The following is a 64,723-nucleotide window of genomic DNA, read 5'->3' as shown; positions in this document are numbered from 1 at the left end:
CATTTTACTGGGGCACCGGTTTCCTCTCCAGTCTTCCCTAATCCTGGATCCTATGTCCAGTTCTCCCACCTCCAGTCCAGCAGAGTACCGCCTTTTCTCCCAGTCCCCTTCCACTGCCCACAGATGTACTAGGAATAGGCAGGGCTTTCCTCTTTCCACACATACCTCTTCTCTTTCCCACTTTTTAATCCAGTACAGATAATTCCCCTAATATACTATGTCCTCGCTGTCTCTTTGAGCCCCCTACAATTTTTTCTGCCTTCTCCCCCAAGACAGACTTACCCTTCCCTGCTCCCAGTCCAGCAGAGCCTGCTTCTCCTCCTACCCCATCCCTCTTGCTAACTCCTAATCCTGAAGAACCCTTGCTTACCTTCATTTCCACCACCAGAAATGGTGCTGTACCCCTCTCCTGCAGTATTACCAGCTCCCCCATCCATAGTCCCCCAAGCCCTACTAGATGGCAAAGTGAATAAAATGCTTAGCTCTTAATCAAGAAGACCCGAGTCCAAAATCTGCCCCAGACGTTAGCTGTGTAACCCTCAGCAAGTCACCTAACCTTTCTGTGCCTCAGTTTTTTCAATTGTACAATTAAGTTAATAACAGCACCTACTTCCCAGGGTGGTAGTGAGAATCAAATGATATAATATTTGTAAATTGCTTAGTGCAATGCTGGGCACCACATAGTAACTGTTTAATAATTGTTTATTTCCTTACTTTCACCACAAATCCAGTCTAACATCCCTATCTCTGTTGAGCCTATGTACAACTCTTCTCCCACCCTGATGGTTCCCCCATAAATCCTTCCCTGACAGAACTCCAACCAACCCTCTTCCCCCAAATATTCCTCTTCTACAGAGTGTCTCCCCCCTCATTTATGAAGAGACCCTTTCCTCTACTGCCTTCCATGATCCATTCCCCATCTCTAAATCTCCAACACTCAAACCCTAGTCCAGCAGTGGGGAACCTCTCCTTTGACTCATGGACAACATGCAGAACCCCTCTCTGATTACATCCCTTCCCCCCTCCCAGCACTCATTCCCTTCAAACGCTAATGCCACACCTCTCTCTTTTACACACACACACACACACACATTTTTCCAAATGTTCCCCTTCCCACAAAGATTTCTTCTTTTTTCATGCAACCTAACTTCTAGTCCTGCATACCCTACCCCATCCCAGCTCTCACATTTACAAACATTGCCCTCCTCTCTAATGTCCCTCATATCATCCCTGGAGAGTTTCATCCACCAAGTCTGGTCAACTAGCATTTGTTGGCACTTGCTACTATGTGCCAGACACACTGCGGACACATAGTCCCTGCCCTGGAGGAGCTTCCAGTTTAATGGGAGAGAATACATGCAACAACTGCAAGATAAAGAACAGACAAATTAGAGATAATCGATTGAAGGAAAGCACCAAGATTAAAGTGGATCAGGAAAGGATTCTTATAGAAGGTGAGACTGTTGATGAAACTTGAAAGAAGCCATAGAAACCAGGAAGTAGAGAAAAGGAGCAAGACAATTCCAGGCATGGGGCAGAGTCAGTGGAGATACCAGGGGTGGAGAGTCAGAATGTCTTGTGTTATGAACAAGGAGACCAGTACTGAAGTGCATGGTGGGGGCTAAGAAGACTAGATAGGTGGAAAGGGGCCAGGTTATGAGGGGCTGTAAAGCCAAATAGGATTCTATATTTGATTTTAGAGGTTTTAGGGACTCACTGGAATTTGCTGAACATGATGGGTGACATAATAAGACCTGAACTCTAGGAAGATCAGTTTGACAGCTGAACAGAGGAAGGTTGGGGAAGCTTGTGGCTGGAATACCAGCCCATGGGCCACTGCTATGGAACTAGTCTAGCTGTGAGGTGATAAGGATCTGTATGAGGGCAGAGCAGTGTTCATCTTGTTCATCCTTTGCTTTTTTTTTTTGCCTTTGCTTATTGTATTAATTAATTTTTAGTTTCCAACATTCAGTTCCACAAGATTTTGAGTTCCAAATTTTCTCCCCACCTCTCCTCTCCCATCCTCCCATCACCCCAAGACAATGTGCATTCTGATTTCCTGTTCCTCCAGTCTGTACTCCTTTCTATCACATCCCCCTTCTCTTATCCCCTTTCCCTCTATTTTCTTTTAGGGCTATATAGATTTCTACACCCCATTGCCTGTATGTCATTTCCCAGTTGCCTGTAAAAACAACTTTAAACATTCATTTTTAAAACTTTGAGTTCCAACTTCTCTACCTTCCTCCTTCTCCATCCACCCCTATGGAGAAGGCAAGCAATTCAATATAGCTTGTACATGTGTAGTCATGCAGAACACTTCTATAACAGTCATGTTGTGAAAGAGTAATTCTGTCCCTCCATTCTATCCTGCCTCCTGTTTATTCTTTTCTCTCTTTTGTCCCTCCTCAAAAGTGTTTACTTCTGATTGCCTCCTCCTCCCATTTGCCCTTCCTTCTATTATCTCCCCCATCCCCTTCTCCTCTATTTTCCTGTTGGGTAAGATAGATTTTCATACCCAGTTGAGTGTGTATGTTATTCCCTCTTTAAGCCAAATCCAATGAGAGTAAGGTTCGCTCATCCCCTCTCACCTCCCTTCTCTTTCCCACCATTGTAAAAGCTTTTACTTGCCTCTTTTATGTGAGATAATTTACCCCATTCTAATTCTCCCTTTCTCCTTCTCCCCAATATATTCCTCTCTCATCCATCAATTTTAGTTTTTAAATATCATCCCTTCATATTCAACTCATCCTGTGACCTTTGTCTCTGTCTCTTTGTCTCTCTCTCTGTCTCTGTCTCTCTGTCTCTCTGTTTCTCTCTCTCTCTCTTTCTCTCTATCTATTTATATCTGTCTATCTATATATGTTCCCTCCAGCTACCTTAATGGTGAGAAAACTCTCAAGGGTTACAAATATAATCTTTCCATGTAGGAATGTAAATAGTTCAAGTTTAGTAAGTCCCTTATGATTTCTCTTTCCTATTTACCTTTTCATAGTTCTCTTGATTCTTGTATTTGAAAGTAAAATTTTGTATTCAACTCTGATTTTTTCATCAAGAATGCTTGAAAGACCTCTGTTTCATTGAATGTCCATTGCTCCCGCCACCCCCCCCCCCCACGCCAAAGTATTATATTCAGTTTTGCTGGGAAGGTGATTCTTGATTTTAATTCTAGCTCCTTTCACCTTTAGACTATCATATTCCAACCCCTCCGATCCCTTGATGTAGAAATTGCTAGATCTTGTGTAATCCTGTTTGTGTTTCCATAATTCTTGAATTGTTTCTTTCTAGCTGCTTGCAATATTTTCTTCTTGACCTGGGAACTCTGGAATTTGGTTAGGATATTCCTAGGAGTTTTCCTTTGGGATCCCTTTCAGGAGGGGATTGGTAAATTCTTTCAATATCTATTTTACCCTCTGATTCTAGAATATCAGGGCAGTTGTCTTTGATTATTTCTTGAAAGATGATGTCTAGCTCTTTTTTTGATCATGGCTTTCAGATAGTCCAATAATTTTTAAATTATCTCTCCTGGATCTATTTTCCAGGTTAGTTGTTTTCTCAATGAGATATCTTACAATTCCTTCCATTTTTTTCATTCTTTTGGTTTTTTAAAATAATTTCTTAATTTCTCATAAAGTCATTAGCTTCCATTAGCTCCATTCTAATTTTAAGAAATTATTTCCTTCAGTGAACTTTTGGACCTTCTTTTCCATTTGTCCTATTCTGCTTTTTAAGGCATTCTTCTCCTCACTGGCTTTTGGGATCTCTTTTGCCACTTAGTTTAGTTTATTTTTAAGGTATTTTTTTCAGCATTTTTTGGGTACCCTTTAGCAAAGAGTTGACTTGTTTTTCATTATTTTCTTGTGTACTCTCATTTCTCTTCCCAATTTTTTCCTCTACTTCTCTTACTTGATTTTCAAAATCTTTTTTGAGCTCTTCCATGACCTGAGTCCAATTCATATTTTTTCTTGGAGGCTTTGGATATAGGAACTTTGACTTTGTTGTCCTCTTGTGATTGTGTGTTTTAATCTTCCTTGTCACAAAGTAAGATTCTATAGTCTTTATTTCCTGCTGTTTTCTCATTTCCCCAGCCAATTACTTGACTTTTGAACTCTTTGTCAAGGTAGTTCTCTGCTTCCAGTGCGGTGGGGAGAGAAGGGTAAGGATATGGGAAGTATACTTTCCCAAACTTCAGGGTTTTTGTGCAGCTGTTTTCAGAAATATTTCTATGCACCTGCAAACTTTTAGCTCTTCCAAGGTTGTATGATCAAAGGAGAGGTGCTTACTCCTCTCCCAGTCTGTGCTCTGGTTTGTGACCTCAAGCACTCTTTTCTGCTTTGGAACTGTGTGGAAGATTCCCTGTCCACTGCTGCCAGAAGCTTCATCATGCCAGCACTCTTCCTTACCCCAGGACTGTGACCCAGATCCAAGCAGGGCAAAAGAAGAGAATCCCACCTCAGCACCAGCAAAGAGATCCCTGCAATCCCCCTCTGATCAGTTGCTTGATTCCCCTCCCCCCCCCCAATCTGTGGGCCTAGAGCTTCAGAAACAGCCACTGCTGCTGCTGCTGCTGTGACAGCTGGAGGCTCCACTGTGAGGATTGGAAGTTCAATTCCGTGTGGACGGTCTTGGGCGGGTAAAAGTGGGACTTCTAAATCTTAGAGTCTTACGAGGCCCTCCATGAACAGCGGGGATTCGAGAAGGTCAGACTGAGCTAGCTCGGCTAGCTCGGGTATTTCCGCCTCTCCCCGAGAGATATGTGATGGGTGGAGTCTCCCTGCCCTCGAGGTCGTCCCGGATTGGGCACACCTGTTGTCTCCTAACAGGCTCGATATTGATATGTAAACTACGGGCAAAGGGCTTAAGTAGGTTCAGAAAAGCCTGAAAAAGCCTCTTGGGCGAAGGACCACGTGTGAGCTTACTAGGCTCCTCACTTTCCTCTCTCTTTCTCCCCCCTCCCCCTCTCTCCCCACTTACACTTTTATTCCTAAGCCCTTATTGTAGATCTTTGCCTCTTTGGGAGATATCTCTCTCCTTCCCCCTATCCCCTGCACTTGTAACTGAAACCCTGAAATAAAGCTCAACCCTTGTTCGACTCTGGAACGTCCTTTCTCTCATATGAGCATCCGGTTTTGGCCAGCCGAAGACCTGCGATAGGTAAGAAAAGACTCGGGTAGCCCACAGGCCTCTAGGCTTGGCACTCCACCACCCCCTCCACCACCCCAGAGCTAGGGCCTGACCAGGTTCCTCTCTCACACAAATCTGACAGGCTTTTTCTACTGACCTTCCAAGCTGTCTTTGGTGTTTTGAGGTTGAGAAGTCTGGAAACTGCCACAGTTGCCAGTGATTCAGTCCCCTGAGATCTGCTGTGGCCCTGTCTATGCTGGTGCAGCTCATGCTGGACTGTGCTCTGCTCCTAGCCTGGTGTGATTTATGCTTCCTGTAACCTTCCAGGCTGTCTTGGGCTAGAGACTTGTTTCACTCCATCATTTTGTGGGTTCTGCAACTCTAGAATTTGTTTATTTGTCATTCTCAATCCCTCATTTTATTATAACCTACCTCCCATTGTGCTAACCAATCAGAGTTGATTATGACTCCTCTTTCAAAAGAACATGTAAGTCCTGAGCCTACTGCCATGATTGTCTTTGGACTAAGAGAGAGATGGCCAAATGACCATCCTATTATTAATAACATGCTAACCTTATTAATAATATGATTAAATTACCCAGAAACTGTGTCTTTTGAACCTTTTTGATTGTCACAATAAGGTACCAGTTGTTAAAAATGACAGCAAGGTGATTGTCACCAAAAGAGATCTGGGAATATATTGTAAGTTTTGATGCTGATGATGACTCTGCCAGATAGGTATGACAGATGTTTTCCTCCATCAAAATGACATACACCTACAGGCAGACTTCATTGAATCAACAAACAGTGGACCCTAGAGCAGGTCTATCAGGAAGCAGACTAGGAGTCAGGAAATTTCATCTCAACTTTCATCTCATTCATGGCCTCAAGAAATTTCACCTCAGGAGCTTTTGCCTCACAGCCTCAGGTACTTTCACCTCACAACTTTTAGCTGCTAAGGAACCTTTGTTCATCAAAGGAACAGCAGAAGGCTGAATGGGGGAAGATTGAAGGATTCCCACTGTTTCTGGAAGGCAAGCCTAGTTGTGCTGATCAGTGGCTGTGGGCAAGCAGGAAGGAGCACATGCTGGAGGAATGGGATACTACAGGGAGCAAGAATATTTTTGGGACACTGTGGGGACCTAAGTGGCTTAGGACAGGAGAGAAGTACTTGAGATTGAGCCCCTGCATAGAATTCAGAAAACAACAGTAAAGAGGACTTAAGGTCTAGGGCAACATTACCCACAACCCAGGATTAAAACTTGATAAAATAATAATATTAAGCTGCTAAAAATAAAATAAAACGAATAAAAAATTAAAAAATGGTTAAGCAAAGGAAAAGGAACTCAATCATGAATAGCTATGAATATCTGAGTTCATATTCAGAGGAAGATATGAGGTAAAAAAAGCTATTTGTACCCCAAAGGGTAATGTCAAATGGTCATAAATTCAAAAAGAACTCTTGGGAGAACTTTAAGAAGAATTCAAAATATCAAATAAGAGGGTAAGGAAAAATTAGGAAAAAACCCAAAAGCAATCTAAGAAAGTTATGAAAAGAAAATTAACCAATTGGAAAAGATAAAAAATATTAAGGAAGAAAACAGTTCCTTGAAAACTAGAATTGGTCAAGTGGGACTGAATGACTTTATAAGACACCAAGAAGTAATAAAAGTAGAAAAAAGTAGAAGAGTCTGAAATATCTCATTAGGAAAACAACTGCTCAGGAGAACAGATGGAAGAAACACAATATAAAACATTATATACAGTAACAGTAATATTATTTTAAGAATGGCTTGGAATGAATAAATTATTTTTACTATTATAAATGCCACAATTAACTATAAAAGACATATGAAGAAAGATACTATCTGCATCCAGAAAAAGAACTGATAAGTAGAAGTATGCATAGAATAATTTTACATATATGCACCTATTTGTGTCCAATGGTGGCTATCTCTAGGTTGGGGTCAAGGAAAAAAAAGACATTTACACAATAACTTTGCTGTATATTTGAAAGGAATAGTGAGTTGTACATAGTAGATTTGCAGTTTCATGTTCTATCATTTTTAAAATTGTACTCTACTATGGTAATGCTTTTGTATTCTCTAAATTAAAAATAAAATAAAATTTAAAAAATGACATTCCTGTGGTCACATACCTAATAAATGTTAGGGACAGTATTTGAACCCAGATCTCTCTTGACTTCAGGTCTGGCACATTTGCATTGTACCATCTTGCCTCTCTCAAAAATTCCTACTGAAGGGGTGAAGACAAGATGGCAAGAAAAAGCAAGGACTTCATCTGAGCTTTCCCAAATTCCCCTCCAAACAACTTTAAATAACACTACAAAACAAATTCTGTCATGGCAGAACCCACAAAAAGTCAAAGACAAAAAATTTTCTAGCCCAAGACAACTTAGAAGGTCAGCAGGAAAGTTCTGAGTGGAACACAATTCAGCAGAGGTTGTGCCAGTATACTCTGTACTACAGGAAACTAGCAGTAGGCCTTGGAGGTGATTGAATCAGAGGCAGCAGTGGATGCTTCTGGACCTCTCAGTCCATACATCCTAAGAGAGTCAGGCAGCTGGAGAGAAGGAGATTACAGGGGTCCCTTTGCTGGCCCTGCATGCAAGAATCTAGTGCATTACCCATACTCAGATCAGGGTTGCAGTCCCAGGGAGAGGAGGGGCAACAACACTCCAGAGTTTATGGCCACAAAGAAGTGGGGACCCCAGTCACAGTTCCAGAATGAAAAAGAGTGCTTGTGTTCTATCACAAATCAGAGCACAGGCTGGGAGAACAGTAAATAAACCTCTCTTTATATCATACCACCTTGGAGCAACTGAAAGCTTACAGACCCCTAGATCTGGCTCTGAAAACAGTTGGACAAAAAACCTGAAGCTTGGGATAGTGCCACCTGCATCCTGGGATCAAAGCCTAACTTTAACATGAAATGAAAAGTTAAGATATAGGCTTGACAATTAAGCAAGAAATTAGAAAAAAAGATTCTGACCATAGAAAGGTACTATGGTGATGGGGAAGATTAAAACACAGACTCAGAAAACAGCAAAGTCAAAACTGCTACACCGAAAACCTCAAAGAATGTGAATTGGTCTTAGCTCAAAAAAGAATCTCTGGAAGAACTTGAAAAGGATTTTAAAAATCAGAGAGGTAGAGGGAAAATTTGGAAAAGAAATGATAGTGATGGAAGAAAATCATGAGAAAGAGTCCACAGCTTGGTAAAGGAGACAAAAGAAAATACTGAAGAAAATAGCAGCTTAAGAAGAGAATAGGGGAAATGATAAAAGAGGCACAAAAATCCAATGAATAAAAGATGACCTTAAAAAGCAGAATTATTCAAAAGGAAAAAAAGATATACAAAAATTCACTGAAGAAAAGCGGTCCTTAAAAAGTATAATTGACTAACTGGAAAAGTAGATACAAAAACTCAATGAAGAAAATAATTTTTTAAAAATAAGAATTGGACTAAGCTAATAACTCCATGAGAAATCAAAAATCAATAAAACAAAATCAAAAGAGTGAAAAAAATGGAAGACAATGTAAAATATCTCATTAGAAAAATAAATGACCTGGAAAATAGATTCAGGAGAGGTAATTTAAGAATTATTGAGCTCCTTAAAAGCCATGATGAGAAAAAGAACCTAGACATTATCTTTCAGGAAATTATCGAGGAAAACTTCCCTGATATACTAGAACCAGAGGGCAAAATAGAAATTTAAAGTATTTCACATCCTGAAGGAGATTCAGAAAAGAAAATTTCCAGGAATATTATAGTAAAATTCAAGAGCTCCAGATATCAAGGAGAATATATTGCAAGGAGACAGAAAGAAACTATTCATATATCATGGAACCACAGTCAGGATAACACAAGATTTAGCAGTTTCTACATTAAAGGATTGTAGGGTTAAGAACATGATATCCCAAAGAGGAAAGGAACTAGGATTACAACCAAGAATCACCTATGCCAGCAAAACCAAGTATAATTCTTCACCAGGAAAAAAATGGATATTCAATGAAACAAAGAATTTTCAAGTATTTCTGATGAAACGACCAGAGCTGAATAGATAATCTGACTTTTAAATACAAAGCTTGAGAGAAGCACAGAAAAGTGAATAGGAAACATTAAGGGACTTAGTAATAAACGATTTAAATTCCTACATGAGAAGATGATCACTTGTAACTGTTAAGAACTTTCTCATTACTAGGGCACTTAGAAGGAGTATACATAGAGAGAGGGCATATGTGTGAATTGAATATGCTGGTATGGTAGCTAAAAAGCAATAAAATTAAGGGAGTGAGAATGCGGAATGTATGGGAGAAGAAGGAAAAGAGGGTTGAATGGGATAAATTAACTCACATTAAAGAGGCACAAAAGAGCTTTTACAGTGGAAACAAAAATGGGGAGAAGTAGGCAGGGGCACTTGAACCTTTCTCTCATTGGAATTGGCTCAAAGAGGGAATTATATAGACACTAGTTGGGTGGAGAAATCTATCTCACCTTACAGGATAGTAGGAAGAGAAGGGCAGAGCTGATAGAAGGGAGGGCGGATTGGGAAGGTGATGATCAGAAGCAAAACACTTTAAAGGATGGACAGGGTGAAAGGAGAGAGAAAGTGGGATAAACAGTGAGGAAAAATAGGATGGAAGGAAATATATAATGAGTAATCAATTGTGAAAAAAATTTTATAGTAAGTATCTCTGATAAAGGCTTCATTTCTCAAATATATGAGAACTGAATCAAATTTATGAAAATAAGAGCCATTCTTTGTTTGGTAAATGGTCAGAGGATATGAACAAGCACTTTTCAGACAAAATAATCAAAGCTATTTATAGTCATATAAAATGCTCAAAATCAGTATTGAATAAGAAATGTAAATTAAAACAACTCTGAGGGACCACCTCATACCTATCATATTGGCTAATATGACAAAAAGGAAAATGACAAATGTTGAAGGGGATATGGGGAAATTAAGACACTAATGCACTGTTGGTAGATTGTGAACTGATTCAGCCAGTCCGGAGAGCAATGCCCCAAAAGACTACAAAATTGCATACCTTTGGACCCAACAGTTGGTTGGTTGTTGTCTTTAGTCTTCGAAGAGGACCAAAATGACATCACCATTGTAAAGTGAACTTTCAGTGTGTCTGACTGTGGCTGATCAGACCAACACGAGCTCGGAATGCTCTACCACAGGTTGGGCACAGATAGTCCATATGAATATTTGGGGTGGATATCCCAAATTTGAGCATCCTATGTTTACTCTGTGCTGTCTCAGTTCTGCTTTGCTCAATATAGAGCACAGCACCTTTTCTTATGCGGGCATGCCATGCTGAGCAGTCCTGTGCCAGTGTCTCCCATGTTGCACAGTCAAATCCAAAGTTCTTGAGAGAGACCCTGAGTGTCCTTGTATCACTTCTTCTGGCCACCATGTGATCACCTGCTCCATTAAAGTTCTCCATAAAATAGTCTTTTTGGCATGTGCACATTTTGCATTCGAACAGTGTGACCAGCCCATTGGAGTTGCGCTCTCTGAAGCATAGTTTGAATGCTTGGTAGTTCAGCTTGAGCAAGGACTTCAGTGTCTGGTACTTTATGCTGCCAGGTGATCCTCAGAATCTTCCTAAGACAGTTCAAATGGAAGTGATTCAGTTTCCTGGCATGGTGCTGGTAGAGTGTTCATATTTCACAGGCACACAACAATGAGGTCAGCACAGCAGCTCTGTAGACCTTCAATTTGGTAGTCAGTCTAATACCTCTTCTCTCCCAAACTTTTCTTTGGAGCCTCCCAAACACAGCTAGCTCTGGCAATGTGTGCATCAACCTCATTGCCAATGTGTACATCCCTGGAAAGTACACTACCAAGGTAAGTGAACTTATCCACAACATTCAAAACTTCTACATTTGTTGTAATTGATGGTTCCACATATGGATGGTATGGTGGTGGCTGATGGAGCATCTATGTTTTTTTTTGGTGTTAATTATTAGGCCAAAATTAGCACCGGAAGTAGAAAATTGATCCATACTTTGTTGCATCTCAGCTTCAGCGGTTGTATTGAGTGCACAATCATCTGCAAACAGAAAACCATGCACCCACACTCCCTCCACTCTGGTTTTGGCTTGTAGCCTTTTCAAAGTGAAAAACTTACCATCAGTGTGGTAATTGACCTTGATGCCTTGTTCATCCTCATTGAAAGCATTTGTCAGCATGGCTGAAAACATCATGCTAAAAAGCATGGGAACAAGTACACAGCCCTGTTTCACTCCATTGGTGACTGGGAAGGCATGAGAGCTTTGTCCATTATTCAGAATCTGGGCAAACATGCCACCATGAAACTGATGTACAATATTGATGAACTTCTCTGGGCAACCAAATTTTGACAATTTTCCATAAGCCCTCACAACTGTGTCAAAGGCCTTGGTCAGATCTACAAACATTGTGTACAAACCTCTGTTCTGCTCCTGGCGTTTCTCCTAGAGTAGTTGGGCAGCAAACACCATATCAACTGTTCCTCAGTTTCTGAAGCCACACTGGCTCTCAGGTATATGACCACCTTCCAGGTGAAAGATCAGCCTATAAAGGAGGACTCCAGGAAGAATTTTGCCAACAATGACTAAGAGAGAGATCCCCCTGTGATTGTCGCAGGACAACCTATTCCCTTTACCCTTATAGAGATGGACAATGGAGGCATCCTTTGTGAACTGATTCATCCAGTCTGGAGAGCAATTTGTATACCGTTGGACCCAACAGTGCCAATGCTATGTATTTTCCCCCTAAGACATAAAAAACTGAAAAGGAAAGAGATCAATATGTACAAAAATATCTATAACGACTCTTTTGGTAGTCACAAAGAATTTTATATGGAGGAGATGCTCATCAATTAGGGAGTGGCTGAATGAGTTGTGGTATATGGTTGTGATGGAATACTATTGTGCTACAAGAAATGATGAGTAGGATGATTTTAGAGAAACCTGGAAAGACTTGAACTCATGCAAAGTGAATTGAGCAGAACCAGTACATTGCACACAGTAGCAGCACTATTGTATGATGATCTGTCTCAAGAGAAAGAACCAATGGAATCTGAATACAGATTGAGACATACTTTTTAAAAACTTTATTATTGTAATTTTTTGCTTTTGGTCTGCCTTTTTTTTGCAGCATGGCTAATATGGAAATATTTTTTGCATGATTGTACATTTATAATGTATGTCAAATTGCTTGCCTTCTCAATGGGAAAGAGAAGATGAGAGGGAGAGAATTTGGAACTCAAAGTTTTAAGAAATGAATGTTAAAATATGTTTTTACATAACTGGGAAAATATTTTTAAAATTTCCTACTGAACTTAGTGGTCTGATATCACCAAATTGTTGTTTTCATGATAGAGATGTATATGAGAGGATTTGACCAGGTGATATCTAAAATTTCATCCAGCTCTGAATTCTATAAATTTGTGGAATCTATGGTCTTGCTCAGGCCTCTGGCTATGGGACATGGATTCAATCTAGGAAAGAACTTCTGTAGTACTTATCTTTGTGGCTCCTAACCTTACTCAGATTTTCCCTTGAGAACATAAGAATATAGTTCATGTCTAGGACTCTATATATGTAAAAAAGCCTCCACTTCAGGGAACGTGCTATGACAAGTTAAATGCAAGAAAGACAAACTGAGGTAAGTTTTCTATGAATAGTACTTAAGTTAATAACGTATATGTGATACAAGACAGCCTTTATTTCACCCAGTAGGGAGAAATGAGAAACACCTGTCCTCACGTAAAAACTCAGAGGAATCCATAGTCAGTCAAAACACTTTTCCTTCCTTCTCTGATGAGTTCTGCTCTCCTCTAGGAGGTCTATATAGTCATTCAGACTTTAATACTACCCTATGTAAGGTGTAGAGTTTCCCCCAAAGTGCACTGTGCAGTTCATATTGGTAGGTAGTCCACCCTCCTGATCAGACTTCAAAGTCCACATGATTCATCATGGAGAGGGTAAGGTCAAGATTCACTCCTCCAGATCCTGACTCTGTCTCTAGCTGTTCTCCTCACTCCAGGACCTCTTGTTTGCTCCTTTGCTCTATAGAAGTCTGGTTCTATGAACTTGAGTGGAACTCCTTCCGTCTAGAAGGTAGGGTGTAGGAAATTAGTGTAGTCAAGAGCAAATATCCTTCCTCTCTTAAGGAACCTGGAGCCAGAAACTCAAATGGAAACTAGAAGTTAGGCTTCTCATCACTCAATTCCTATCCTTTTTGTGTGAAGGGCTATTTAGATCAACACCTAATATGGGGCCCGTCTCTAATTTTTCAGGACTTCTTTCCCTCTCCCTCTTTCCCTCCTGACTTCCCCACCTCTTTCTCTCTCTCCTTAGCTCAATTCTAGTTCTCAGATAGGTTGCCTCTCTTTATAGGCATCAGTCCTTAACTTATTATTCAGATCTATATTACTTACCACTCAAGTCATCCTCCAAGAGATCTTAAGTCTCCAGAGGAGGGATACTTTCTATGCCCCACAAAAATGGTCATCAATGATCTTACTGTGAGTCAGTGAGGGCATATCCATGCTGTTGAAAGCGGATTTTTGAGAGGCATATTTGGCTCCATCTGGTGCTATATTTGTTGTTATTACATAAATGTACTGCATATCTTATCCTCAATCACTTTTCACTCACAAAAGAAAACTCATAGGACTTTGGATAGTTCCAGGAACTTCCCTCCTACTCTTTATTAGATACTGTGCTTAATGCGGCAGCTAGATGGTGCAGTGCATAGAGCACTAGTGCAGGTGGTCAGGAGTCAGAAGGACCTGAGTTCAAATCTCACCTGAGACACTTGACAGTCACTACTGTGTGACCTTGGGCAAGTCACTTAACCCCAATTGCCTCATCCTGGGTCATCTCCAGTCATCCTGATGAATATCTGGTCACTGGATTCAGATGACTCTGGAGGAGAAGTGAGGCTGGTGACCTGCACAGCCCTTCCTCACTCAAAACAAAGTCAAGTGCAAGTCATGTCATTATTTCTCTGATGGCATGGTCTTCTTCGGCAATTTTAGGATGAACACACATTGTGCTTAATAAGTCACAAAGAAAAGTTTCACAAATACTGATTAATTGAATGACAAAGATATTATCTTCTTTGGTCTGGTGAAAATGGCTATGCTAAATGTATCTAGAGCAGTTTGAACATCTTTTCTTTTCTTTTCTTTTTTCTTTTTCTTTTTTTTGCTAAAATGTCTCTTTTACTGTCTACTTGCCCCACTAGATCTTACACCAAACTGCTTTGTAAGTTTGCCTCCATGGCCTACCCAATCCCACCCAAACTTTCTGGGTCAAGAAATTCAGGAAGAGAGAGTATATGTCATCTGTGGATTTGTGAGACACACAAGTATATCATACCCTTGAGCGGATAAACTGCTGTAACTTGTGATGGCATTTTTTTGTGCTATGGCTAACAAGTACTCTGAAAACTCATGCACTACTAGCCAGTAGGGGAATAACAGAAATCTCCAATATGGTCCCGATGTCCACATCTTCTCCAGAGAGATGTCTTCCAAAGATACCTTTCCTTCAGGGAGATATCCTCAACATGGGATTGAGATGGTCAAAACTGAAGGGATATGCTAGATTGATAAAGGTTATGTGATATTTAAAATGTCTGGGAGACATAATTTCTGGGTAATTTCATTATTTATTGATGATGGCAGCATTTTAATAAAAGGACAGTCATTTGGCCACCCCTTTCTCATTTATTTATTTTTAGGGCATACCATCATATTTATTTATTTATTTTTTTCATTTTGAACACAGTTTATAACAGATAGAGCAAATCAAACTTTTGGTCAGGTGATACATCTTTTTAAAGCATTTACAATATGGACCACAAAAGAATTTGTTTTTTAAACACTAACCAACTGAGCCACAGATAATATTTATGTTGCTAACTTCACAAGCTCTTGACCTAATTGTCTCCACAGTATTACTAAGAATTAAAGGGCCCTAACTTAATGCTGTTGGTCTAAAGTCCTATGCCTAATAGCTTAATTTTAGACTTAACCTTGGATGTTCCCCTACCCATAATCTATAATTGAATAGATCTGTATTAAGCTTACAAACCTTTTGACTGTAGGAAATTGCCACCAATAGTAAGGACGTTTCAGGGATACAATATCTCCCCAACTTCATGTCAGTTCCAGGCAGGATTAGGTTATCCACTTGCATTCAGTCAGGCCTAAAGTCTGCCAGGTGTCAGTGGGGAAACTGAGTCAGGAGAATCCCACCTCAGCCCATGCTGAACAGCCGTTCTCCCACCCTTCCCTCGAGATCACCTATGCAGTTCATACCAGCATATCATCAGCTTACTGGCATCATGTATTGGAGGCTCAGGTCTACCCTTCTTGCTACCCATACCTGGAGTTAGACTCAAAAGAACAGTCACTTAACAGTCCCATAGTATCTAAAAATGGCAAGTTCCAATAACCAGGTTTCAAATATGATTACAGTTTCACTTTGGCTAAGGAACATCTTTTGAGGCAATTCTTAAGTGGCTTACATGTCTTTCTATGCATATTCTAGTTCCTGATTAGATGGCAATCATAAAATCAAATTTACCATTAAAATCTTGACTTTTCCATCAATGCCAAAGTTACCTTCCTCTATGAAATTTAGAATGAAATTCTTTTCTGCAAATGAAAGATGTCATTGATTTATTCTCAGTAATTGATTCAGTCTATTGTTTTAATACTAATTGTGTTTACCTCACTTTGTAACATGTCCAATTTTTCTCCCCATCACTCCCCTCCCCCCACTTCCTAATATCTTGCATTCTGATTACTCCTTCCCTCAATGTGCCCTCCCCTCCATCACACCCCATCCCTCTCCTATCCCCATCTTCTCTCTTTTCTTGCAGGGCAAGATAAATTTCCATACCCCTATCCCTGTAGTTCTTATTTCCAGATTATGTGCAATAAAAATTCTGAACATTTGGTTCTAATTCTTTGACTTCCAACATCTCTCCCTCCCCCACTCCCTCCCCAGCCCCACTGAGAAGGGAAGGAATTCAATACAGACTAAATATGTGTTGTTTTGCAAAGACTTCCATAGTAATCATGTTGTGTAATACTAATTATATTGCCCTCTGACCTACCCTTTCCCCTCTTATTTTTCCCCCCTACAAGTGACCTTGTCCCTTCTGGAAAGTGTTTATTTCTAGTGACTCCCTTATCCCATTTGCCCTCCCTTCTAACATTCCCCTCACCCCACTTGTCGCCTCCTCCCCTACTTTCCTGTGGTGTATATAAATTTTCATATCAAATTTAGTGAGCATGTTATTCCCTCCTTCAGCCACACGTGGGGAGAGTAGCTTTATTCCCCCCCCCCCTCCCCTTTTCCCTTATCTCCTCCATTGAATAAGATTTTTCTTATCTCTTTTATGAATTATAGCCTGCCCTGTTCCATCACTCCCTTTCCCTTCCCAGAATTTTCCTCCTTCACCCCTTAATTTTTATTTTATGGCCATCCCTTTCTTAGACCAAAGACAATCATGCCAGTTTTTATGCCCCTTGAAGAGTAGGCATTTCCTAGGCTGGCAATCAACTCTGATTGGTTAATTAGTGAGAGAATGAATACTACAAAGAGGGACCAGACCTGAGGTTCAATTATGGAATGTAACTTCTAGCCTTGGGCAGTCTATTCAAAGAATTTATTCCTACCCAAGCCTGAGTGGAACACAATGACTACTCCACCTGAGTGGAGCATGGATAGAGGAGAAGGTAGCTCAATCTTCAGAGACTGAGGTCTTGAAATGAGGATAAAAGAAAAAAGGCAAAATCTGAATCTTCCCAAATCTTTGGTTATTAGTAATCATTTCTCCCAGTTACTGGGTTTTTCCAGAGAAGTGGTGGTGGCACCTACATTCATTAGAGGGCAGAAGAGGACTAGGAATAAATCGGAATCTATCAACAACCATCCAAAAAAGATCTCTAGACAACACAATATTTATGGCAGCACTTTTAGGCCTTAGAAGATACGTTAGATGCCCAGTAATAGGGAATGGCTGAACAAATCCCAACACACAATTGAGGAGTGTCATATAATTGTACTGTAAGTGATGGTTCCAGTGATGAATACAAAGAAGCATGAAAAGCATTTGCCTGGATTAAAAAGAGAGTCAGGAAACATTCAACACAATGACACAACAATGGAAACAACTACCAAAACAAAGTAAAAAGTGAATGTCATAAGTGATAAAGACCAGAACTGGCTCCAAAGAAGAGATAATAGATACCCTACTTTGAAGAGATCGGGGTGAATAGGGGTTAAAAAATCTCCTGTAACAACAGATCTTTTCATTGTTGATAAGTTTTAGTGAACTTTCTCCCTTTTTCCTCTAAAAATATTCTCTGTTGTAAGAGATAGTTCTATGCTAGTAGGAAAGAGTCATTTCCTTAGAGTCTGACTCTCTGTGAACCCATTTGGAGCTTTCTTGGCAAGGGTACTAGAATGGTTTTCCTTTTCCTTCTGAAGCTTATTTTACAGATGAGGCAATGAGGTAGGGTGAAGTGACTTTCCCAGAATCACCCAGCTAGTCAATGTCTGAGACCAGATTTAAAGTCGTGAAGATGAGTCTTCTTGAATCTAGGCTCAGCATTCTATATGCTTTGCCATCTAGCACCCCTTGGAGAAAGGATATAGGGAGAAATTTAGTGATATAAAAACAAAGTATAATGGTAAAACATATTTTTTTCAAATGTTTCTTGATGAAATTTGCTTCTTTGTTGAACTGATGCTTCCCATTCAAATCTGAGTTGACCTGCATTGTGCTTGACCATCCCCTTGATGGCCGTGATGTCTACACCAAACTAGTTGATCTTCTGATGTAGCAGACGGCCTGCATCCCTACACGGCTTGGTGATGTGGTGAAGAGGAAAGACACAGGAGGCAAGAGAAGAAAGACCAACTCCACTTTATTGATCTGAGGGTCCAGGTATTTACAGACAGAAACTGCAAGCCTACATGACATTCTGCTTGTCTCCGCCCTAGTTAAAAATCAGACTGCGAGCCTAGAGGGCATCTATTTTACATATCCCTGGTTTTCTGTAATTCTCATGTTTGTCTCAAGGAGACAGCAACATCTGGGGGGCATGGAGAGCACATTTAGTGCGTTTATTCTGGATTACAATGAGCACAGTCTCAAAGAATAGTTTCCCCGAAGGTCTATCCTGATCTTCTCAACCGCACTCCACCCTGGTCCTCAACATTCTGAGAATCACTTCTTGGATTCTTGACTTTTAAATTGTTCCTCTGCTCAGCAGGACTTAAGTCTTGAAGAACAACTCTGGGATCCATCTCCTCCAGCTTCAGCCTTAGCTGATGCCTTCAGGTGAAAAAACATTAAGCTTCCTGTTCTTATTCTTTTAAAGGAAAAAAAAAGGCTTGACTTTTATCTTTTTTTTTTTTGAGAAAAAAACATACATTTTGAAATAAAAATCACAAGGAAAGGAACAGAAATGGGGAGCAAATGGTCACGAAATTGCAGCTGGACAACTCAGAGAGGGGTCACCTCATATTATAATTTCTTCATTGAGCACAAGTAACAACAGGGAATGGCCATTTGTTGCTGACATCACAAAGCCAAGCTTTCTCTTGGTCTCCATGGTTACAGAAGTGGGTCCAGTTTTCCACTGGAGAACGTTAGGACAAGTCCTGTGGTGAGTAATTCCTGTCTTAGCTTGGGAAAGAGATATTTTATCTATTTATTTATTTTTACATTTTGACATTCATTTCCACAAAATTTTGAGTTCCAATTTTTCTCCCCATCTCTCCCCTTCCCCACACCAAAAATACCTTGCATTCTGATTACCCCTTCCCTCAATGAGTCCTCCCTTTTATCACACCCCAACGTTCCCTTATCCCCATCTTCTCTCTTTTTCTTGTAGGGCAAGATAAATTTCTATCCCCCATTATCTATATTTCTTATTTCCCAGTTATATGCAGTAATAATTCTCAACATTTGTTTCTAATACTTTGAATTCCAACTTCTCTCCCTCCCTCTCTCCCTCCCTATCCCCACTGAGAAGTTCAGCAATTCAATGCAGTCTATATATGTATCATTTTGCAAAAGACTTCCATAATAGTCATGTTGTGCAAGACTAACTATATTGCACTCCATCCTACCCTTCCCCCCTCATTTTTTCTATCCTCTCATTTGACCTTATCCTTTCCCAAAAGTGTTTACTTCTAGCTACTCCCTTCTCCCATTTGCCCTCCCTTCTATCATCCCCCTGACCCTGCTTGTCCCTTTCTCCCCTACTTTCCTATAGTGTAAGATAGATTTTCATATCAAATTTAGTGAGCATGTTATTCCCTCCTTAATCCATATGTGAAGAGAGTAAGGTTCACTTTTCCTCTCTCATGTCCTCCCTTTTCTCCTCCATTGAACAAGATTTTTCTTATCACTTTTATGAGTGTTAGCCTGCCATATTCCATTTCTCCCTTTCTCTTCCCAATATTTTCCTCTCTCACCTCTTAATTTAATTTAATTTTATTTTATGGATATCATCTCTTCTGATTCAACTCAACCTGTACTCTCTGTCTATGTGTGTGTGTGTGTGTGTGTGTGTGTGTGTGTGTGTGTGTGTGTGCGCGCGTGTGTGTGTGTGTGTGTGTGTGTGTATAATCCCCCCACCTACCCAAATACTGAGAAAAGTCTCAAGAGTTACAAATATCATCTTGCCATGTAGGAATGTAAACAGTTCAGCTTTAGAAAGTCCTTTATGATTTTTCTTTCCTGTTTACCTTTTCATGCGTCTCTTGATTCTTGTGTTTGAAAGTCAAATTTTCTCTTCAGTTCTGGTCTTTTCATTACGAATGCTTGAAAGTCCTCTGTATCATTGAACAACCATTTATTCCCTTGAAGTATTACACTCAGTTTTGCTGGGCAGGTGCTTCTTGGTTTTAATCCCAGTTCCTTTGACTTCTGGAATATCCTCTTTCAAGCCCTTTGATCCCTTACTGTTGAAGATGCCAGATCCTCTGTCATCCTAATAATAATTCCACAATTCTCAAATTGTTTCTGTCTAGGTGCTTGCAGTATTTTCTCCTTAACCAGGGAACTCTGAAATTTGGCCACAATATTCCTAGGAGTTTCTCTTTTCAGGTCTCTTTGAGGAGGTGATTAGTGGATTCTTTCAATATTTATTTTGCCTTCTGGTTCTAGAATGTCAGGGCAGTTTTCCTTGGTAATTTCATGAAAGATGATGTCTCGGCTCTTTTTTGGATCATAGTTTTCAGGTTGTCCCATAATTTTTAAATTGTCTCCCCTGGCTCTCTTTTCCAGGTCAGTTGTTTTTCTAATGAGATGTTTCACATAATATTCTATTTTTTCTATGTTTTGTTTTTGTTTTTTAACTTCTTGGTGTATTTCATAGTCATTAGCTTCCCTGAACTCTAGTCTCTCATTTACAGAATTATTTTGTTCAGTGAGCTTTTGAACCTTGTTTTGCATTTGACTAATTCTCCTTTTGAAAGTCTCCTCATTGGCTTTTTGGATATCTTTTTCTAATTGAGTTAGCCTATTTATAAAGGTGTTATTTTCCTCAGCATTTTTTTGGTTCTCCTTTAGCAAGCTGCTGACTCGCATTTAAAGCTCTTCTATGGTTTGAACCCATTTCACATTCATTTTGGAGGTACTGGAGGCAGAAGTCTTGACTTCCTCTGACAGTATTCCTTGTTCTTCCTCTTTCAAAAGGATGGAAGGAAACAATTGTTCACCAAGAACGTAACCTTCTATGGTCTTATTTTTTCTCTTTTTTGGGGCATTTTCCCAGCCAGTTACTTGATTTTTGACTCCTTTGTGAAGAAGAGGCTCCTCTTCCCCCCAGTACCATGCTTAAGGCTGAGATTCAGATAAGCTACTCAATTACCCCAGGGGCTTTGGGTGGGGGTGAGGTTGCCACTGAGGACTGAGGCTCAGATCACCTGCCCAATTCCCCCAGAATCTTTAAGTTGAGCTGCCTGGCCAATGGATCCAGGCTGCTTCTGTGGCCACTGTAGCTGCCTGCTGTTGGCTTCTGCTTCTGCTAGTACCTCTGCCAGTGCCTGGGGCCAATGCTGTGGGGACCCCACTCCCCTCCTGCCCAGCTGGGAAAGCCTTTCCATACCGACCTTTGGAGCTTTCTTTGTCACTTGTGGGTTGAGGTATCTGGGACCCTCCCTGCTGGGAATTCTGCCCTGGAGGTTTGTTCAGGTCCTGTTTCTCACAGTGCCTCATGGCCAGGGGTGTGCTCCTCTCTGCTTCAGCATTCCTTGAGATGGACCTTTCCTGTCAGCCTTCCAGGTTACCTTTGGCTGGAAACCTCTTTCACTCTGTTGTTTTGTGGCTTCTGCTGCTCTATAATTTTTTGAGAGTCATTCTTTACAGGAATTTTGTGAGCTGTGGGGGAAGCGCTAGAGTATATGCATCTTTCTACTCTGCTACCTTGGCTCCAGTCCATGACCTTTATCTTAAAGTTAACAGAAACATCTTAGACTCTGCTTCTTGGTAGGATTCTTCTCTGCCTCTTAGCAACAATTGGTGACACTATAGAGAAGTACTTTTTGTCTTCTCTTCTCAGTAGGAAATCGTAACAGAAAGTACATTCTACCCCATCTGATACTTCTCAGAAGACAGTCCTACAAAAAAGCCTAACACAGTCTGTGTTCCTTCTCTCTTTTAGTGGCCAGGAGTGGTAGAGAACATTCTCTCTTTAGTTGGCAAATCATTCCCTCGCAACAACTGACCTTGTGCAGAAAGTTATGATCTCTTTCTGATGTAGTTCTGTCATCTATGCTCAGACCTCTCTTGTGTTTCTGGGCTCAGACTCGGGGTTCTATCTGTGAACAAGTGAGTCTGAGCTTATGGTTTGTAACCAAGATTTTTTTTATCCAAGATCAAGTAAATTTATATTAACAAAGACTAGTAATTATATAGCCCTTCTGAGATTTGCAAAGGCTTTATAAAGCTTACCTAATGTTATCCTGACAATAACATTTGGAGGGTGGGTTCTCTCGCTACCCCCCTTTTTAACATCTGAAGAAACTGAAGCGTATAGAGGTTGAGTGACTTAGCCTGGATCATATAGCTGGAATGTATCCGAAGTCAAATTTGAACTCAGGTCGTCCTGACTGCATGTCTAGCATTCTCTCTCCTGTACCATCTAGCTTTCTCAAATTGTACTTGTCCCACAATAATATAAGAGCTGTGCTATTTTTGTAATTTCTCAATTTTTGACCTAAATGTTCTCCAATTCTCCATTTCCCGTTCTTTATAACTTGTCATATTTAAATGAACAACTGCTCTTTCAAAACTCTGAGTCGAATTTTAGTAACTTCTCATAACACTGAGAGGATCTTTACCATGGACAGGTAAACTGTGAAGGCTGACTGAAGTCAAAAGTATATTTACACCCAAGATAAAGGGACTGTCCAGAGACATTTCTTTAAAGTCTCTTTTAAGCAAGTTTGCAGAACCATTTGTTGAATATGCTACAATCAATGCTTTCTTTCTTTCTTTCTCTTATCTCTGCAGTCTGGCTTCTGACTTCATCATTCAAGTGAAATTGCTTTTTTGGAAGTTGCCAATGATCTCCAAGTGGTCCAGTTAAATGGCCATCAACATTTATAAAGTGCACCAACTATGCCAGACTCTGTGCATCACCTGCTTCTCCTTGATACTCTCTCCTTTCTAGTGTCCTAGAAGACACTGTTAAAACACAGATCTCCTTGTACTGTTTGTACTTGCTCAGTTTTCATCCAGGTCATTTCCACTAACCATAAATGTCTATCAGCCCTCTGACCTGCACCCTCTTCCCTTCTACCTTTATACAGTTTTTCTTAGTTGTCATCAGCTCTCATGGATACAGTGATCATCTCTATTCATATGAATCTGTCATCCCTTTGTTCAGCCCTAACCTTTCTCTTGACCTTTAGTCTCCCATCTCCAAATGCCTACTGGACAGCTCAAATTTGATGTCTCTAATATATCTTAAACTCAACATGTCCCAAACTGAACTCATTATATTCTTCCCAAACTCTAATCCTGTCTGAACTTTTGTAGTGCTCCCAATGGCATCATCACCCTCTCATTGACTTAGGCTTACCTTCCAGGTGATATCCTATATTGGGATCTACAATGATGTTGGTGTTCTCACCAGAGCTATTGGGCCCTTCTTTCAAGTAACTTTTAAGAAGACTGGAAAAAGTTAGGGTAAATGAACTCAATATGTTGTTATAAAATGCTACCTTCCCATCTGTGAAAATGGGTCAGTAACATTAGATCCCATGTATTGAAGAACAGAAGAAAAATTTCCACATACAGAAGATTATTTCCTAAAACACATAGTTAGAAAATATTCATATCTTTTCACCACATTTAATTGACAACACTATTTTGGAATGATGATTTTCAGGGTACTACTAAAGAGGAATTAATTTCTATTAAAATGGAAATAATGAAATAGCTAGCAGTTATGTAATGCTTTAATTTTTGAAAGCAATTAATCATATTATCTCATTAATTTTTGAAAATAATTTTATGGTAGATGTTATTATCATTCTCATTTTATACATAGTAATAAATAGTAATAGTAGCTAACATTTATATAATGTTTACTACATGCCAGGTGAATTTACAAATAGCATCTCATTCATCCTTACAATCCCTTGGGAGATGGATGCCATCACAATCCTCATTGTACACTGAGAGGCTAAATAACTTGTTTAGAATCCCAGAACTAGTGCGTCTAAGGCAGGATTCAAATCTGAGTCTTCCTGACTCTAAGTCCTGCATTCTATCTGTGGCCATTTCTCATTTCTCCTTTTCACACTCTTTGAATGTGCATGAAGACTTTTCTGTCCCCACAGAAATTCCTGGTAGATACAGACATGCAGAGTCACAGAAATGCTGAGATGATTTCTGCACACATTGATTGATGCTTACGGATTTAAATGTTTGACAGTCATTTTGCTGAGGGTAGCTATGTAGAAACCCATATTTCCAGCAGAAGACTTGAGTCACAGGAGAGCTTAGGATTTCAGTATCTGTGGGATTAGCCTTTAAAATGCTAAGAATTCTTCCCATATGTCTTGTATAGAGGCATCAGGCTTCTGTGGAAGCATGGAAGGGAACACTTCCCATTGCAGCATGAACTAGATTAAAATGAAACTGGAAAGTAACAAACGAAATCAATTATAATACAATAGAACAAAGATAATGTTAATTTGTTGTTTTCTAAATTATTCTGCATGCCACAGGAATCCTTATATGTGGCTCAGTGACCCTGATTTTGATGTGAACTCATTACCCCTACTCTACATGTATCCTTTTGGTGGGTCAGTGAGGGAGACATTATTAATCAGCTCTGGGCTCCAGCTGAAAGCTTGTTCCTAATACAGTGACTGCACCTGTAGTCCTTAAGGGAAAAAAAGGGCTCTTCCAGATGAGTGGAGGAACCTAGTCCCAAGAGTCTTCTGACTTTTGACTTGTAGCAGGGCCTATATCATGGTGAGAATTAGGTTCGTGTTATTAGGGTCTATTAGGATTATTCATCAATTACCCCCTAACAGATGAATCAAGTTTTTACTACATATTTTAATGAATTTTTCATGAATTTGACAAATATATGACTTACATCTTTTTTGAGTGGAGTCATTAAGAGTAGGCAGGAAGCTCTTATTTAGCTGAATGAAGAGTTTAGATGGATATTATTGGAACATTTAAAATCAACACTAATTTGTGTTCATTGCTAAAAGTTTCATGGAATTTGTGGAAGTCCCGCAGAACATTTCAAAATGATTCTTAACTAAGGAACTGAAATTATTCTTTCAAGTTTTGTTGGTGTTCCTCTGTGACTGAAGATGGATCACATAGTATTTGGGTGTGAAGATGCAGGCTAGCAAGCCAATACTGAAGTTCAAGATGGAGAAGACCTCCACAATCACCATCATCTTCCACTTGGTGCTCTGGTATGTGGGGATAAGACCCAGATACTTCGGAACTCCAACATGCTGAAAGTGATGAACTTGGCTTCATTGAATGTGTCAGGGAGATTTCTGAAAACTCCCCAGGGTCAAGAATCCCATGCAGCCGAGGACAAAGTAGAAGGCAATGAGGGAGCCCTCATAGCACTCCAGGATGAAGTGCTCATGGTCAGAGTGTGTGTCTGTCTCTGGGAATGGGGGAGAGAGCAGCAGCCTTGACTAGAATCAAAATGCAAAAGAGAACAAATGAAATGGCTGTTCTGGATCTGACCCATTTCCTGCTGCTGCTGCCTGGCCTTGTGACTCTGAAGGCCAGGATCACAGTGACTGTTTTGGCCAAAATAGAAGAGATGGCCATTGTGAAGAGGACTCCAAATATTGTTTGTGGTAGGAGGCAAATGCTTGCAGTTGAGTGGCCAATGAAGAGTAGAGAGCAGAGGAAACAAAGTGTAAGGGAGATGAGGAGAATGCAGCTGAGATCCCTGTTATTGACTCTGAGTATGGGGGTGTTTGGGTGCTTAACAAATACCCAGAGAATCAGAACTGTGAGGAGAGAGAGGCCAACAGCTACACAGGCCAAAGCCATGCCCAAAGGTTCTTCATAGTCCAGGAAGGTCACCACTTTGGGGAGGCAGTGCTCCCTGTGCCTATTGGGATATTGATCTTCAGGACATTTCATGCATTGATCTATGTCTGAAGAGAACATGCAAGATCTCAATATGTGAGACTCAGTAAAACTTTCCTATCAAAGGGCCAAAATATCACTCTTATAATAACACAAATTGCTCCATCTGGTTCCATGGAAATCAGAATCTAGTGGCAGTGGATAAAGCATGGGACTTAAAAGACCGGAGTCTGAATCCTGGTGCAGATACTCTGTGATTTTCTGATCCTGGGAGGGTCAATAACGTTTTTTCTGTCTCAATTTCATCATCTAGCCAGGGTGGAGGTCTGAGGAAGTCAGAGCCGGGCATCTCTTCTTTCCCTTTGTTACTCCATGGTAGAATGGTGCAATGGACAGATCCCTCATTCTGAAGTCAGAGGATCAATTTTTAAATCCAGCTTCTTAAACTTCCTACCTGGCTTCCATTGAACAAGATCCTTGAAGGTCCTAGGCTTCATCTGCAAATAAAATTTGAATAAATGGCCTCTGAGGGACCTTTCAGTGCTTGATCTAAATATTCACCCTATAGACAGTGTATTAGAGTATAAGATCCTTAAAGGTAGGAACTGTTCTTACTTTATTTTGGTATATTTAGTGCCTATCACAGAGCCTGACACACCTTAAGCACTTAACCAGTGATTTTGATTGATTATTCAATACATGTCAATTTTGTAACCTTGTCAAGAAAGGAAAGAAAGTCATTTTCTTATGACCTATCCTTGATACAGCTATTCTGTCTCCTTGTAATTTGAAAAATAGAACCCATGTAACAAATATATGTAAGGAAGAATAACAAGTATCTCCAATGGCCACATCGAAATATAATATATTTACATTTATACTCTGCAACATCACACCTCTGTCAGGAAAAAGATCATGAGTCCTCTGGAGTCAGCTCTTCCTTTCTAAATGTCCAGAACTAAGTCTCTAATTATTTATTTTTAATATTTTCCCCAGAGATCAAAGTAAATTTCACTGGCTTTTATATATCCCTCCTGTCTTATATTTTTGAAATTACTTTACTGAACTTGTGTAAGACTTTACCTGTATCTTATTTAATTCCATCTCCTTAGATTGAGGTCAATATTCTGTTCTTTCAAAATCTTATTGTTTGTATGATGAGAGAGAGGGAGAGGGAGAGGGAGAGGGAGAGGGAGAGGGAGAGGGAGAGGGAGAGGGAGAGGGAGAGAGAGAGAGAGAGAGAGAGAGAGAGAGAGAGAGAGAGAGAGGAGAGGGAGAGGGAGAGGGAGAGGGAGAGGGAGAGGGAGAGGGAGAGGGAGAGGGAGAGGGAGAGGGAGAGGGAGAGGGAGAGGGAGAGGAGAGAGAGAGAGAGAGAGAGAGAGAGAGAGAGAGAGAGAGAGAGAGAGAGAGAGAGAGCGCGCACTATTATAAGTTGTATTTATTCTGCAATTTGGTAAGGCTCTCATTGGCACCATTGTCTTATTTATTCATGAAACATTAAGTGTCATTGGGCAGAACACAGGTTGACTGGAAATCTTTCAAGCTGATTTTTAACTGTGAATGCTTTCTCTTTGAGTTCAACCATTCAATCAATTCCAATTCCATCCCATTGTAGCACATTCTAGCAGAAATATCAGCATCTTTCATACAATAATAGCATTATATACTTTGTCAAATAGTTTTTTTTTCATATTCAGTTCTTATCGTATTTTCTAGCACTTATCAAGGATCCACCAATGACTGCTGATTGATTATTCAGTTCATGCCTATTATGTAACCTTGTCAAAAGAGGAAATAAGGATCAGTTTTGTATGACCTCTTCCTGACAGAGGTGTGCTGGGTGCCTTGTAACATAATCTTCCCTTCCACTTTAATTTATATTTTGCTTCTTTAATTAATGAAAATCTGTTTCTTCTTCCCTCCCAATGATCAGCTAATAATTTATTAATAATGCTAATAGTAATGATAATCGGATACTAACAATTTCAAAATTGTTTGGTTTTCTGTCCCTCTAGAAGTTCCCAACAGATAAGACCTTTTGCTAGGTGGCCCTCTTTGGGTATTGATAAAACCATGGTTCTTCTGTAATTTCTTTTATGACTCAGCAGCCATCACGTCACCATCTCATTCCATTTCTCCTGGGCTCCTACAGAATATGTAGCATTTTCTAGGAGCTCCTCAGGGGTAATTTTTCTCAGTCATTGCCTAAAAGGGAATGACTTTTTTAGAGGACTGAATGTTTTTATGCTGGTGTTCTTGTAAAGTTGATACCATCCTTGCTGGTTGACTCTCCTGGTCCTCTGAAAATAATTTATGACCTAGGCACAAGAGAGTAACCTCCAATATAAGCTGTCACCCTTCAAGAATACAATATGAACTGAGTAGTCCCAAATGAATTCATTAAGGGGTGGCAGTTGTCAAGACCATGGAGGTGATCTGGAAGTATCATCTATCTTATTTCATTCTCACTTCCTTAAGATCTAAGGTGAATCTCCTGAGATCTTTCCTAACATCTTCACCACTGTTTGTGAAAGGAAGTGTGCTATTTAGATTTTTGACAATTTTACTAATCAAAAGGGATAAGACAAAGATAAACGTGAGTCTTGTATATTTGAAAACAAAATCCTAAGAAAGAAATACACAGAGATAAGGCACTTACTAAGGGTGAAGCTGATCATGGTGTTCTGTTTCCCAGAACTTAAATTCTATGTAATTAACAGAAGAACTTTTGGATCTGGAAACTTTGAAATTTGGAATTACTTTGAGAATATTGGACAAATGTACATTGTCTAGTTATTGCTTGATTGACTAGCAGAAATGAGGATTTGTTTAATCACCATGAGGTTAAAGTGAGGTCTCTCAATGAAAGAATTTCCACTTTAGATGAGGAATTTAATCTAATCTAATAATGGATTTTAGAAAATCTAGATTAGAAAAATCTAGAAAATCTAGATTAGAAAAAAATCTAGAAAAATCTAGATTTCTAATTTTGTAAATTAGAAAATCCCAGACCTGTATCCTCTTCCTGTTCTGGTACAAGCGATGCAGGAATATTCTGGTTCAGTAGAGTAATGTGATAGTCTGCTTTGCTGACTCCTTCCCAGTAGAGGAATTTGGCAGCCCTGGAGAGCAGTCGGGTGAAGCTAAAGAGTGCTGAACTTAGCAGCAGCCTATCCATTCAATGTCAGTACTATGCCTATCAACACACTTTTGGATGGACTGTTCTTGAGGAAAAAAAGAGATCAAGACCCACAGTTCCAGAATTGAGAGTTACCCTGGGCACACGTGTTTCTCTTTAAAAAGTATTATTAAATTCTATTTTTCATTTACGGAAGAAAATGAGCATTTTCATAACATAGTACAATAAAAGGATGCCTGCAAATAAAGGTGCAAATCTACTATGCACAACGTGTTATTCCTTTCAAATATGTAATAAAATTATCATGTAAATATCTTTTCTTCCCTTCTCCCTGCTCCTGCCCTAGAGATGGCTGCCATTAGGCACAAATAGGTACATTAGTTCCATATCTTGGAGACCCCCTATGATGAGTCAGAGGTTCACAATACCAAATTCTTGATATTGTTACTATATCTTTTAAAGAATTTTGTACATTTTTGAGAAATACATGATAGTTGTCTTTTTGGGGTGACATCATGTAACAATAATCACCCCAACATGCACAGGGGGACCTGCTATCATAGGTTCTTTGATTTGCTTTTCAGAGAGCAAAGACTACTTTTGGGAGGTTAACAATCACTTTAATCAGAAACATACATGCCATTCACCAATAGAGAAAAATACAAGAAGAGGCAAGCTTCCAATTGTCTGACCAGACATACATGATTACCAGAGAAGGAAGCACCACCATCTGGGTTTTCAAAGTCTGTGGCCCTGCTTAATGGCTTCCCACAGTCTCATCTGGCACACAAAGCTTCTTCCAAAAACTAAACCCCAAAGTTAAACCTCATCGCAGAATTTTGATACACTTTTCAGAGCCAGAGGGCATCACAACCCTTGAGAACCAATGCCTCATTTACAAAAGGTGTAGGCCTTCCTGCAGATCTTTCCAGACCAGTTAATGAGTGGGGAAATCTTCCCTAATCATATTATTCAATCAGAGACACTTTATATTAAAAAAAAAATCACAAGAAAATATCCTACTTTGCTTGCCTTACAAGTCATTAAGAAGATATCTTACTCTATTGAATTAGATGAATTAAAGAATAAAATGCACTGCAATCTTGTATTCTCTATATCATTGTGTTTCTTAAATGGATGAAAAGGTATAACGTCCTATAGAATTGTTGAATAGGAAATCCTGTCCATTTCCTTCTAATAATTCTCTGTATAATGAATTCTCATACAACAGTTTCCTATATAATAAGTGCTTATTAACTGACTGACTCATATTATGCCTTATTAGCAATGCCTTCTATACTTATGTGAGTTATTCTTGCAAATATTAGATAAGTAGGTATTTTGTTGTCATTCAGTTATATGTCTTGTATGATTCTTTGTGACCCCTATGATTACCTGGCAAAAGTATTGGAATGGTTTGTCATTTCCCTTTCTGGCCTATTTTACAAAGAAGCAAACTGGGGCAATCTGCATCAAGTGACTTTCCTAGGGTCAGAAAACTAATGTCAGAGTCTGGATTTAAAATCAGGTCTTCCTGACTCCACGACCAGAGTTGTATCCACTGTGCAGCCTTGCTAGGGATCATTAGCAATTTATAATTTTTGTTTATTTTTTGAGGGTTATGAATAAGGACCTAGATTTTTAGTAAGCGTTTTATATCATCACCCCCTCTTTTTCCCTCTCTCTCGCTCATCCTTTCACACCACTGAATACAGAAAGGCACTACAAAAAATCCTGGGGGGTGGTGGAGCCAAGCTGGTGGAGCAAAGAGAAGGAATCTCTTTTATTTTCATTTTTGGAGGGGAGAAGACAGGACAATTGGGGTGCCAGTGACTTGGCCAAGATCACACAGCTAGTAAGTTTCAGGTGTCTGAAGACAGGGACCCTCTTGAACTCTTCCCCAAACCCCTCCAAATACCTGTAAAAATGACTCAAAAACAAATTCTAGAACAGCAAAATCCACAACGAGACAGAGTGAAACAAATTTCCAGCCCAAAACAAGTCAGAAGATCAAAAGAAAATGTCCACTGTACTGGGCTGTGAGAGAAGTACAGGCCAGGAATGGCTGTGCCAACTTAGACTGCACCCAGTGAACCTAGAGCAGGCCTCATGGGACTGAACTGCTGGCAGCTTTGGTGGTTTCTAGACTTCTCAACCCACAAATGCCAGACTTTAGGTTAGTAGGAAAGGTCTGTCAGATCTGCGTGTAAGAGGAATGCAGTCGAGCTCTGGCCACAGCACAGCACAGTCCCCAACAAACTCGGAATAGGCCTTGTGACTGACTAAATCAGCAGTGACAGTGGCAGAAGTGGCAGTAGTAGTGGAAGCCGTGGCCAGGGCTCTCAGCCCATAGATGGTAAGGGGATAGAACAAGTGATCAGAAAGAAATTTCAGGGGTCTCCTTGCTGGCTCTGAGGCAGGATTCTGTTGCTTTGCCCATACTTGGATCTGGGTTGCAGTGCTAGGTGGCAGTCCTGGGACATAGAGGAGCACTGGCATAGCAGAGTTTGTGGCAGCAGTGGGGACGGAACCTTTCTCACAGTTCCAGGGCAGAAAAGAGTGCTTGTGATCACTCACAGACCAGAGCACAGGACAGGAGAGGAGTAAACACCTCTCCTTAGATCACACCACTTTGAAAGAACTGCAAACTTACAGATCCTAGAAATATCTCTGAAAACAGTGCACAAAACGCCTGAAGCTTGGGACAGCACACCCTTGACACTAGAAGCAGAAGCTTTCCTTAAAAAAGAGTTAAAATTTCAAATAATTGGCTTGAAAAATGAACAAACAGCAGAACAAAGCTCAGACTACAGAAAATTATTTTGACAAGATCAGAACATACAGTCAGAAGAAGAAAACAAACTAAAAATTCCTACATCCAAAGCTTCCAAGAAGAATACGAGTTGGTCTCAGGCCATGAAAGAGCTTATAAAGAACTTTGAAAGTCAGGTAGGAGAAGGAAAGGAAAAATTGGAAAGAAAAATGAGAATGATGCAAGAAAAACATGAAAAAAAATGAGTTAATTGCTTACTAAATTATAGAGACCCCCCCAAAAATCCAGAAGAAAATAGCATATTAAAAATAGACTAAATGAGTAAAGAGATCCAAAAGGTCAGTGAGGAGAGGAATTTCTTAAGAAGCAGAATTGGCCAAACGGAAAAGCAGGTCCAAAACTGACTGAAGAAAATAATTCCTCAATAATTAGAATGGAGGAAATGGAAGTTAATGATTCGATGAGAAATCACGAAATTATAAAACAAAACCAAAAGAATGAAAAAATAGAAGTCAATGTGAAATATGTCATTGGAAAGACAACTGATTGAAAACAGATGCAGGAGAGACAATATAGTAAATATTGGTCTACCTAAAAACCATGATAAAAAAAAAGCCTAAACCTAATTTGCGAGATACTATCAAGAAAAACTGCCCTGATATTCTAGAATCAAAGGATAAAATAAAAATGGAAAGACTCCAATGATCAATTCTGAGAGATATCCCCAAAGAAAAATTCCAAGGAGTATTAAAGCCAAATTTCAGAGTTCCAAGGCCAAGGAGAAAATATTACAAGCAGCCAGAAAGAAAAAATTCAACATTGTGGAAACCCAAACAGGATAACACAAGGTTAACAACTTGTACATCAAGGGATCTGAGGGCTTGAAATATGATATTCTATAGTTCAAAGGAGCTAGGATTACAACCAAGAAAAAAAGTCATGAGTATTATAAAAATGAATTATTGAAGCAAAATACATTCAATGAAAGTAAATCTTAAATCTTGCTTTCAGATAAGACAGAAAATGTAGAGAGAATAAAGGAAAAACCTCAAAAGGGTCAGTAACTAAGTCGCAAGTTGAAGAATAGTATGACAAATGTTATAATTGAGGAAATTGAAAGGAAGGAATTGTTCATGCAGAAATCATGCGAGAATTTCTATAACTCATAGATGGATCAAATGGAGTGGGGGAGGAGTATTAGCTCTGAAAGACGGCCTCATCAGGTCCATGAAGCTGGGACCTGATGAAAATGGTGGAATAGACAAGAAGCTCTTGTTTAGCAGAGTGTCGAAGTTCAATAGGTTTCACTGGGATACTATGAATGTAAGATTAATTTGTGTTAATTGTTAAAAATCTCATTAGTGGGAGTCCTGCAGAACATTTCAGAATGAATCTTGACTCAGGAATTGGACTTGTTCATCCAAGTTTTCTTGGTGTTCTTCTGTGGCTGAAGAAGGATCACATAGCATTTGGGTATGAAGATGCAGCCTAGCAAGCCTGCACTGGAGCTCAAGATGGAGAAGATCTCCACGGCCACCATCATCTTCCCCTTGGTGTTCTGGTACATGGGGAGGAAGGAGACCCAGACACTGCAGAAGACCAGCATGCTGAAGGTGATGAACTTGGCTTCATTGAAGGTGTCAGGGAGATTTCTGACTAGAAAAGCCACAGTGAAACTCCCCAGGGCCAAGAATCCCATATAGCCCAGGACAAAGTAGAAGGCAATGAGAGAGCCCTCATTGCACTCCAGGATGATGTACTCATAGTCAGAGTGTGTGTCTGCCTGTGGGAATGGGGGAGAGAGCAGCAACCAGATTCCACAGAGCATGACTTGAATCAAGGTGCAAAAAAGAACAAGTGAAATGGGTGCTCTGGATCTGAGCCATTTCCTGCTGCTGCTGCCTGGCCTTGTGGCTCTGAAGGCCAGGACCACAATGATTGTTTTGGCCAAAATAGAGGAGATGGCCATCGTGAACAGGACTCCAAATGTTGTTTGTCGTAAGAGGCAAGTGGTGGCAGTTGGGCGGCCAATGAAGAGTAGAGAGCAGAGGAAACAGAGGACAAGGGAGATGAGAAGAATGTAGCTGAGATCCCTGTTATTGGCTCTGACTATGGGGGTGTTTTGGTGCTTCACAAAGACCCAGAGAACCAGAGCTGTGAGGAGAGAGAAGCCAACAGCCACAGAGGCCAAAGTCATGCCCAAGGGTTCTTCATAGTCCAGGAAGATCACCAGTTTGAGGAGGCACTGATCCCTCTGCCTGTTGGGATATTGATCTTCAGGGCATTTCCTGCATTGATCTGTGTCTGAAGAGAACATGCAAGATCTCAATAGGTTAGCCTCAGTAAACCTTTCCTATTAAAGGGCTGAAATATCACTGTTTTAATAATACAAATTGCTCCATGTGGTCCCAGGGGAATCAGAATCTAGTGGCAGTGCATAGAACATGGGACTTGGAAGACCTGAGTTTGAATGCAGTCTCAGACACTCTGTGGCTTTGTGATTTTGGATCAGCTAGTTAATTTCTTTCTATCTCAATTCATCATCTCTAAAATGTTGATAATAATTGTACCTCTCTCATAAAATTGTTATGAGTATCGAATGAACAAAAGAAAAGTGTTTTCCAAGCCTTAAACATCTATATAAATGCTAGGTATTTTGAGTATCATTCTTAGAATATTTTATAAACAAAGGTACCACCACCAATTATTGTTATTCTTAATATTAGTATAAATTTGACAGCAGTATGTCAGCAAGTATTGCTGACTTGATTTACTGTACTTGGGCCACAACCACAATCCTTTCAAGGGTCCATCTCTTCAGCTTGGAACTCTCTCTTCTTTGTAATCCCTTCTCAAAGGAAAATGACTCCCTGATTGCCCTGAATACATTAGCCTTTATAGATTTCTTCTGGAATTGTGTGTGGAGATACAAGTCCTACAACTTTTAAAGATCTTGTTTCCTTTGCCGTTTCTGGTGATGCTTAGTCTATTGATGATGGCATGTCTCTGTACATGTAGTTTTTGACATCATATTTTGGGGGCTTTACCAACATGACTCTTAAGTTCCTTTGACAGGTAACAATTTGGAATACTCCAGGAATGTTGATCAAAAGAACTGGCTTCGTTGGCCTGGAGAAGATTCTGAAGGGACAAGACATCCATTGCCATGTAAGTGTAAAGGACTGTCATATGGAGGGCAGACCAGACTTGCTCTCTTTGTTTCCTGGGGTCAAAACCTGAGGTAGGCTGAGAACTGAGGGTAGACAATTGTAGGCTTTATGTCGGGGAGAGCTTTTCAATGGTGAATATGGTGTAGAAATGGGCAGGGCTTCCTGGAAATGGTGGGGTATCACTTCTTGGGGGTCTTTAAGCAGAACCTGGGGAACCCCTTTTTGGTATGTGATACTGGGGTACTGATGGCTGCTGAGTGCCTTCCAATTTTCAAATGTAATGGTTCTCAGAGTCCTTTAACTTATTAGAACCCAGCACTATTTCCCTTCATTAAGAGGGCAAAACCTTATGAGATATTGTTTTCAAGTATTAAAAGAACAACATAGGAGGGACAGGGTGTGTGGTAGTTCTAGGATGAAAACTTTCTTTCTCCTCTGTTCTGGGCAAGGCCCTCCTCAATTCTGTCTATTTTAGGTGAGGAGAGGAATGTCCAGTTTATCTTTCAGCCATGCTCAGGAGACGCCCTTCAAAAATTACTGTTTTCACTGACTTCCTGATGAGGAGAGAATATTTTCCAAAGGACTTCCTTTACTCGTCAATGATTATTGTAAGAACTTTTTCACAGGGGTATTGCTTTGTAGTTAGATTTTTTCCACAGAATACATTATTCCTGCTTTTCTAACATTAACACCGATTTGTCCAATTTGTGCCTAGTTGGCTTTGTCATATGAAATTTTGTCTTCAAAATATATTTGTATCTTTCCAAAGATCAAAGTTTTATGTCGAATGCGTGGAAATATGCACATGATGCCAGTCACTGGTCATTCAAAGGGGAAGGAATTTCCTGAGTGAGTGATGAGGCTGTCTATTTGGCATTCGCTGTTTAACATATTAAGTAAACATCTAGGAAAGAAAGTTTAGATGAATTGAAAAAGGCAATGAATTTCAGTCCAGTGTCCTGGCTCTGAAGTACTAGCTTTTTTGAATAGTTGTATGAGTGAAACTGGTCACTTTATCTTTCTCTTGTATAAAACTAGAACAAAATACTTGTATTTTGTGATCATTGACAATAGGCACTCTTTCCAAAAGTCTGTCTCTGGGCCATGGTGTCACAGTGAGCCTGGGCAAGAAATTCCCAATTTGGTGGACCTCAAATCCACAAACTCTCAGTAACATCGATCACTTTGGCCTTCAATCTGTTTGATTTTTTTTTCTGATCTTTCCTGTATGAGCTTCCCATGGTCCTTAGACATCATGTTCCATAAGAAGAAAGTTTTCATTGCCTAAATGTGACCTGGGAGTTCTCTAGTTTCTCATGATCTGTGTCTGGTGAAGAAAGAGGAGAGTGTCTACATAGACTTACCTGTTTGGTTGGAAATCTGCCCCTGTGGGCAGGGGGCACAGTCAAAACAGCAGATGGGTTTTCCCTCCTTTGCTTTTATCTGGAATCCAGGGCCACAGCTTTTACTGCATCTGGAGAGAGGAGGCTACACAGGGAAGTATTCAAAATCTTAAAAAAGGGTAATGCTCCTTCAACTCCTCAATGACTCCTCAAGTCCCTAAAGAATTCTCTCTGAGATTTGGGAATTTGAACTTTGCCAAACACACCTTAGTGGATTTCTTCAGGAAAAAAATATAGTGTAACTCTGTCTCTGTCTCTGTCTCTCTCTCTGTTTCTTTGTCTGTCTCTCTGTGTGTCTCTGCCTCTCTGTCTCTCTCCCCAGGGCCTTTCTTCATTAACTATTCCTCCTACTTAAAAGTGATCATCTTTACTAAGGAAGAGCATTTTTTCAATGGATTCAATCAGAACAGGATCAATCTACTTCTTTGAAGCAGTTAAAGGCATCCTTTGAGATTCTTGTCAGTAAGGAAAGAAATTCACATAAAAGGATGCAATTGTCTCAGAACTAAAGATTCTGAGGGTCTCAAAGTAGAGAGTTTGGAACAGGCTTTGTATTCCAGTATCCTTCGCAGGAGCAAAGTCAGGGCCGAGCTGTGGCAGGGAAGGGAGAATCCATGGGAAAAAGAGTCAGGCAGGGAACCTAAATTTAACCTTAAGCTTGACATTTCTCTAACCAAGATTTCAGTGCACTTATAATTGAACTCAGTATTGTTTGTCTTAAATATAATCACCAAATCATAGAGAAAGGAATGACATTTGAAAGATATTGTTATTACCTTTGTATCTCCCCCAACACCCCACCCAGAATCACCAAATATAAATTCCTTAATAAATTCTTTTTGCAGAAATCCATCAATATCGGAATGAGTAAGAAGAGACTTGTTTATTATTTCATTATCAATGCCATTCTCAAAATTTATTGTGGCACCGATATATTAGCCAACGTATTTATAAAACAATTATACCTAGCTACTCAGTCAGTCGGTGCTTATTATATGCTAGAAACTGTATTAAGCACTGGGGATACTAAGAGAAGCAAAAATCTTATCTGGTGTTATTTTAAATAGTCAATAAACAATTTATTTTATTTTAGTTTTGGTATCCAGTTTTTAAGGCAATTTATTTATTTTTAGTTTTCAACATTCACTTCCATAAGTTTTAAATTTTTGCCCCCTCCCTCCCTTCACCCTCCTTAAGATGGCACACAATCCAATATAGGCTCTACATATTTCCTATTAAACATTCCTATTAAACATATTTTCACATTAGTCATGTTGTGTAGAAGAATTACAATGAATGGGAGTAACCATGAGAAAAAAAAAACCCATAAAACAAACCAAACCAAGAAGAGTCTGTTTCAATCTGCATTCAGATTTCATGTTTCTTTTTCTGGATGTGGATGGCATTTTCCATCGCCAGTCTTTTGGAATTGTTTTAGGTTCTTGCAATTGTTGAGAAGAGCTAAGTCTATCAGTCACTCATTGCACTCTGTGGCTATTACTGCACACAATGTTCTCCTGGTTCTGCTCACTTCACTCAGCATCAGTTCATATAAATTTCTACAGGTTTTTTTGAAGTCTACCTGTTCATCATTTCTTATAGCACAATAATAGTCCATTATATTCCTGTACAACAACTTTTTTGGCTATTATCAAGTTGATGGACATCTAAATTTCTAGTTCTTGGCCACCACAAGAACAGCTGCTATGAATATTTTTATACTTGTGAATCCTTTCCCCATTTTTGTGATGTCTTTGAGATGCAACTCTAGAAGTGGTATTGCTGGGTCAAAAGGTATGCTCATTTTTTTAACTCTTTATGCATAGTTTCAAATTGCTCTTCAGAATGGTTGGATAAATTCACAACTGTAGCAACAATGAATTACAGTTCCAATTTTCCTACATCTTCTCCAACATTCATATTGTCCTGTTTTGTCATGTTAGGCAATCTGATAGGTGTGATGTCTTACTTCAGAGTTGTTTTAATTTGCATTTCTCTAATCAATATTGATTTAGAGCATTTTTTCATATGACTATAGATAGCTTTAATTTCTTCCTCTGAAAACTGCCTGTTCATATCCTTTGACCATTTATCAATTGGGGAATGACTTGTATTCTTGTAAATTTGACTCAGTTCTCTCTATATTTTAGAAAGAAGTCCTTTACCAGAGACAGTAGTTGTAAAAATTCTTTCCCAGTTTTCTGCTTGGAATTGTTTGTTATGATAAAAATGATCAATCACTTCCTCAGCCCTAAAGATCATCCAAGTTTATCAGAACTTCTATTTTCTGAATTGTTTAGCATCATCAACATAAAACCAATCTGTTTCTATTGACTTTATTAGGTACTTTCCTCTATTCCACCATACTAACACCCTAGATTTATGACCACTTGCTTTGTTGACTGTGTTTTTTGCCTTTTGATTGTGACATTGTCTGTAGAAGTAAAGAGATTCCTACAGTAGAGGGAGCTGGCATATTTAGATATGTGTGACATGGTCTGACATAAAATGAGAAAACAGTATTCCCATTAATGGAACCTAGATCTAAGAAAGTGGATAATCCATGATTTTGTTCTAGGGCTTCAAAAGATTTAGAGCTTTCATATCTCAGATGCATACAGAAGCATAGAAATTTTACTGTGCTTAACAACAAATGACTGAGAATCATTAGTTCTAATAGGAAGTTCCTGAATGTTCCTACTTCATTGTACCCTGGGTGCCATGGACCAGATGGATTCTCCTGCTCCCCTCACTGTCCAGTGGGGAAGTCTCGCTGTCACTTGGGCTCTCCACACAAAGGGGAATATATCCTTTTGCCCTTGTCTTTACTTCAGCTCAACTGACTTTGACATAAAACTCCCAATTGGCAAGTTGCTTCCTTCAGGTAGGCTTTGTGTCATTTGCCCACAGTATGAAATAGTGACTATTCTGAAGTGCTATATTCTTAATGTTTATATCTTTCATAAAACCACCATTTCAATTATTATTCACCTTTTTACCAAACTCGGGCCAGTGTATTGACTTCTCATGGATGGTGATATCTTGGCTGAGAGGAGCCCGAGGAATAAACTCTCCCACTTTCACCAAAACTTCAGTATCATTACGAAAGGTCAAATAGTTGAGAATATCATAGTTTGCCACTGAGTGCCTCTTCTTATCCAAGACCACCTGGTTCCCAGAGCTGTCGTTAAACTGGATGTTCTTCAGAAAGGAGTGGAGCTAAAAGTGAAGAACAGTAGATAGAAGTTCTCCAGTAGAATATCTCAGAGATGGGTGCTAGATTCTACGGTAACACTTTTATCAATGATTTGGACAGGAACAGAATGCTAAAGTTTTTCAAGTGTCGCAAAACTGGGCTAACTGAACCAGGATCCAGACTACAAGGTTTCACCAAACCTCAATCTGGAAATAGGGAGTTTTGAACCTGGAGAAAAAGGCCAGAAAGGTGCCCCCAGTTTGATAAGAGTGGAGTTGGGAAAGGACAAACAGCTAATTTCACACAATACCTCTAATGCATTATATGTTCCAACAAAACTCGCATGCTGGCTGTTTGAATTTAGGACTGGTTCACTGAATTCCATACATAGACTCCTATGGCTGAAATATACTTGTAGCTCACCTCTGCCTTCTAGAGTCTCTAACTTCCTTACAGACTATTTATATGCTACCCCTTACAAAAATCCTTTCTGAATTCCCTCATCAAAACTTCCTATTTCCAGATTGAGCTTTGACTCAATCTTCTAATGTTCCATTGGAAGCGCTCTGAATAACTCCATGGATGAGATCTTCAGTGTCCACTTCCTGTAAACCTTCATGGCAAGCTTTCATTCTGTCTCTCCTTTCCCATCTCCACTCTTATCAAACTGGGGGCACCTTTCTGGCCTTTTTCTCCAGGTTCCAATGGAGTCCAACAAGTGTTTATAACCAATTATTAAGTGCCCAGTATTTGCTAGGTCTTGGAAGTAGAAAATGAAAACAAAATCTATCTGCCCCTAAAAAGCTTGCCTTCTATTGGAGGGTGCAACATTGAAACAGAAAACTAAATGCAGTATAATTCCAGGAGGAAAAAAATACTGCCAAATGGAAAGGGGATTTCCATAGCACCTGCTATTTGCCAGCACTCTGCCAAGTACTTTTTACATTTGATAAGGGAATTCAGAAAGGCTTTTTGTAAGTGGTAGCATAGCAACAGAGTCCATAAGGAAGCTAGAGATTCCAGGACAAAGAGGTGAGGTACAATTATATTTTAGCCTTAGAGGTCTGTACAAAGACATGGAGTTGGATGAATTAATCCTAAGTTTCTAGAACAGCCAACATGGTAGCTTTGTTGGAACATATAATGCATTAGAGGTATTGTGTGAAATTAGCTTGGAAAGCTGCAATTGGAGAGTGAGAGACTTTCAATTCCAAGCTGAGGAGTTTTTATTTTCTTTTAGAGGCTACAGGGAGCCATCAATGGTTCTTGACGAAGAGTGCAGCATCATGTTTGGTCAAGGGAGTGACATGGTCAGACGTTTTTGAGAGTAGTTTTATGTTATATATTTTTATATTTCTTTATGTATATATACATGTTACACATATACATATATATACATGCATAAATATATAACATATATTTTTTTGTGTATATGTTGTTTTGTCCTTTTACTTTTCGAAGATACATTGGGTGATGTTTTAACCTGTGCATGAATTGGATGTATGTGAAGTAGATTTGTCCAAAGTCATCAGTTTCAGTTTCTCATCCTCAGTCATTGCAGTCTAGTGACAGGACAAAGGTCAAGATGACTGGTATGGCCTAGGATGACGTTGGCATAACCAAGCTCAAAGTTCCTGGTTCAGCTGACTTTCCGAATATTGAATGAAATTGTTTCAATCCACGCAATCACCTAGGGAAAATATTCGCATGATTGGGATAGATAAACTCATAAGTCATCAATAAGTTCCAATTCTGTTGATTATTCTCATCCTCGTTTAGCCTGTCAACCCAGATGATTCCTGTGTGGTGACTGATGCCCATGCTACAGCTTCTTGGAGTGACAGATGAGAATTGGTTGAATTAGGTGGACACCAAAGATGGATAAACAGAGCTGAAAAGAAGTCCCCAAGTCCTCACACCAGAGATGCTCATCCTCCGGAACATGCTATACATTCCCTATCTGTACACATGTTATTTTTGGTCAGTCATTTCTGTTGAGTCTGAGTTTTTGTATCCTGTTTGGAGTTTTCTTGGCAAAGGTACAGGAGTGGTTTGCGATTTCATTTTCTATCTCATTTGATGGATTAGAAAAATTAGGCAAACAGAATTAAATATATTGTTCAGGTTCACACAGCTACTAAGTGTCCGAAGCCACATTTGAACTCAGGAAGATGAACCTTCTTGATTCCAGGAATCCATTGTGCCAAATCTCTCTCTCTCTCTCTCTCTCTCATCTGTCTTTCTGTCTGTCTTTCTATCTTGTCTGTCTGTCTGCCTGTCTGTCTATCCGTCTGTCTGTCTGGTTGTCTATCTAAAGTTACACATATTTATATATGCATATACACATATGCATGTACACACATGAATATGATTTTATAATCACATGTGTATACATACATATACACACACAAATAGGGTGTGTGTTTATCCTTCCTTGGCGAAGAAGACCATGCCATTCGAGAAATGATGACACGACTTACACTTGACTTTGTTTTGAGTGAGGGAGGGCTATGGAGGTCATCAGCCTCACTTCTCCTCCAGAGCCATCTGAATCCAGTGACCTGATATTCATCAGGATGACTGGAAATGACCCAGGATGAGGTAATTGAGGTTAAGTGACTTGTGCAAGATCACACAGCTGGTGAGTAGCAAGTGCCTGAGGTGAGATTTGAACTCAGGTCCTCCTGACTCCTGAACTGGTGCTATATCCACTGCACCACCTAGCTGCCCCCCATACAAATATGTGCATATGTGTATATATGAATAAATATGCATCTAAATAAATATATGTATATGTGCTTATATGTGTATGTAAATATGTATATACACATGCACACATATGTTGTCTCTTTCATCATTAGGTTCTTGAGAGTAAATTATTTTTCATCTTTTTTTCATATCTGCATTTCATATCATATTATGTCAACTAGTAGGACCATTATAAATGCCTATTTGCTGATTTATTGACAGCTCTGTAAATGATGTATTGGAGTTAGGAGAAATGGGAATCTAAGAGGATAGCATCATGCTAGTGCTTGAGACTAAAAACAAAAATAAGAGAAATTCCTACTCTCAAGTAGCTTATGTTTTAGAAAAGCCACTACAGAAATCTTTGTTTTGAGACTAAATATCCGATTTGAAGGTTTAGATCTAGGCTATTTAGTCCAGCTTTTTTATTTCTAGATAAAGCCTGGGGAGATCCAGGATCTTGGTCAATGGCACCTGGGTGGGAAGCATCAGAAGCAGGATATGGAACCTGATCCTCTGACTTCAGAACCAGGGCTCTATCCATTGCACCATGCTTCTGTGCTGTATTTAAGGGTTCCAGGAAAAGGAGAGATGCCTGACTCTGACTTCCTCAGAACCTCGTGGAGATGTGGACCCTGTAGACTTAGTGGTCTTCTCTTTCCCATGATATCTTCCCTGTCAAAGATATGCAGGAAACAGATGAACTGGATTCTCACTTCCACATCTTGTCACCTGGATCTGAAATGCTCACAATGCTATAAAGATCAGAAATGAAACATTATGCCCTGAATCTACCTGTCTGCTGTGCAAGGGTTCCTCACTGAAAAACGAGGTGAGCTGAGTTACTAAACCCCTTTCTCTTTTCAGAACATGACAGTTCCCATAGTCAATAATTTGGACATCAGTGCTTTTAGGGAGCTCTTACCTTCCAGGGGTAACCAATCTTGTTGTCTCCATCTCTATTGGGTTCCACTTCTGATCTCAGCAAGAACATTTCATGAAGAGCCCAGGCCAGAGCATACACAGCAGTGTAGACAGCATAACTCTGGGCAGGCATAGCGATGTCTAAATAAGTCCAACGTACTGTGTCTAAGGAAGCATTTGGTGAACACACCCCTCCATCTACCTTTCCATGTTTATATGTACATCCAAAAGCTGCATTCCAGAAGTTCCTAAGGAAAATATCCTCTGGGTACTTGTTAGGATTAATGGTTTTCAGAAAATGTTTGAACCCAGGAATCTGACTTGTCTGATCTGAAAGTACCAGAGCCCCATTGAAATGACCAAAATAGTAATAACCAGGTTTCTTTGCAATATCCCAGTGACTGCTGGTGATCCACAATTTTTTTAAGAATGTGATAAGGATTCTTGGTAAACATCTGGCTAAGTAACGAATTTGTATCTCCATAAATAACAATCACTTTGGCTGTATAAAATAACATTCTGTGCATAAAACCTTGATACCAGTCCACATCCAGTGACTGTCCAGTGATGATCTTCTCTATAAAGGCTACACAGACACCATGTCTGACCATTTCTTCTTGAAGGTTCCTGAGGAATTTCTGACCTCTTGAATCATCTGAGGTAACCAGTCCCACCCAGGTCCACTTGAAATGCAGCATCAATCTGACCATGCCAAGGGCAAGAAATGTGTCCCTGGGGGCCATCTGATAGACAGAAGGGAATTGGACTAGGTCATTCAAGACTGGATCAAAGAGACCATAACTGATCTGAATAGGAAGCAAACATGAACTTTTGTAAGTTCAACGAGTTCATATAGCAAAGATTTCCCCACCCACCCATCTCAACCTACTGTCTTCATCGTCTTGTACCTAGAATGGATCCATTCTTCATGACTGCTTGTTAAAGTACTTTTGATCATCTAGGCCTCTGAAGGTCCCATCTCCTCCATAAAACCTACTCTTGCTGGAAGAATGTGAATTATTTCTGACTTTTTCTTTCTTAGTAGCACCAGCCTTGAACACTGGATCTTGCAAATATTGGAAGCTTAATAAATATTTGCAGAATTCAACCGAATTATTTCAAAAGTTTTGTAAGTCAGAATAGGCTGCTTGCTACTAGTTCTGAATAAGGGAAGCCTTCTGATCCCCTGAGTCTCTGGGTTTTCTTTTTCTTCTCTGAGAACCACCTGGAAGATGCATTGGACACAAGCTAGTTGGGGTTTGTATTTCAAGTGCCAGACCCTCAGAGCCCTGCCTCTGCCCTCCAACCAGTGAGGCTGAACAGAACCTATGATTTCCCTACCTGTGGGAATTTATAGAGCTCCAGCAGGGTTCCAGTGGCAACGGTCAGTTCAGAAGTGGCTCCTCCAATGACCGCTACAGACTTGCCCTGCCTCTCACAGCAGTAATTTGGGATGGTCTGTCCCTGGCCTGACAGCCACATGAGGGAACTCTCCAGGGTCATTTCATCACTGTGATAGGCATTGTAGATGTGAAATCCCAGGGTTCTATTGGGTAATAGACTGGGGTTCTTGTTGATCTCTTCCACAGCAAACCTTAAGGCCAGGACCTGATAGTAGTGTTTGGGCAGCCACCTGCAGTGGGAGGGAGATTGTCAGGGGCAAGGAATATTTCTGGTTCTCCCCTCCCCCTGAAAAAGAACTGATGGCTTTGAAAGGAGAATACCCTCAGCCGTATGAAGATGCAATTCTAATGGTTCAGTGCTAAGTGTTGTAACCATATTGTTATACTCTGAATGTTTTACTCTATTACTAGCACTGACTTAGATGACATGGCTTTTGCTAACCTATCACTATCTGGCCTCAAGGGCTCAGAGGTAATAGTAGAAATTCTCTCCCAAGCCCTCCCAGCTTTATCACCACCCTTACTGCAGGGCAATGTTTCTTTACCAACTCCCAAGTCATCTCCAGAAATTAAAAGAAGCTACTACAAGAACCATCAAAACTCTTCAGGTAATCAAGAAATGAATTTTTCAAAAGTAAAGCAATTTACTAAAATGTTAAAAAAAAATAAAAAATAACACATGTAAGAAGTAGACATTAAGTTGGTAGAAAATTATCAGATCAAACAATATCCTAATATAATCTTAAATGGATATATAACCTAGATAAAATAACTAGTATCACAAAAAAATTGGAGGCATAAGGAAAAAATTTCTTTTTATCGTTATGAATTGGAGAAGAGTTCATGGCACAATAAGGAGTGGAGAAGATTAAAGAGATAAAAAGGAAGTTTTTGATTCCATTATATTTGATTATATAAGATATAAAAATTATATAAAAATGTTTCCACCCCCCAAAATAATCAAATGCAGCTAAGGTTAAAGGGGAGAAAGTTAACTGGTAAAAGTCTTTGCAATGTACTTCTCTATTAAAAGGTCTTATTTCCAAGCTATATAAGGAACTGATTGACATTTGTAAAAATGAGACATTTTCCAGTAAATGAACTGCTAAATGATTTAAACAGGGAGTTCCCAAGAGTCAGAAATTCAATCTTTTGCCAGCCATATGGAAAATCCATGAAATAGCTAACCATTAAGTAAATGCAAATAAACCTAACTCTGAGATTCCAGGTCATATGTATCAAATTGGCAAAATTTAAAAAAAGCCAAATATGAGAGGGAGTGTTAGGGTACAGTCATATTGATGTGCTGTTGTTGAGCTGTGGATTTATGTGGGCATGCTGGAAAGCAATTTATATCTATGTCCAAAAAGTTACTGAATTGTTGATAACATCTGATCAAGCAACCCCTCAAAGAGTTAAAAAGAAAGAGGAAAAGGACCTATATGTTAAAAAATACATAAAGCAACTCTTCTTTGAGTGGCAAAGATCTGGTGATGAAGGGACTTCCCACTGATTAGGGAATGGCTGAACAAATTATGGTGTATGAATATAATGGAATGTGATTGTGTTGCTGAAAGTGAGAGAAGGTGACTTTAGAGAAACATCAGAAGACTTGTATGAATTCTTGTGTATGAAGACAGAAAAAGCAGGAGGACTTATTATTTTTTTAATGAAATATTATCCTAGCAACAACTCCAAAGACTTTAGAACTCTCCGCAATGCAATCAGCAGCAATGTTTCCAGAGTACGAAGAGTGTATCCACTTCATTATAGGAAGGTGATGGACTTATATGGAAAAATGACACGCTCATTTTTGAGTATGGCCAATATTAGAATTTGTTTTGTGTGAATATACATATTTGTTACAGGTATTTTCTTTTCTTTTTCCTTTGGGAGATTGGAGGTGATAGAGAAAAAAATAAATGGTTATTAAGAAATAGAATAAGTACTTACTGGTATTCTTTAAAAATGTGTTTTGGGTGTTGCCAAAACATTTTCCAATATGGAAATTTGCTCAATGTGTATATAAGTAGAGGAAAAACCCCTCCAACAACAACATCCCCATCTCTGTAGTATGTGGGGCTGAAAGTCCTCTCCAGGCAGCAGTGGGTCCATTTGTCCACACACAAGGAGCCTCTGAGCTGCAGAAGCAGGTACATAAAAAGCAGGGAAAACATCAGGGACACTGATCTCCAGGTTACAGCCAATATCCCTCTGCCTTCTAGCCAAGTTGTGGGCATGCTGTGGATGAAGTAGGGCAACGGCACCTGTAGCAGCTTCAGGTGCCTTGGGATGCGAAAACTCTCCTGCAGATGAACTATCTGTTTCCTGAGCAGCTGCTCAAGCTTGGCTCTCCCCCTCACACTTGTGGAGACCCAATGCAGTGTGACTCTGGCCCATGATGAAGACAGGGAATTGCTGGTGAAGTCAGGGTGTATTTATGAGGGATTGCTTTAGCTGAGATCACTGTATGTTCCTTTATTAACACTTATGGATAGAATTCTCTGTCTGCAATCCCTGACCCAGACAGAGAAAACTCAGTCCCTGAGGGACTCTGGGGACCATCACTGCTTGGGGCTCTGCACCTGTGTCCTTGAGACTGAAGGAAAACTTGTTTTTCTCACTCCTCCTTCCCAACTCCTGTGCCCCAAGCACTCTTCATTGAGATAAAGTGAATAGGAACCACAATGACCTCTCCAGAGGCAGGGAAACCTCCTGGCAGGTCAAAAGTTATCAAGGAAGTTTTGCTCTTGCAATGACTCTAGACTTGTGTGAATTGCATCAGAGCAGTCTGTGGGATGTGACAAGGTCACAAAGTGGTAATGATTGAATGACTAAGGTGTATATAATTTCAGACTTTTGTCCCTCACATCCTCAAACCAGACAGCCCTAAAACCTAGGGTTACTCTCTGAGCATTATTCTGTGATGTGGGTCTGATATCTTTTTTACTAGTTCTCCAGCAGCACACAGAGAATTTTCTAGCAGTTATTGCTTGAAAAAGAGCTCAAAGTAATGACTGGGATTGGGATTTGTCACAAATCCTGTTGCAGAAGAACCCATATAGGCTTATTTTTGTCACTCCATTAACCAGCCCCTCAGTTCTCTTCTTGCCGTATTCTGGACTAGGAACATCAGATTTCAATTCTGTACTTCAAACAAAGCACCACATAATTCTTCTTCAGTGACAGAAATGCAGTGTTTTTTATAGGTTAAAGATCAGTGATATCATGAAATGAGTCACTTAAGTTCAGAACAGAAATTCGATAAACTAAAGGCTTATTAACAGTCTACTATTGACATGGCAGAAGGAATTTTCCCAATGAAGAGTACTTTATACCATTGAAATTATGGCTCTAATTTTTAATCCTAAATTCTACAAGCAGCTTCTGGGGATTTTAAGAAAAACAATCCAAACAGTCCTTGCCCTAAAGTGGTTTTCCTTCCTCTAGGAACAAAGTCATAAGAAGAAATAGATGTTTCTCTTCTTGTATCTGTGAAGATGCTTTAATCCTGATGCCAATGTGGTAGCAAGGTCACACTGAGCTGTTTCATGTCTCTTCCCACTGCGCTGAGCTGGGCATTCTGTTCTACTGAAGTTGTGGATGTCTTCATCATTTGCAGGCTAAGGAGTCACGACTTGGCTTTGTTTGCCTGGGGGATCTAGAGCTCCTTGCAGCCAGAATTATCATATCCAGTAACAGATTGTATAACTAGTGTGATGATAAAGGTTGAAGGGGAAAAGAAGAAAGTGAAGAAAAATGAGAAGAAAATGGCAGAAAAAGAAAGAAAAAAAGCAGAAAATAAAGTAGGATAGACAGAGTTAAGTGAAGGAAAAGAAAAAGAAGAAAAAAGAAACAGAACCGGAGGAAAAGAGAAGGAAGAGGAGATGGGGCACAATAGGAAGACAAAAGAATGATAATGATGATGGCATTACTAGTGTGGGGAAGAATAAAGAAGCAGAAGGAGAGAGAAAGAGGAGAAAAAAGAGGAAAAGGGAAAAAAAAGATTTGAAGAAATTATTCCCATTTTTATAGTACTTCCTCTTTTGTTTTGGGATTTCTCCATAACTATCCTGTAAATTAACTTGTGTGTTATTATTCTCGTTTTTTTTGGCAAGTCAATTGAAGTTAAGTGACTTGCTTAGGGTCACACAGCTAGTAAGTGTCAAGTGTCTGAGTCTGGATTGGAACTCAGGTCTTCCTGACTCTAGGGCCAGTGCTCTATCCATTGTCCCACCTAGCTGTTCCGTATTATTCTTATTTTAAAGACAAAAAGAAAACAAAATATTAAACAAATCTAAGGTATAGAGGGAAGAAAAAACTTGCCTAAGATCATATATCCCAGAACAGAATGCAAGTCTGGGTATCTTGATACTTGCTTCCAGTATACCGTATATGTAGTTTGTCATTTAAATGTCATTAAAGGTCATTAAGTCAAAAATTAAATTAAATGTCAATTAAAGGTCATTTAAATCTTAAGAGTATACTGACAAAGAGTTAAGAGTTTCAGTCACTTCAAAGATCAACCACGATTCCAACTGCCACCTTAGAGATGCTCTGAAGAGTCACTTTGAGGTAACTCAATTCAGTAACCATTCTGTGGGGAACTATATCTCATTCCTGAAATATAGCTGAATCATATTGTATTTCTGATAAAATTTGGGGAGTTAAATTTAATTCTTTGGAAAACGTTCTGAGGAAAATCCCTGAGGGGAATAGACTTTAACTTCCATCCTGAAAGAACTGAATTGTTGGGCTGTTGTCCCATTGTTTTGGATGGGTCAACAGCTAATCCTAGTGGATGGTATCTCCATTTTCCTACCTTTGTAGAGTGCGGGGCCAAGTTTTTCTTGTGACCAATGTGTTGTAGAAATATTTATCTATCTCTTTGTATCATTCCTTGGCCTGACCTCAGGATAAGTCCACATCTTTAATGGCCTACTATTGATGGTTTGCAGCTCATCAATGCCCAGTCTGCACTGTAGTATTAAGAAGTGAACACAGAATTTCACATTTCATCTGACAAGGGCAGAGTGCAATAGAATCATCACCTTATTCTTCATAGTTATACCTCTCGTAGTTCAGTAGGGCCACATGACATATTTGGCTGCGACATTACACAGTCAACTCCTATTGAACAAGAGTCCATTTAAATTCTTGAATCTTTTCTTCAGATAGCTGAAGTCTGTTTCTCCCCAATGGAAAAGAAAGAAAAATAAAATTTCTGTTACAAGTATGTAGAATGGAGCAAAGCAAACCTCTCCATTGGCCATAGCCACAAGGCATATGTGTCAACTTTTATTCTGGTAACCTCAGCTCTGTCAGGAGGGTGCTCAGCATGTTTCATCATGTGTCATGTGAAATCATCTCTTCCTTTTCTAGATCTCTAGAACTTGTTATCTAAGAATTTATTCCAGAATTATTCCAGAGTCAAAGTCAATTTCACTCCCTTCTGGATTGTGCCCCCATTTTGTGTTTGTGAAAATGCATTTTTGATCTTGTACAGGATTTTACGTGTATTTGTATTTGAATTCCAGCTTCTTAAATTGAAGTCAATATTCTGGCCTTTTAAAATCTTACTGGCTTTTGTCACAGTCAGAGAGAGAGAGAGAGAGAGAGACAGAGACAGAGAGAGACAGAGACAGAGAGACAGAGAGGCAGACAGAGACAGAGGAAAAGGGATAGAGGATGAGAGAGAGATGCTTTTTCCTGAAAATTTGGTAAGCATGCCAACTGTGTCGTTGTCTTATTCATTCATAAAATGTTAAGCATATAAGACAAAACACAGATCCACTGGAAATCTCCTTCCAAGTTGATTTAAGAGCACTCCTGATTTCTCTTTGAGTCCAGTCATCTAACCAATTCCAATTCCATTTCAAAGATGTACATTTTGGGCAGCTAGGTGGTGCAATGGATAGAGGACTGGATCTGGAGTCAGAAGGATCTGAGTTCAAACCTGGCCTCAGACATTTAGTACCCGTGTGTTGCTGGTCAAGTCACCTAATAACCCAGTTTGCCTCAGCTCCACATCTGTAAAATAAGTTGGAGAAGGAGATGGCAAAGTGCTCCAAATACCTTTGCCAATAAACCCCGAAATGCGATGATGGAGAGGTGGACATACCTGCAACGACTTAAGAACAACAGCAAAGCAGTATATTCCCGCAGACAAAGCAATACCTTTTACAGAATCCCACAATTCCAAAGCATTCCATACTTTATCAAATACTTTGCAGTTTTTTCTTTTTTGTTGCTAATTAAGAAATTACTTTCAGTTCAAAATTCTTTCATTCCATCTAACCTCTCTCCCACCCATTGAGAAGGCAAGCAATACAATGCCCATTACACGTGTGAAATAATACAAATCATTTCTATATTGGTCAGGTTGTAAAAAATAAAACAAGAAATAGAAAGTGAGGAAAATGTGCTTCAGCTGACTCTCAGAGTTCCTCAGTCTTGAACTGATTATCATTATAGTATCACTGTTACTGCATACAGTTTTCTGTTTCTTTTGCTAAAAGTTAAGAAACTTTCTGTACCATTCATCATATTTACAGTAGCAACAGAGTATAAATCCCTACATGCAGGGACCTTTTGCACTTTTTTTTTGTATATTCAGTACTTATCACAGTGCCCCTAATAGAAATGATTTTACAAGTCTTTGTAGACTGATTCTTCATTTTATACCTATTTTGTAACCTTGTCAAGAGAGAAAATAACTTCAGTTTTGTATGACCTCTTTTTGGTAGAGTTGTGCTGGCTCCTTGTAATTTGATTTTCTTTTTTTTTTTTTTTATTAAATTTCACTTTTCTATTAGTAAAAACATTTCTCCCCAGTGGAAAAAAGAGAAAAAAACCCCCACTGTAACAAATATATTTAACGAGTGATAACAAATATTTCCAGTGATCATGTCCAAAAATAATATATTTCAATTTATACTCTGAGAACATTGCCTCTGTTTAAGGAGAGGGGAAAAATGTTTCATCATGAGTCCTCTGGAGTAATCTCTTTGTTTTCTAGATGTCCATAACGAGCTTTCTATTTATCCCAGAATTTCTCTAGAAGTCAAAGTAAATTTTCCTGGTGTGCCTTTTAAAAAGTTTGAAAGACATAGTTTCTGGACAATTAATCATTTTATTAATTATGGTAGCTTATTATTAATACAAGGATGGCCATTTGGCCATCTCTCTTAGACAAAGACCCCTCATGGAATCCATTCAATGATTATATGCATTGGAAAGAGTAGGTATTCCTGAGAGTGGAAATCATCCTCAGTCAATTCCTATCCTTTTTGTGTGAAGGGCTGTTTAGATCAGCACCTAATATGGGGCCCAAGTCTCTAATTTTTCAGGCCTTCTTTCCCTCTCCCTCTTTCCCTCCTACCTCCCCCACCTCTTTCACTTTCTCTCCTCAGCTCAATTCTAGTTCTCAGATAGGTTGCCTCTCTTTTTAGGCATGAGTCCTTAACTTATTATTCAGATCTATTTTACTTACCACTCAAGTCATCCTCCATGAGATTTTAAGTCTCCAGAGGGGGGATATTCCCTATGCCCCACAAAAATAGTTATCAAAGATCTTACTGTAAGTCAGTGAGGGCATATGCACAGTGTTCAAAGCAAATTTTTGAAAGTCATATTTGGCTCCATATGATGCACTGTTTGTTGTTATTACATAAATGTACTGCATATCTTATCCTCAATCAATTTTCACTTACAAAAGAAAACTCACAGGATTTTGGATAGTTCCCGGAACTTACCTATTTCTCTTTATTCCATATTGTTCTTAATGGGGCAGCTAGCTGGTGAGGTGGATAGAGCACCAGTGCAGGTGGGCAGGAGTCAGGAGGACCTGAGTTCAAATCTCACCTCAGACACTTGACACTCACTAGCTGTGTGAACTTGGGTTAGTCACTTAACCCCAATTGCCTCATCTTGGGTTATCTCCAGTCATCCTGATGAATATCTGGTCACTAGATTCAGATGGCTCTGGAGGAGAAATGAGGCTGGTGACCTGTACAGCCCTCCCTCACTCAAAACAAGATTAAGTGTAAGTCATGTCATTATTTCTGTGATGGCATGGTCTTCTTCAGCAACGAAGGAAAAACACACATTGTGCTTAAGAAGTCGCAAAGGAAAGTTTCACAAATTTTGATTAACTGAATGACAAAGATATTATCCTCTTTTATCTAATGAAAATGGCTATACTAAAGGTATCTAGAGTAGTTTGAGCATATTTCTTTTTTATTTTTGCTAAAATGTATCTTTTACTGTCTACCTGCCTCAATAGATCTTACACCAAACTGCTTTGTAAGCTTGCCTCCATGACCTACCCAATCCCACCCAAACTTTGTGGGTGAAAAAATTAAGAAAGAGAGATTATATGTCATCTGTGGATTTGTGAGACACACAAGTATATCATACCCTTGATTGGATAAACTGCAGCATACCTGTCTGCTGTAACTTGTGATGGATCTTTTTTTTGTGCTATGGCTAACAAGTACTCTGAAAATTCATGTACTACTACCCAGTAGGGGAATAACAAATCTCCAATATGCTCCCGATGTCCACATCTTCTCCAGAGAGATGTCTTCCAAGATACCTTTCCTTCAGGGAGATATCCTCAACATGGGGTTGAGATGGTCAAAACTGAAGAGATATGCTAGATTGATAAGGGGTTATGTGACATTTAAAATGTTTGAGAGACATAATTTCTGGGTAATTCAGTTATTTATTGATAATGGCAGCATTATAATAAAAGGACAGTTATATGGCCACCCCTTTATGAGATGAAAGACAATAATGCCAGTTTTTATGGCCTTTGAAGATTAGGCATTTCCTAGACTGGGAATCAACTCTGACTGGTTAATTAGTGAGAGAATGAGTATTACAAAGGGGGACCAGACCTGAATTTCAATTATGGAATGGAACCTCTAGCCTTGGGCAATCTATTCAAACAGTTTATTCCTATACAAGCCTGAGTGGAACACAATGGCTATATCACCTGAGTGGAGTGTGGATAGAGAAGGTAGCTCAATCTTCAGAGAGTGAGGTCTTGAAATGAGGATAAAAGAAAAAAGTCAAAATCTGAATCTTCCCAAATCATTGGTTATTAGTAATCATTTCTCCCAGTTACTGGGTTTTTCCAGAGAAGTGGTGGTGGCACCTATATTCGTTAGAGGGCAGAAGAGGACTAGGAATATATCAGAATATATCAACAACTATCCAAAAAAAGATCTCTACACAACACATTGTTTATGGCAGCACTTTTTGGCCATAGAAAACACGTTTGATGCCCAATAATAGGGAATGGCTGAACAAATCACAATACATAATTGAGGTGTGTCATATAATTGTACTGAAAGTGATGGTTCCAGTGATGAATACAAAGAAGCATGGAAAGCATTCACCTGAAGTAAAAAGAGAGTTAGGAAACATTCAACAGAATGACACAACAATGGAAACAACTACCAAAACAAAGTAAAAAGTGAATGTCATAAGTGATAAAGACCAGAATTGGCTCCAACGAAGAGATAATAGATACCCTACTTTGAAGAGATCCGGGTCAATAGGGGTTGAAAAATCTCCTGTAACAGCAGATCTTTTCATTGTTGATTAGTTTTAGTGGACTTTCTCCTCTTTTCCTCTAAAAATATTTTCTGTTTTAAGAGAGAGTTCTATGCTTCTGGAAAGAGTCATTTCCTTTGGGTCTGACTCTTTGTGAATCCCTTTGGAGTTTTCTGGGCAACAGAAAACTTCCTTCTGAAGCTTATTTCAGAGTTGAGAAAATGAGGTAGGGTGAAGTGACTTAACCAGGATCACCCAGCTAGTCAATGTCTAAGACCAGATTTAAAGTCATGAAGATGAGTCTTCTTGACTCCATGCCCAGCATTGTATATACTTTTCCATTTAGTGGCCCTTGGGAAAAGGATATAGAGAGAAATTTAGTGATGTAAAAACAAAATATAATGGTAAAAGATATTTTTTTTCCAAAGGTGCCTTGATGAAATTTGCTTCTTTTTTGAACTGATGCTTCCCATTCAAAGCTGAGCTGACCTGCACTGTGCTTGACCATCCCCTTGATGGCCATGATATCTACACCAAACTAGTTGATCTTCTGAGAATCACTTCTCTGATTCTTGACTTTTAAATTGTTCCTCTGCTTAGCAGGACTTAATCTTGAAGAGAAACTCTGGGATCCATCTCTTCCAGCTTCAGCCTTTGTTGATGTCTTCAACTGAAAAACATTAAGCTTCCTGTTCTTGTTCTTTTAAAGGAAAAAAAATTCCTTGAACTTTATCTTTTTTTTTTGAGGAAAAAACATACATTTTGAAACAAAAATCACAAGGAAAGGAGCAGAAATGGGGAGAAATGGTCACCAAATTGCAGGTGGACAACTCAGAAAGTGGTCACCTCATATTACAATTTCTTCGTTGAGCACAAGTAACAACAGGAAATGGCCATTTGTTGCTGACATCACAAAGCCAAGCTTTCCCTTGGTCTCCATGGTTACAGAAGTGGGTCCAGTTTTCCACTGGAGAACATTGGAACAAGTCCTGTGGTGAGTAGCTCCTGTCTTAGGTAGGGAAAGAGAAATTTTTTCAACTGTTTTTTAAGAAATCTCTCTGAAATTTGAGGTAGGTGCTGATTTCCCTCATTTTCTTCTAAGACCACAGAGTTATTAAGCTCAGTATTTCTAGAACTGAACTGAGAAGTTGTCCCCTCTTAAATCCAACCATAATTTGGACTGCCATTCATGGCTGAGGACACCAGCCCATCCAAGTCATTCTATCTAAAGTCCCAGGGGTCATTGTCCACATCTCCTTTTTCTTAACCCCTCCATATGCTTCATGGGTCATCACAAATTCAGGCTTTCTCATTTTTTCTCCCTTGTAATTGTAACAGCCCATGTAAATGCCTTCATCACCTCCACCTTGGACTGTGACAATAGCCTGCAGAGCGCTATAGCTGTCACCAAAATCTGTCTACCTCTCTTTTTTCACATGCAGTCAGTCACCTTCCTCAAGGGCAAAAGAAATCCAGTCTAGCCCACTGTTTTCACTCAAGCAAACTGGATTCCTTAAACAAACCTGACAAAGTTTGCAAACTTGTTTGGATCTGCCAAGCCCTTTATCTTCTAATAGTCCATGAACACCACACTGGGGAATAAAATATTTTTCTACCAACTAGATGTTTCCCACTGAGATAGTGTACATCCAGAGCTAGAAAGATCCTCAGAGAATTCTAGACCAAACCTGTCTCCCTTTATGCAAGCCAGAGGCTCAGGAAAGTTCAGGAAGTTGCCTTGGGGCACACAATGTGCATCTCTGCTTCCCATATTTCCCAAATAGGGCTGCATTTCACTCAAAACACCATTGTCGTAAAGGTTTGTGTTCTTTCTTCATTGGGAGGATAATGCTGGATAGGCCAGGCTTCACAATGTCTTTCAAAGTCTGATAAAACCAATGTGACTGAATGTGTTTTGCTGTGTGGTGGCTTGGATTTATTTTCTGTTACTAATTCTATGAAGTATATTCCTGTCATTTGTCGTTGTCCACACAACTATGCTGTGTCACACAGGAAAGGAAAAATTGACCACTCTGTTGGAGATATTCCTAAGATTGGGAACTTTTGGCTAGGAGTCCATATTTGGTTTTCTAGGTCCTGGGGTCTCACCTTCTGATTAAATCCAAACTTCAGAGAAAAAATCCCCATAATCAAGGTAGTTATTTGGCAAAACCTGGACTCAATCAACGGGCCACACGTGTCTTTTGCAGAATAAATTTGGTTACTAGGCCACAGTTTCCTCAACCCTGGTGCAGACATTGTGCTAAGGACTGGGCATAAGAATAGCAGAAAGGAGAGTGCCAAGGAGGTTGCAAATTGAACTGTAGGGATGAAGAATCCTTCAATCCAAACACAAATCAACGAGGCATACAGCAATCCAACATACAATAACTGAGGCATACTCAACCTTCTTGAACACTCTCATTTGTCATTAGCATGAAGCCAATAACACCATCTCATAGTGGATGACTTCAATTCTATCAGCATGTTTTTTGTAATGTTCATCTTTGAATTTTTTGGAAAGGAATTTCTAAGACTTTACATCCTTTCCTGTCATGTCTTTTTCCATTCACATTCTGATTTCTATTTTTCTTTACATTTTGAATTATTTCATTGTGATTTTAAACATTGGGGACATCTAACTGAATCAAACAGAGTAAGAGAAATCCTTCTAGTAAACCTAAAATTCCTAGCATGATGTGATATTCCTGATTTCTTCTTCTAACCTCAGGATATCCCAGCATATGGAAAAAAGTCCTTGATTGTTGGGGTCCCCTAGACCATTTATGGGAACCTCTGACCCCGACCCAAGGCTCTTGTCTGGCAAGAGGCCTTGATCTCATGAGTAATGAAATGGGGCGGGAGACAAAGGTGGTGAAGACTCCGTTTTATTCCTCTAAATCACATGCATATATAGTCTTGACTACGTACATTCCTAATTATGTTGAACCTATCACCTATCACCTTTCACATATATGGGTGTCTTCTCCACTGGACATCCGGAGCCAGGACAAAGAACTGCCACGTTGCAAACAAGGACGAGACCCTTCCTCCTGAATCCATCTAGTTCCACCCCTACTGACACGCCCCTAGGTTATCTAGGCAGGCTCTCAGTGTGGCGTCCTGAAATAGATAGGGGTCGACTCTAACTCATCCCGTTACACTTGATGATTTCACGTGTTTTGGGTTTTTAGCTTTGTGTTCCAAACATCTTAATAAAATTACTAAAACCTTTGGAACATTTATCTTCAAGAGGGAAACAAAACCAAGTTTTTAATTTGAGGTGCCCTCTTCTTCATGTTCCCTGTTGCTCTTCTACCTGAATGTCTTTCTGGGCTAATATTCATATGGCAAAAGGTTTCCTATGCTGTATGTAGTAATATATAGTCATGCTTTCCCCTGATGTATTCATGGGTTTTGTTACCAAACATCTTATGTGTTACTATTAACCAGCAATCTTATATAAAACCTCGTTTCCTCAGAAACCTTCTGAGAGGATTTTGAAATTCATGTTCATTTGGAAATCAGGTTTTATATTGGCCCCATTCTATATATGGAGACTGTTTGTAGTTCGTTTCCAGTATACAATGGCTTTCATTGGAAGAAATTAAAATTAGCTATGGAAAAAACCCCATAAATTTTGAAATAAAAATTACAAGGAAAGGAACAGAAATGGGGAGCAAATGGTCACCAAATTGCAGCTGGACAACTCAGAAGGGGGTCACCTCATATTATAATTTTTCATTGAGCACAACTTGCTAATGCCCATGTGTTGCTGATATCACAAAGCCAAGGTTTCCCTTTGTCTCCCTGGTTACAGAAGTGGGCCCAGGTTACCACTTGAGAACATTGGGACAGGCCCTGTGGTTAGTAGTTCCTGTCTTAGCTTGAAAAAGAGATATTTTATTTATTTTTTTATTTTTAGATTTTGACATTCATTTCCACAAAATTTGAGTTCCAATTTTTCTTATGTCTTTTATGAGTGTTAGCCTGCCATATTCCATTTCTCCCTTCCTCCTCCCAATGTTTTCCTCTCTCACCCTTAATTTTATTTTATTTTTTGGATATCATATGTTCTGATTCAACTCAACTTGTCCTTTCTGTCTTTGTGTGTGTGTGTGTGTGTGTGTGTGTGTGTGCATGCGCGCAATCACTCTACCTACCCTGAGAAAAGTCTGAAGAGTTACAAGTGTCATCTTCCCATGTAGGAATTGTTCAGCTTTAGAAAGTCCTTCATGATTTTTCTTTCCTGTTTACCTTTTCATGCTTCTCTTGATTTTTGTGTTTGAAAGTCAAATTGGGAATTCTGAAATTTGGCCACAATATTCCTAGGAGTTTCTCTTTTAGGGTCTCTTTCAGGAGGTGATTGGTAGATTGTTTCAATATTTATTTTGCCCTCTGGTTCTAGAATGTGAGGGCCGTTTTTCTTGATAATTTCATGAAAGATAATGTCTAGGTTCTTTTTTTGATCATGGTTCTCAGGTAGTCTCATAATTTTAAATTGTCTCTCCTGGTTCTATTTTCCAGGTCAGTTGTTTTTACAATGAGATGTTTCACATTGTCTTCTCTTTTTTCTATCTTTTGATGTTGTTTTTTAACTTCTTGGTTTATCTCACAGTCATTAGCATCCCTTAGCTCCCGTCTCTCATGTAAAGAAGTATTTTATTCAGTGATCTTTTGAACCTTCTTTTCCATTTGGCTAATTCTCCTTTTTAAAGCTTCCTTCTCCTCATTGGCTTTTTGGACATCTTTTTCCAATTGAGTTAGCCTATTTATAAAGGTGTTATTTTCATCAGCATTTTTTGTTTCTCCTTTAGCAAGCTGCTGACTCCATTTTGTCACTCTTCTATGGCTTGATCCCATTTCATATTCATTTTGGAGATACTGGAGGCAGAAGTCTTGACTTCTTCTGACAGTATGCCTTGGTCTTCCTCTTTCAAAAGGATAGAAGGAAACACCTGTTCACCAAGAAAGTAACCTTCTGTGGTCTTTTTTTTTCTCTCCTTTTGGGTATTTTCCCAGCCAGTTACTTGACTTCTGATTCCTTTGTCAAGAGAAGGGTCCTAGTGCTCCTCTTCCCCCCAGGACTATGTTCAAGGCTGAGATTCAGATCAGCTACTCAAGTCCCCCAGGAGCTTTGAGTGGAGGTAAGGCTGCCACTGAGGACTGAGGTTCAAATGAGCTGCTCAATTCCCCCAGAGGCTTTAAGCTGAGTTTCCTGGACCGTGGACCAAGACTGCTTCTGTGGCCACTGTAACCACGTGCCTCTGGTTGCTGTTGCTACTAGCTCTGCCACTGCCTGGGGCCAATGCTGTGGGGACCCCACTCCCTTCCTACCCAGCTGGGAAAACCCACCCATACTGACCTGTGGAGGTTTCTTTGTCACTTGTGTGGGTTGAGGGATCTGGAACCCTCCCTGCTCAGAATTCTGTCCTGGAGGTCTGTTCGGGTCCTGTTCCTTCCAGTGCCTCATGGCCAGGGCTGGTCTCTGCTCTGCTCAGCGTTCCATGAGATAGACCTTTCCTGTCAGCCTTCCAGGTTACCTTTGGCTGGAAACCTCTTTCACTCTGTTGTTTCGTGTCTTCTGCTGCTCCACAATTTGTTGAGAGTCATTTTTACAGGCATTTTTTGGGTTGTGGGGGAAGCACTAGAGTATATGCATGTTTCTACTCTGCCATCTTGTCTCCACTCCATGACCTTTATGTTAAAGTTAACAGAAACCTCTTAAATTCTGCTTCGTGGAAGGATTCTTCTCTGCCTCTTAGCATCATTTGGTGACAATACAGAGAACTACTTTTTGTCTTCTCAGTAGGAAATCATAACAGAAAGTACGTTCTGCTCCATCTGATTCTTCTCAGAAGAAAATCCTATTAGAAAGCCTAATGCAGTCTCTATATTCCTTCTTCCTCTCATTGGCCAGGAGTGGTAGAGAGCATTCTCTCTTTAGTTGCTAAACCATTTCCTAGCAACAACTGACATTGTGCAGAAAGTTATGATCTATTCTTGACATAGTTTTGCCATCTATGTTAAGAATTTTCTTGTCTTTCTGGGTTCACATTCAAGGTTCTATCTGAGAACAATTGTATCTTAGCTTATGATTGGTAACTAAGATTTTTTTTTATCCAAGAGCAAGTAAATTTATATTAGCAAAGACTAGGAATTACATAGTGCTTTTCAGATTTCCAAAATCTTTATAAAGCTTCCCTCATGTTATCCTGACAATAATATTTGGAGGGTGGGTACTATCGTTATCCCCCTTTTTAATATCTAAGGTATTTGAAGCATGCAGAGGTTGAGTGAGTTAGCCTGGGTCATATAGCTGGAATGTATCTGAAGTCAAATTTGAACTCAGATCGTCCTGACTCCATGTCTAGCATTCTATCTACTGTGCCATCTAGCTGCCTCAAACTGTGCTTGTCCCACAATCATGTAAGAACTCTGCTAATTTTGTAATTTCCCAATTTTTGACCTAAAAGTTCTTTAATTCTCCATTTTGCATTCTTTATAGCTTGTCATATGTAAATGAACAAGTCCTCTTTCATAACTCTGAGTCCAATTTTAGTAACTTCTCATAACACTGAGATGATTTTTGCAGTGGACAGGTTAACTGTTAAGGCTGACTTAACTCAAAAGCATATTTACACTGAAGATAAGGGAACTGTCCAGAGACATTTCTTTAAAGTCTCTTTTAAGCATGCTAGCAACACCATTTGTTGAATATGCTACAATCAGTGTTTTATTTTCTTCTTTCTCTTACCTCTGCATTCTGGCTTCTGACTTTATCATTCAAGTGAAATTGCTTTTTTGGAAGTTGCCAATGATCTCCAAGTGGTCCAGTTAAATGGCCATCAACATTTATAAAGTGCATCAACTATGCCAGACTGTGTGCATCACCTGCTTTTCCTTGATCTCCTTTCTAGTGTCCTAGAAGACACCGGTAAAACACAGATCTCCTTGTACTCTTTGTACTTGCTCAGTTTTCATCCAGGCCATTTCCACTAACCATAAATGTCTATCAGCCCTCTAATCTGCATCCTCTTCTCTTCTACCTTTATATAGTTTTTCTTAGTGGTCGTTAGCTCTCATGGATACAGTGATCATCTCTACTCATATGAATCTCATATCTCTTTGTTCAGCCCTAATCTTTCTCTTGACCTTTATTCTCCCCTCTCCAAATGCCTACTGGACAGTTCAAATTTGATGTCTCTTATATATCGTAAACTCAACATGTCCCAAACTGAACTCATATTCTTTCCAAACTCTCATCCTGTCTGAACTTTTGTAGTGCTCCCAATGGCATTATCACCCTCTCATTGACTTAGGCTCATCTCCTAAGTGATATCCTCTATTGGGATCTACAATGATGTTGGTGTTCTCATAAGTACTCTTGGGGCCTTCTTTCAAGTAACTTTTAAGAGAACTAGAAAAATTTAGGGTCAAATGAACTCAATATATTGTTATAAAATGCTACCCCACCATCTTAGAAAATGGGTTGGTAACCTTAGATCCCCTGTATTGAAGAACAGAAGAAAAATATCCACATAGACAAAATTATTTCCTAAAACATGTGGTTAGAAAATGTTCATATCTTTTCATCCCATTTAATGGACAACACTGTTTTGGAATGATCATTTTCAGGGTACTGCTATTTCACGCATTAATTTCTATTAAAATGGATATAATAAAATAGCTAGCAGTTATGTAGTGCTTTAATTTGTGAAAGCAATTAATCATATCATCTCATTAGTTCTTCACAAAAATTTTGAGGTAGATTTTATTATCATTCCTATTTTATACATAGTAATAAATAGCAATAGTAGCTAACATTTATATAATGTTTACTACATGCCTGGTGACTTTACAAATAGCATCTCATTTGATCCTCATAATTACCCTGGGAGATAGATGCTATCACAATCCCCATTTTACACTGAGAGGCTAAATAACTTCTTTAGAGTCAAAGAACTTAGGCAGAATTCAAATCTGAGTCTTCCTGACTGTAAGTCATGCATTTTATCTGTGGCCTTTTCTCTTTACTCCTTTTCACACTTATTGAATGTACATGAAGTCTTTACTGTCCTCACAGAAATTCCTGGGAGATACAGACATGCAGAGTCAGAGAAACCCTGATATGATTTCTGTACACATTGAGTGATGCCCACATATTTAAATGTTTGACAGTCATTTTGCTGAGGGTAGCTATGTAATAACCTGCCAGGCCTAGAGGCCTGTGGGCTACCCGAGTCTTACCTTACCTCTATCGGAGGTCTTCGGCTGGCCAAACCGGATATTCGTATGAGAGAAGAGACCTATCAGAGTCGAACAAGGGTTGAGCTTTATTCAGGGTTCTGGTTACAAGTGCAGGGGGAATTCTTCCTTAGTAGGGAGCGAAGAATCTCCCAAGGAGACAAAGATCTTACAATAAGAGATTGGAAGCAGAAGTGTAAGTGGGGAGAGAGGGGGAGGGAAAAGCGGAGAGAGGAAAAGGGAGGAGAGGCCTTCTGTTGGTCAGGGCCCCTCCCGAGCTAAGAGCGCTTTCAGGCTTTCCTGATCCTAATTAAGCTCTCCAGCCGCATAGTTTGCACCTGAATACCGTGCTGTTAGATAACAATAGGTGTGCCCAGATCCAGGACAATCTCGAGGGCGGGGAGAGCTCTCTCCCATCACGTTTCTCACGGGAAGAGGCGGAAATACATGAGATAGCTCGGTTCACCTCGATTCCCAGTCGTTTCCTGGGGGGCTTTGTGAGAACTCTAAGATTTAGAAGTTCCCACCTTTACCCGCCCGAGACTGTCCACATGGAATTGAGCTTCCATCCCCAGCAATAACCGATGTTTCCACTAGAAGACTTGCGTGAAAGGAGAGCTTAGGATTTCAGTATCTGTGAGATTAGGCTTTAAAATTATAAGAGTTTTTTCCACATCTTTTGTGCAGAGGTGTCAGGCTTCTGTGGATGTGTGGGAGGAAACACTTCCCATTGCAGCATGAACTAGATTAAAATGAAGCTGGAAAATAAGAAACAAAATCAATCCTAATACAATAAAACAAAGATAATGTTAATGTGCTGTTTTATAAATTATTCTTTATGCCCCACGAATCCTTACATGTGGCTCAGTGACCCTGATTTTTATTTAAGCTTGCTACCCTTAGTCTACCTGTATCCTTTTGGTGGACCAGTGAGGGAGACATTATTAATCAGCACCGGGCTCAAGCTGAAAGCTTGCTCCTAATACAGTGACCACATCTGTAGTCCTTCAGGGAAAAAAAGGGCTCTTCCAGATGAGTGGAGGAACCTAATCAGAGGATTCCCCTGATTTTTGACATAGCAGAACGTATATCCTGGTGAGCACCAGGTTCATATTACTAGGGTCTATTAGGATTTTTCATCAGTTACCTCCTGAGTGATGAATCAAGTTTTTAGTCCATATTTTAAAGAAATTTTCACAAATTTGACAAATATATGACTTACATCTTTTTGGAGTGGAGTCATTAAGAGCAGGCTAGAAGCTCTTGTTTAGCTGAATGTAAAGCTCGATGGATATCATTGGAACATTTAGAATCAAGAGTATTTTGTGTTATTTGATAAAAGTCTCATGGAATTTGTGGAAGTCCTGCAGAATATTTAGAAATGATTTCTAACTAAGGAGTTGAAATCATTCTTTTAAATTTTCTTGGTGTTCCTCTGTGGCTGAAGAAGGATTATATAGTATTTGGGCATGAAGATGCAGTCTAACAAGCGAGTACTGGAGTTCAAGTTGGAGAACACCTCCTCAACCACCATCAACGTCCCCTTGGTGCTCTGGTATGTGGGGACAAGACCCAGACACTTCAGAACACCAACATGCTGAAAGTGATGTACTTGGCTTCATTGAATGTGTCAGGGAGATTTCTGAAAACTCCCCAGGGTCAAGAATCCCATGTAGCCCAGGACAAAGTAGAAGGCAATGAGGGAGCCCTCACAGCACTGCAGGATGGTCTGCTCATGGTCAGAGTGTGTGTCTGTTTCTGGGAATGCGGGAGAGAGCAGCAACCTTGACCTGAATCAAAGTGCAAAAGAGAAGAAATGAAATGAGTGCTCTGGATCTGACCCTTTTCCTGCTGCTGCTGCCTGGCCTTGTAGCTCTAAAGGCCAGGACCACAGTCATTGTTTTGGCCAACATACAGGAGATGGCCATTGTCAACAGGACTCCAAAAGCTGTTTTTTGGTAGGAGGCAATTGCTTGCAGTTGAGTGGCCAATTAAGAGTAGAGAGCAGAGGAAACAAAAGATAGGGAAGATAAGGAGAATGTAGCTGAGATCCCTGTTATTGATTCTGACTGTAGGGGTATTTTGGTGCTTCACAAAGGCCCAGAGAACCAGAGCTGTGATGAGAGAGACGTCAACAGCTACAGAGGCCAAAGTCATGCCTAAGGGTTCTTCGTAGTCCAGGAAGGTCACTACTTTGTGGAGGCACTGATCCCTCTGCCTGTTGGGATATTGATCTTCAGGACATTTCAAGCATTGATCTATGTCTGAAGGGAAAATGCAAGAACTCGATATGTGAGCCTCAGTAAAGCTTTCCTATCAAAGGCCCAAAATATCACTCTTATAATAACACAAATTGCTCCATCTGGTTCCATGGTAATCAGAATCTAA

General features: G+C 39.6%; 1 protein-coding gene and 2 long non-coding RNA genes across 3 annotated transcripts; 2 read left to right on the top strand and 1 right to left on the bottom strand.

The window, feature by feature from the left end:
* Positions 1-18,249: 18,249 nt before the first annotated feature.
* LOC140508279 (uncharacterized) lies at positions 18,250-24,708 on the top strand. Its single transcript, XR_011968358.1, has 3 exons — positions 18,250-18,839; positions 23,275-23,374; positions 24,421-24,708. It is a non-coding gene; the product is annotated as an uncharacterized lncRNA (long non-coding RNA).
* Positions 24,709-33,082: 8,374 nt separating this feature from the next.
* On the bottom strand, positions 33,083-44,956 carry LOC140507318 (vomeronasal type-2 receptor 26-like). Its single transcript, XM_072615432.1, is given in 7 exon segments — positions 33,083-33,987; positions 36,218-36,341; positions 39,248-39,475; positions 43,126-43,557; positions 43,559-43,930; positions 44,466-44,757; positions 44,946-44,956. Coding segments are annotated over 7 exon segments (2,364 nt in total).
* LOC140508278 (uncharacterized) lies at positions 34,748-35,542 on the top strand. Its single transcript, XR_011968357.1, has 2 exons — positions 34,748-34,851; positions 35,329-35,542. It is a non-coding gene; the product is annotated as an uncharacterized lncRNA (long non-coding RNA).
* Positions 44,957-64,723: the final 19,767 nt, after the last annotated feature.

This window comes from Notamacropus eugenii, chromosome 5, assembly GCF_028372415.1.
Source record: "Notamacropus eugenii isolate mMacEug1 chromosome 5, mMacEug1.pri_v2, whole genome shotgun sequence".
Taxonomy (NCBI): Eukaryota; Metazoa; Chordata; class Mammalia; order Diprotodontia; family Macropodidae; genus Notamacropus; species Notamacropus eugenii.
This window is presented reverse-complemented; position numbering and strand designations above follow the sequence as displayed.